Source organism: Apteryx mantelli, chromosome 1 (genome assembly GCF_036417845.1).
Source record: "Apteryx mantelli isolate bAptMan1 chromosome 1, bAptMan1.hap1, whole genome shotgun sequence".
Lineage (NCBI taxonomy): Eukaryota > Metazoa > Chordata > Aves > Apterygiformes > Apterygidae > Apteryx > Apteryx mantelli.
In genome coordinates this window covers 179,543,441-179,615,529 of record NC_089978.1, presented here as the reverse complement: position 1 = coordinate 179,615,529, position 72,089 = coordinate 179,543,441, and the positions used below count along the sequence as shown (strand labels likewise).

The 72,089-nt window shown below is 43.2% G+C and overlaps 1 protein-coding gene across 1 annotated transcript; it reads right to left on the bottom strand.

Annotated features, from left to right (window-relative positions):
* Nucleotides 1–40,404: 40,404 nt before the first annotated feature.
* E2F7 (E2F transcription factor 7) lies at nucleotides 40,405–59,030 on the bottom strand. Its single transcript, XM_067289927.1, has 13 exons — nucleotides 58,965–59,030; nucleotides 58,734–58,826; nucleotides 55,048–55,323; nucleotides 52,872–53,040; nucleotides 50,115–50,399; nucleotides 49,345–49,503; nucleotides 48,177–48,314; nucleotides 47,150–47,344; nucleotides 46,448–46,532; nucleotides 45,102–45,642; nucleotides 43,951–44,221; nucleotides 41,976–42,400; nucleotides 40,405–40,634 (listed from the first exon to the last, which is right to left on the bottom strand). Exons 2-13 carry the CDS (start codon nucleotides 58,824–58,826, stop codon nucleotides 40,458–40,460), a joined length of 2,814 nt encoding a protein of 937 aa, XP_067146028.1. The 5' UTR covers nucleotides 58,965–59,030; the 3' UTR covers nucleotides 40,405–40,457.
* Between the last annotated feature and the right edge of the window lie 13,059 nt (nucleotides 59,031–72,089).

The following is a 72,089-nucleotide window of genomic DNA, read 5'->3' as shown; positions in this document are numbered from 1 at the left end:
TGCGAGAGAAAAACTTGCAATGTTTGAGTCTCTTTCGAGTAATTTAAACACACTCTAATTTGAAAGGTTGAATGTTGTTAGACTGAAGTCTTTTTGCTCAAAAAGAGCTTGCTGCTTGTTTAATTGATTAAATCTCCTTGAAAACTCTTGTACTGAAGCAAATAGCTTGTACCCAAGAAAAGCATTGGCACTTTGCTGGGATGTGTTGGGCCTACCTGCTACGGACTGGACCACGACCAGGTGTAACAACAGGGTGTAGCCAGCGTGCTTTTCCTGCAGGTATCAGTTTTCCCTCTGCATTAAGTTACAGAAGCCTGCTTGCCTGCTGGAGCTGAAGAGCCAGGGCATCACTCTGCTTCCCAAAAGCTTCTGCACGGGCAGCTGTGCTGGATTTCACTACGCACTTGTACATTCAATTAAACAATTGCTATTTAACTCAAGTTTCTTAAAATATCTGAAAATCTAGTGTGGATGCTCCTCAGATTCTTGCTCAAAGATGTGCAACCCTTGGGAACAGTCAAGCTAAACACGGAACGTTTGCAAATTGGAGCAAATGTTAACCATTTTCTAACAGAAAATCCATTATAGACGTGCTTCCAAGCTCAGGCGTAAAGTAAAGAAGACATACTCAGGCTTGTTAGACAAGCTCTGGCAAATCTGTCTGGGGCAGCTAAGAAGAGCAGAACATATGCATCAGCCGCCTCGTTTTTTTACTAATCTATGTCCTTTTGTGTAATACAATATTTTTAAATGATTCCCTTCTGATATCTTTATAGAATATCTGCAATTTCTTTTCTCACTCTCTCTCTCTCTTTCTGCTCTGCAAAGTCACATTACACTACAACATTTGAAGCATAGATAGAATTTGACTGTAGTTCATGCAAAGTGTACTTTTTAAGAACAGAAATAATAAATGCCCAGGAAATTGCTGTTTTTCTGTCATTATCAATTAAACCCTTGAAAGGGGGGAAAATACACTGCAAAGTTGTTAAAAGATCTACCAGTCCAAACTATTTTTCAAACACAAAGGAAACTTCAGGATACAGTGATATGATTCTTGCAATAAGGAAATGTCAAAACTAGGAAAATTTCATTTGAAACCTACTATTATACTTTGCAACTTTAATTTATAGTTTGCCTCCTATTCTGTAAATAATTTCTCCATTATTTTTTCCTAGTAATAAATATTCTATTTCAGCCCAGGCAACTGTTGTAAGGACAAGACTTGATTTGTCATTACATTTATGAACAAGTTTTGCTACAATGGGGAGCTCAAAAAGAAGTTAAGCAACCCAGTATTCCTGCTATAGGAAACTAATATTCTTCTGTATACTGGAAAACATTTTTCTTGGTTGTTTAATGATAATATGCTGTTCTTTTCCTGATTTACATATTTTGGCCCTTTGCAGAATAGCCTTCACTTTCCAATTAGTTTCCCATTTCATATATAATTAAAGACAAATCAGATTACAGTGATTAGCATATATTATAAACCATTTTACTAATTTCTGAGGGAATATTCCTACAAGGGATAACACAGAAATTAGAAGGCTAATTAGGCCAAAATTACCTTTGCTAATGAATCCAAGCAGTAGTTAAATCCTCTAACAAAAGAGACATTTTTGTGCATTGAAGGTTGAAGGTGTGATTCTCAAGAACCAACATTAGAAATAAATGCTTGGAGTTTCGGGAAGGTTTGTGAACGGCTCAGTTCCAAAACACCCAAACTATTTCTTTGAAAATCTGTTGCCATTAGGTCATACTGTAATACTTAAGACTTTCATAGTGTTTTAAGTGTCTGAGGGAAGAAGAGCTATCCCCCCGTGAAGTGCAGCTCTTTACACTGTTCTTGAAGGTGACAGGGACAAAGAAGGAGGTCTGAGGAGCTAATGCCAAATTTTGGATGCAGTGCAAAGATGTGGTCAGGCAAGAAGAGCGGCACCCAGCCAGCACGGTCGGCGAAGGCAGGGTACGTGACCATGCACTACCTCCTAGTTTATTGCTCAGCCAAGGAGACTTTGTACTGCAGTAGACGAGGAGTTTTGGTCATGGCCCAAGGCGTCAGAGGCAGAAACATGCTGTAGAGGGATCCCATGTGCTTATCTGACCATAAGGTAAGTGCAGACTTCCCAGTCCAGAGTCAAATTTGTGCTGGGACGCCACACCGCTGGCATGGATCCCTGCTGACCCTGGTGAGCTCACGGGGAACTTGCTGCAGGGCTCCAGACTGGGTGTTATTTGTTTGCTCATGGTCCCTCTCCCTTGCTCAGCAAAAATGCACACTGAATTCAGGGGAAGTTGTCGTAACAGGAGAAAACATGTCTAGTTATTAAAGCACAAGTGCAGGACTCTGGAGACCCAAGGCAATTTGCAGTTGCAGAATGGATACGTGACCTTGTGAAAGTTGATTAGTCCCAGACCTTCAGAATCACTGAAGTACTACTCTCCTTTGAATTAGGTACCAAAATACCTCTGAGGGCTTTCATCTCAGTATCCCTGTCCTAGAGCTCCCTATCTGTAAAAGGGAAAAATAGTCCTTTCTACTTCAGATATGCTGATTAAGGATGCTGAAGAGTAAGACATGCTTCAAAGATACAAATGAAAGGGCATAAAAGTACCTAAAATCCACCAAACAAAGACTGCTGGAGCTATTGCAGTCCCTGCCCTTCCTCAGGCTCTGATCCATAATAATGTGGTGGTAGTCATCAGAGAGGACTTTTCCCTCGAGATCTTCATTGGGATATATATCGTTATTCAATCAGGAATAAAGAGTTCTTTTTTCCCCTAGTTCTTCATTGTGATATGTATCTGGAATATTAAAGTCAACCTATTCCTGTTTAACAGCTCTATTTTCAGATGCTAATTATCCGTTGAAACTTTCAGCCTCTGATCTTGAAGTTTTCCAGACCAGCTTTCTGACCCAGATTAATTTCATTTAAATGTGTAAGTAACAGAGCTCAGCTGTTCTTGAAGACAGGGAAATATTCTCCCTTCATCTTAAGGGAAAAAAAAGTAGTCATAGATTGTTTTGAACAGCTCTGGTGTAAAAAAAGGGAGGAGGTAAGAAAAGACTGAAACTCTACAGGAAAACGGTCCTTGGAGAGGTAAGGACGCTCCTTTTGGTGTTCCAGTGAACTTAGCTAAGGTTTTGGAGTGATAACTCCCATATGCACAACTGGTTTGCACAACTATTTCCCCATATTGGACATGAAATGAAGCAGTGCTGTGCATGGTAATATATTTTTTTGTGTGCACTAATATACATTACCTGCAAGTGAGGCTGGCTATTCCTCCATCACTCTGCAGCAAGTAAAGATATGGGAGGCAGTGAACGTGGAGGTACGAATACGCTTTAAGATGCAGTCAGAGAAGTCCATTCGAGATGATTTGTTTTTTGACTTGTCCAGCAGGTGGGTTGCTGATGGGCCAATTCCTTTAAAAGAATTGTGTGACAGAAGTGTGCGTGTGTGTGTGTGTGTGTGTGTGTACACACATGTGCGGATGCAGAAAGCAGTTGCATTTCGAGAGCCTCTTAAGTTAAATCTTGTTTAGCTTACCCCAGCCTATGTGCATCACGGTGTCCAGTATGAGACAACATATGGCGTCAGAGGAAAATGAAGTCTAGTTTTGAAGAATATTTATGGCCTCAGAAGTGGAAAGATCTGTAGAGAATAGAACCAGGCGAAAGAGGTGAAGGGATTTTTGCAGGAATTGAAGCGTGTGAGGAGCTTGTGGCTGTTATTTGAGAAACCCTCTGGTAAAAGGGCAGTGATGTTTGCAGACCTTGTGCCTCTCATCGAAGCGCTTGGGAATCTCAGATAGACTGCTTGGACTAGCTGTAAATTGATGCTTTTCCAAAGATGCAGTTTTCAATGACTGTCACAAACAAAATGTTCTCCACTCGTGGAATTTTACTTAATTTAATATTGCAAATTAACATGAACTTTTAATTACTGATTTGAGAATTGAGGAAAAAAAAAAAAGATGACAAACAATTAAACAAATTAGAGACAAAGCTTTTCTTTCCCCCTCCACAGGCTCAGCCAAAGCCCTCTCCTCTCTCCACTCCCCAGGTTTGGCCACTGGTTGCACTCGCCCCATCCCAGTCCCCCCAGTGAGATGGCAGCTGGTCCCTACAGGGCGCCCCACAGCCCCTTCACCCACAACAGCCACCTGTGGCCAACACAACGAGCAATATCACGAAACCTATTGAGATGATTCAGCCAAAGGTCCTTTAAAAATAACTGAATATGGTAAAAAACTTAACGGCAGAGGAATGCGTCAAAGGGGAGGTCAGGCTGCAGAGCAGAGCAAGCCAGTTGCCTGGCCGTGTTTTGGCAAAGGAAGGCGTCACTCCTGCTCTGCCGCTAGCGGCGGGTCTGAGAGAGGGGTGAGCGATTCCTCCCCAGACAGCTCACATCAGGACGGGTTGTTACTCAGCTCTGAGAGCGGCTCCTACCGCAGGCCGGTGGGAGGACATCCAAAGCTGAGAGGAGTGAGGGTTATATTGCATTATGCGCTTCCTTTATGCATTTCCTTTTGGCTAGCTCAGGTTTCTGCCTCTTACCTTTCAACATTTGCTTAGTTAAGGACCATAAATTCCTCTCTGGGAGCCAGCCAGCTAAAAACTGGACATTACAGCAGTGGTTCTTGTTGCAGCTTTAGGTCTGTGTTTGTTCAAAAGATGCTACTGGCTGCTTGGCTCCAAGCACAGCTGTCCGCATGTCTCGTCTCCATGGAAAATAGCTAAATCCCAGCCAGAATTAGGTGAACTTTGTTATACACACTATCACTAAGGGGCAATCAGAAAAGAAGAAACTGCAAGACACCTGGGGATGTAATGTGGGATTCCCTGAAGTAGGTTATAGTCTGATATCCTGAGTGCTAAAAGAACAGATTCCCCTCCATTTTCCCTAGCCATCGTTAGGTCCATTTAGCACCTGTGTTTCCTGCTCAACGCAGAGGCTTCCTTCGTGCTTGTACAACAATGCGTCTGCTGGCGCCTGTAAGCTCAGTGGTGGCCCTCAGGCAATAACATAAATCACAGCTCAGGCTGAATGCCCAGAGCAGCTCGCACTGCTCTCCTGCACTGGGCGTAAAGCAGGCTGCGATCCTTGCCACCACAATTATCCTCTCCACTCCAAGAAGATCTAGATCGAGGCCTGGTCTGGCCAGCGTATACGCAACTAGAGACTTTCTAACGCACATACTCCCCAACCTTTCCCACCCCTGTCTGACCGTACAGGGGGCTGCTGCTCTCTGATTGATCCCTCTGTCTTCATCTTCTGATGACAGGACACCCTGAAAAGGGCGGTCTGCCTCTAGCGAAGGGCTCTGCTGTTGATCTCAATGGGATCATCACAGTTCACTGTTCACTAGGGGTGTTTCTTCACTAGGAAAATAAATTGTAAGCAGCAAGTTATAGGCATCATGCCTCCACAGTACTTTGATTGTGTGGGCAGGTGTAAACTGTGCTCAGTTTTGTCAGTCTATTGCCAAGAACTTGAAATGACCAGGATGATAGTGGTCCTGCTCACACTGACCATCCATAACCATCACTGCACTGCATATATTGCCTTGCTACAATGTTTGCTTTATCCCAGGAAGGTTTTCTGTAAAGGCAAACCCTAGGAGATAGCCTGATTAAGTTCAGCTGAGTGTATTTTTTTCCCTGGGAAGAAAGGTTTCCTGCAACATAACAATTTATAATACCTTTCTTGCCAGTGGCACTTATAAAATCTGTAAGCATAAAGAATTATAGCCAAATATAGAATTGAAGACATAAAGAACCTTAATTATTTTTCTGCAAGAATTTATTCAGGGGCGATCAGTGAGAAGTGAGAAGCAAAGCTTTTTCCTGAATTTCATTTTCCTTAGCTGCATGTGACAGTATTTGTCTCTCAGCATCACTCTGGTAAGCATGCTCAGAAGCAGCTAGAAGCTGGCTAGACTGTGACTGATGGTGCCAAACCTCTATTGTTTGGCTGAAGATGAGTATTTTGGAGTGGTTTTGCTTTAAAAATAAATTTCCTCCGAATTTTCTGTTCTCTTTGAGGTCCAGGAAAATTTCCTAGCTGAGGCAGGAATCATGGGAAAGGTAATATAATACAATGAGTGTAAACCTATCATTACTCTGTGATAACTTCTTTAGACTGAAAGATGAAACAATTTCAGAAGCATTTCCATGCCTGGGTTAAGCATTACAGATGAGCCATCACTAGAACATCATGCTCCAGGAAGAGCCCTTCCCACCAAGCAGCAGATGGACACTGCTGGTTGTGTACAATCACAACCTGCTGAGAGCTCCAGCAAGGCTTGCACTAGAAGTGTTGGCTGGAGCAGGAATGTTGGCTGGGGCAGATGCATGTGTTTTAACACAAAATATCTGTGCCAGCAAAAGCTGTGGTGTAGATACAGTCACGATAACAAAAAGCGCTCTTGCCAGCGTAGCATACACAAACTACAACAGCAACAGGGACTCCCTTTCCAGCTCTTGGCATATACTTCAGGAACTGAGCTGGAAACATTTGCTGTTCCTGGGCAAGTGGAAGAGCTGAGGCCTTGCATGCTGTTATTATCCTCTCTGGACTGGACATGACACAGTTGCCAGTGGGGAATAGCCACTGTTGCTGAATTCCCAGCGCAGCCCCCAGAATCAGCAGTTTTCACTGGAGGATCATGTTGCAGTTTCAAACAGAGAAAGGCACAAGGAGCTGGGTGCACAAGGTGTGCACTGGAGGTTGCACTGATGTGCCTGTACCAGTGTCTGGCTCAAATCAGGGCTAATCCCCGTTATCAGTAAGTGCTTTAAAAAATCCTTCTAAAAGCAGTAAATCTCACTGAAAAGCCACTTGGCAAAGATCATGACCAGCTGGCTTAGGCAGACTAAGCTAACCAGTACTGACAGTTTCTTCAAACTGAGCACCCTTAAGGCACTACAAAATACACCCACATTGATATGTTCCTCAGGCCAGCATAGTGCGAAAGCCAAAGGAGTCTCAAAGAGATGAGATTTCAGCTTTGCCTGGAAACTAGATACCCTGTAACAACGGTTTACCTTGTTAGAGGCTACCAGGTGCCAGTGGGAGAGAATTTACATTCACTAGACAAATGCAAATTCCAGGGAGGCGGTTAAACTCATAAGAGTCTTATGGAAAATAAACATCCTGGTTAGAGAGAGAGGCTGGAGAACCAGTGCTAAGTATAACCATTGGGTGCTTAAACCCCAGCCAGCAAAGACAGCGTGAGCTAGCTTGTGTTAGCGGATAACTGAATACCCAGAGTGCTGGAGAAACCTCAGAAGTCCATTTGAAAGGAATTACAAAAATCCTCTGTGTGTGGAAGATAAGGAAGGAGGCCAACAAACACAGCTCTGTTAAAGTCACCTGGTCTGATTTAACAGACTGGAAGAGGATCCTGAAAGCTGTTAAGGCTGGACCCTGCTTCTAAGGGTAACAGGATTCTGATTTTCCTGACCTGAGATGCAGGATACAAGCAAAACAAAAAGAGTTTATTCTTACGGAAAAAGTAACCATTTGGTTAGAAAGAAGCAGATGCACAGCCCTTATTTCTAAGGACCATTTTTCAGCCATTTTTCTGGCTAAAGCATATACTTTTGAGAAGGCGTAGAATGATAGGGCACAGCATAAGCACTGCCAGACCTTTATTTGAGAAGCTCATAAAAAAAATGCATTTTGTATCTTTATAGGTTATGGGGGGATGAAAGTTTGAACCACCGAGACTGTTTGCTTATCATGGACATTGCCAGGACACTGATACTTTCAGATACTGATAACACGCAGCTCCCTGACATAAACTTCCTGAAGTTCGTAAGAGCAGAGGGGTGAGCTCACAGGGGGGATTTCAACGATCCAGACATCTGTTGTAAGGGCAACTTGGCATTGCGCAAGCAATTCTGGCATTTTCTAGAATGTATTAGTGACACTTTACTAATGCAAATTGTGAAGGTGTTTACTGGAAGCAGTGCTCTCTTGACATATTGTTCACAGTCAGGGAAGAATTGTGGGACAAATGTGACTATGGGTGGCAGCTCCAGCTGCAGTGACCACAAGCTGGTTGAGTTCAGGATCCAGAGGACAGATGGGAAGGTGAATGGCAAAAGTTAGGACTCCAGAGTTTAGGACAGTGGACTTCAGCTCATTGAGGAATTTGCTAGGCAGAATCCCTTGGGAAGTGCCATGAAGGGGAAGAAGGCTGAATTTCAAAGACAAACTAGTGAGCGCTCAAGAACAAACCATCCTGTTGTGCAAAAAGATTGGGAGTTGCAGCAAAAGGTTGGCTTGCTGAAGTAGGGAGTTTCTTGATGAACTAAAACACAAAAGGGGAGCATACCGGGGCAAACACAAGGGCAGGCAGCAAAGGAGGTGTATGAAACCATTGCTTGGGTATGTACAGACAACACCAGGAAAGTCAAAGCCCAACTGGAGCTAAGATTAGCGATAGTGAGGGATCTTAAGGATACGGAGAATCACGGTGGTGATCTGTGGCTCACATGTGATTGGTGACCAGTTACTGCAGGGGTTGTTTAATGTCTTCATCAACAAGCTGGTTGATTACACAGAATGAGCCACTAGTGAATTTGTGGAAGATATTTAATTAGAGTAAGTGGCTGATAACATGAGTGTCAGAGCTTCAATTTAGAGTGCCTTTGCTGACCTTGAGGACTAGGCCCACCTGAACCACTTGAAAGGCTTAACAAACAGAATTGCAAAGTTTTGCACCTACGGCAGAATAGTCCCATGGTTCAGTACAGACTGGGAAGTGACTGACTAGTAGCAACCCTGCCGGAAAGGCCCTGAGGGTTTATGATGGATAAGTGCTGACAGAGCACTGTCATTGCAAACAAGGCAAACCATGTACTGGGCTACCTTAGGAGGATCATTGCTAGCAGATTGAGGGAAGTTAAGACTCTCCTTTACTTAGTGCTTGTGAGGCTGTACCTAGGGAACTGTGTCCATCTGGGACCCCCTGTTCAAGAAATATACGGAAAAAAAACAGCAGAGAGCTGTTATGATGGTTGGGAGGGCACATGACCCTCAAGGAGAGGCTAAGGGAGCTGGGCTTGCTGGCTCTGCAGAAGAGGAGGCTGTTAGCTGATCTAAGGTGAGCAGCCTTTCACTACCTGAAGGGCATTACAAAGGTGACAGAGCCAAATTTTTATCAGCGATGGTTGATGGTGTAACAAGGGGAGAACTCCACAAACAGCTTTGAGAGGTTCAGCTGGACATTAGGAAGAACTTCTTTACAGAGAGAGTAGTGTAGCACCGGCGCAGGTTGCCCAGAAACATTGTCAACTCTCTGTCTTTATGGCAACAGTCCTGCTTTGAGCAGAAAGTTGGAGTAGATGACCTTTGAAGGTCTCCTCCAACCTACATGTCCATGATCCTATAGCTTCCATCTCAACAGCAGCTTACTCTCTGAATAACTTAATGTTTTTTTCTCAGAAAATATGGATGAAAAGCTCCGCTGATCTATGTATATATCAATGTGAACAAGAGACAATACTTAAAATTTTCATAGAATCATCTCCCTCCCCAGACAAGAACACCTATCATGAATTCATAAGGTAGGCTACAGGTTATGAATGCAGTGTATGAAAGCTGGGAGTGTGGTTAGTTACACTCCTACCTTGGATATTTCTGGCTGGCTTAAATTTATTTGCTTTATAGATTAGTAAAATGACACTTGTTGTTATGAGTCTTGATAGGTGGGAGAAACTGGGTAATAGTCCTTTCTTGTTTTCGTTACAGGCCTGTATAATCACAGTTAGTAAAAGTAATGGTTTCTTAAAATGCACTTTGTGTGCTGCAGCTGTCCTCAAGCAGGAGTACAGTATGTCTGGTTAAATACTCAGCCTTTAGAGCAACAGCAGAGAAGTCTGATATTCTATTCTGAAACATATTAGGGGAAAAATAAGCACAACCCTCGCTGAGGGCAGGGGTTTGAAATGATGTTCTCCCTCTTTCTTTGATTTCCCCATACCCTTTTGGTACTCTCATCTACCCACCCACCCTCTTTCTAAATTGGAAAGTAAGGGAATGCTTTGTGCTTTGGGGCATTAGTGACTTCAGCAGAGCCACTGGGATGAGATCAAAGGCTTGTGGGAAAATGATGAGCTAGCCTTTCTCCAAGTAGAAACCCAGCAACAACCTTCACAGGATTTTGTTGTTGCAGTGGCATGAAAACTTTAGCCCAGATTCATCCCATCTCATTTTAGGCACTTAATGAGGCACCTAAATTGAGAGTGTCATTGTCTTAAGCTCTCTTATTTGTGTAGACAAGGAACTCCAGAAGGAAATTCAGTCCCCCTATGACCTGAATTACCCTTTCAGGATAACTCTATCTCCCTCTGGACTGTAAGGAAGCCTTGAAGGACTAATGTAGGCCCTCCAAGCTTTTCTCTTTATTTATCAACTCAAAAGACAGGAGCTGGGTTTTTTGTCTATGTAAAACTTACAAGTTGTGGTTAATTTTGTTGACTGAATGTTTCAGCGCAGTGAGTCAGCCTGGGGCTGACACACTGCTGACACACACCACCCAGACAGTCTAGAGGATACTACAGATGAGAAAGAAGAAGTCATTAACCTGCTGTGGATGGCCAAGAGGTAAGCTAAGGGTGAGGTCTGAACTTGAAAAACAGTTCCACAAAGGCTTTGTTTTTGCATGTCAGCCAGTGCAACAGCTTAGTACCGTCAAAATGCTGCAGTGGTCTTCCCTACATTTTCCTCCTCCCTGTTCTTGGAAGCCTCAGACCTGCTGTGAGAGCAGTGTGGTTCATCATGTTGTTCTGGGCATTTGGAGCAGACAGACTTCCAAGAACTACTTTGTACAGCTCTGCACAACAGCTCTGACTCAGCTGCTGCCTGTCTGAAAATCTAAAACATAAATCTAGGTGGAAGAAGAAGACCTGTCTGTAAAGACCTGATAACACTTTGTTGGTTTTCTTCTCTCCCCACCTCACTCTTTGACATATGCCTGCCTCAGCTTCTCCTGGAAGAGCCTGTCCTACTGGGGAGGCAGGCAAGCATGAGCTGATGGGCTGTCCCTGAGCCTCTAGCTCCTGCCAACTGAACTCTTCCCCAGGGGTTATGAAAGGATCAGGGCGATGTCCTTCAGTGCATCATTTTGCACGCAGGTGCTGCTGCACATGAACTGTGTTGCAGCTAGCATCTATCCCTTTCACAGCTTCCTATTGCCCCCTGTTTAATACTACCTTCCTCCTGGAGCTCAGTCACTGTGTTTGGGAGGGTCAGATTCGATCATATTGTTTATCTGCACCAGGTAAATCATCTCCAAACGCTTCTTCTGAAAGACAGCACAGCTTTTTCCTCTGCCTTCTCCCATTACAAGGCATGCAGTTCTGTCTCCCTTTCCATTTACCACGGCTTTTCAGGACATGATAGTTCTGCCATACTTTAACAAAAGTATCTACTGCCAGTGTGTGTACAGAAACAGAAAGGGGTACTAGAAGGACAAACTTCAGCTCTTTTATCAGATATTTTTCAAAACTGTAGCCTGGATTCCTGCCTCTTTAATTTCAGGCACTTAAATGAGGTGCCAAAGGGAGAAGCCTAGTCAAGAGAGAGAGCTGCTTCCAGATGGCCGTTGCTTTTAGCTTGCCTCAGGCACCATCAAAAAGTGACTACCTTTCTTGACTGCTCACCTTTTTCCTAGGCCAGGGCTGGACCACGCTGGGCCTCCTGAGGTGTTTAAGCAGGCTGTTTGCATCCTGGAAATCCTCTCTTTCCTGCTGTGAACCTGGAAAACACATCCCAGGCCTCAAGAGTTGTTCCTATGAAATAAAGATGTTGGTACTCAAAAGATACTGGCTTTCCTGTTCAGATGTCAAAATACACATTTAGCTTTTGTTTCACACAGCTACCCACTTGTTTGAAGTTGAGAGCACACGCCGAGTGTTAGTTTCCTTCTTTTCTTGTATCAAAGTGTACGCTATATGTCTGTAGAAAAGTATCTTTAAGGGTAGGAAATCCTTCTTCCTTTCATTGTCTATCTATTGGACATGTCATCCATTTGTGTAAACAAATAGACAAATTTTTAAAAAGTGGAAAATTCCAAGCACTTCACTGAATTAACTAATTTTTTGCCCTTCAGTAGACTGCATTTACCTCATTCTGTGTAGTGTAACATTCCTGAAACTTTCCACGTGTTTCCCTGAGGTATCCAAAATCCCTGGAGATTCCACAGACCAGATAAATCAGTGATCACTTAGATTGCTATATAACTCTGGATGCAGAGGGAGTGTATTCCAACTCACTGGAAATCATCTGGAGGATGTGCAATTAAAAAAAAATTAAAATAGAAATTCTAAACTCATGTAGACAGATAAGAATAAGTTGTACAGAGACAGTTAAATGTCACAGTACTCAAAAGAGTAACTCTACAGGGCATATGCTCTCAAGCCATTGGGATAGCCAGCCAGGGTGTGGAGTAACTGGGAAGACTGTAACTCCCCAGGTAGTGCTACAGCTGGAGAGTGTGACCTTCCAGCAATACGACGCAAGAAGCCCAGCATAACTCGCTGCCTGCAGTAGCCAGTGCAGGGCTGATCCAGACTGCGGGAGCACAGGGGACCTTGCTTCACCGAATAATAGCAACAATGGGGACTGTGGAGTCGAACGTTTCCACATTACTTTGAAGTGTACTTTTTATTTTTCATAAATAGGTAGCTATCTTGTTTCCCTGAAGAAGAACAGAGCTTGGTTTCACATTCCCAAGGACGCCCACATGCCTATGTGCAGGAAGGAAACATCTGTGGATGTGAGTAGGGGTGGCGAGGAGTTCTCACTCTATGCTGGTTTGAGGAAATTTATAGTGAGGCACTCAAGCATTTTTGTGAAAAACGAGTTGTGCGCTAACATCCTGCTACTTAGCAAAATTTCAGGGCTGGTGTTTTCCATTTGTTTTAATTTTTGCTTGTTTTGCATGAGATGCCAAAGAAAATGAATTGGAGGGGCCATAGCTGTGCCTGCACTGAGTGTGAGCAATGGGCAGCAGCCTGTCTGGAGATGAGGCCGGTGTCTGGGCAGACTGGGAAGCGTGACTCTGGGCCCCAGTGCAGGTCCCTTCCAGGGGACCTGGCAGGATCTGACAGGTGTCAGCATGGTGGCCACACACCGTGTGACGCCCACACACCGTGCGGCATGAACAGGAGGCCCAGGACCTCTGTGCATTCCCAGTGACTCCGTTCACTGAGGGGGTGTTGGCACAGCCAGGGCGTCTTGTGGGACAGCAGGGAGTAACTTCCCTGCTGCCCTTCTCACTCATTACTCCCTACCAACAGTATTAGTGGGTCACATTTTATGGACTGGATTTCTAAAGGTGGTTTACAACTGTTGGAAAGGTGGAACAGGTGAATAACTCAGAGGCTATCAACTTCAAAAAGTGAAAGAAGCCAGGAAGATGTTAAACAAAACTAACATTTGGATGCTGGCTGCTTAAGCTGTTTCTAAAAAGTGCTTTGGAAACTTAGGTTGGCTTAAGCTGCAGTAAACCATATTTAAAAAAGAAATAGATTCTCTTGTCCTCCACATCCATTAGATGATGACGTTGATCCAAAATACTTACAGAACCAGAGAACTTATTCAAAGTGATAGGAGCTTTGAACCCTACCTGTCAAGACTGGGTCTTAATAAATGACTCCTTGGAAATCAGCGCTATGGGCCTAATCTGGCAGTCATTGCTTTGGAATGATTTCCTTGGAAGAGCTCAGAAGATTTGTCTGTAAAAGGATGGCAGGAGGCTATTCTGTGGTGTTTCTAATCCTGATTGCTATACGCCATAACAGGATCTGTAACGCTTCCGTTGTTCAGACGTGTGGTTTGGCAATTGTTTTTTCTTGTCCTGGCATTTTCCTTGTGCTTTTGTTTTTTCTTAGTAGAAACATATATATAGGAAAGAGTATTCTGTTTTACAGAATTGATCAGAAACTGAGCAAAAAAATAATCAGTGAGACTCAGTGGTAACTGACCCCATTCTGAAGTAACTCCAGAATTGTAAATGTTCCTTGGCTCTGACTCACTCTCTGTCCTCCAAGCATGGCAGCTCTCTTATGGGGAGGCATTCTTTTCATCCCAGCATGTAATGTCTGAGATGAAACATTATTAAACATAATTAAATATATTTAGGAGACACGATCTGTCAAAGTGCTGGTATCTATAATAACTGAGGTGTTTAAAAACTGTATTGAAAAATGGAGCTGCATTTTTGTCAAGTGTGATACATGCAACGCTTAGTAATGTTTCTGTCAAACTGAAACTCAATGCCCTACTGTTAAAAATTAGGCATCTGGTATAGTATTCATATCCAGAAATGTTTTTTCTTCTGTCTGAAAATGGCCTCCAACTTTGCTATGATGATTTTAAAATACACCAGAAATGTATAAATATTCATTCTATCTCAAAAATATAGAAAAAACAGACTGGACTCATTTTCTCTTCCTTGGTTCAAACATTTTAACAGGTGGGCTACTTGCCTTACTGGCATTTGGACTCCCCACCATTTTTAATAGGATTATTTGGATAAATAAACTGATCCAGCTTCGGCTCTTTTTTAGTCATACACCTGAGGCAGAGCATGCAGAAGTTAATGGAAAGAAAGGATGTCTGCTTTGGTAAGAAGTGAGCCAGTGTTGTGTTACTATGAAAAGGCATCAAATTAAGTCTTCTTGGCTGAAAGAAAAAAATGTTTTTTGGCATAAATCTCCAGGTTTATTTCTGTTACAGTTTGATGAACACCAAAAAGAGAACAGGTGGGAATATGTTTTGGGAAGGGAAAGTAGGAAGAATTATTATAACTATCCTAATGGCTTACAGATGTTCCAGGTAGGCATATAGATATCTCTTTTGTTTCAGAGATACTTCTGTACTATTTTGCCAATGTTCAAACTCATTTCTCCCTTTGAGGTTATATCTACCTTAACTACGGTTGGAGGAGAGCAGGTTACAGTCTAGCATGGAGCAAAAGCAAGATAAGAAAACCAAACAATGAGACAAAGCCAGTTTCTAGTGTAGAGAGGAACAGAAAATTTTCAAAAAATGAAATGATGACACAAAATAGGACGGAAATTCTCCTTCTTCTCCTTGAGGGGTGAATGAATTAACACTGCAAGGATACAATGAGGTACATATAGCAGTAATAGACATCAAAGACAATATTCTGAGAGAGATTCTGAACTATGGAAATTTAAGACTGAGCAGTGCTGTAAGTCAGCAGATCAGAGAAGAGGCAAAGGTTAAACTCCTTGCTGTTATCCCTGGTTGCCTTCATCTGCTTCCCAAGCTGTGATCGTCAGGTAATTGAAGCTGTGGAAAAAATGTGCTGAGGAGTTGGATCTCCATTTAAGATGGAATAATTTGAAGCTGGGAATGAATGTAACCGAGGCGTTCTGACACAGCACCCTGCATAACCTTTCTTGCTTTCTCCTTGTCATCTGGCCCTTTAGTAGAGGAGTGAGAGGATTATAGACACAGTGGGACTGATTCTGTGATGGAGTAGAAGTAGGGGTGGGACTGAAGCATCTCTTGTACCTGATGACTGAAGGTGTAAGTGGCTTTGATGTGTTGTCCCAGCGTGCAAGAAAACATGCATTCTGCCCACAGATGCTATGGTGGAAGAAGGTATTGTCTGCTCTCTTTTTCTGCCGGACTGCCCAAAGCTCTTTGCACAGATCTGCTCGTAGGGCTGCTCGTGAACCTCCCTTACTTGTTTCAGCCCGAGTGAACTGAGTGAACCAACACCAAATGGAGCTGTTTAAGCTAACAGGAGTGAGGGCATGCCCTCACGAGCAGCAGGGGAGAGTGGTGACGAGTGGTCGGCAGCAAGCTAAGAGCAGTAATCTTTTCAGCTGGCACAGTTGCATTTGTCCTTGGTGTCAGGCTCTGCTGTCAACTTGGCCCAGCGAATTTATCACCCGGTAAATGTGGACCTGCTTCCAACTGAGAATTTGAAGAGCAGGCATATAATTTTAACGTTTTTACCAATTCCTTCAGTTAGAATCACACTAAGACGGTTAGCTTATGGCTCCTGAAAAATTAGCCAGATCTGTGAGAGCAGTTTTTCTCAAGCAATTCCCTTATTTTGTATGTAAAATACTCATTAGAAATGAGTCAGGTTGTGGAAGAGTGTGTAGGTAATGGTGCAGTACTATATTTTCTCTTCATATGAGATACTACGGGAATCAAACCAAGCAGGCAGGGTGGCATATTTGACAAGAGGTAGAAGAGATGACCCTGCACAAGGCCATTTTGTTTCTGGACAGAACATTTGTCACAACTGCAGAATTGTTCTGCTTTGGATGAGAAGGGTGTGCAATATATTTTTTCAGTCAAATATTTAAAAGACTGTTCCGAGTGTGAATGTGGTCTAATGTACACTGTGTACTAATCTCTGTTAATGCTGACTCTGCCTGTGACTTTGGGTAAATTATTTCATCTCTTTGTGTGTGTCCCCATCTATAAAATGTCTTCCTCACAGAGACATAGTGAGGATTTGTTAGCTAATATTTACAAAGTATTTTGAAGACATAAATGCTAATTTTACTTTAGTGACTCTGAACTAAATTTATGGGATTAGGAGGGCATTTTATCCTTTGCAATCTACTCTGTAGTTGAGGGCTACATAACCATCCCACAAATATAAATGCATCATTCACATCAATCTTTATGCCTAGCTGTTGTCTGCTACTTGTTTTCTTTACAAATCTATGTGGTCACTGCCTGGCAACTGTCTGTGAGCACCTAATATTTTACAGCAATTAAAGAATAAATTATATTCATTTCCATAAAATTGTATATTAGAGATGAAAAGTTTTTGCATGCACCATTGTGATTTGTCACTCCAAGCAGCTACAGGGTGATTTTTTTTTTCTGTGAGGATTGATTCATATAATCTAAAGTCCTTCATTTCCCAGAAAAACAGCAGAATCCTATTTGGAATGGGGAGGACCATTAAAATTAAATAAGATTGAAATTCATACGTTTATTGTATGCTGAATCTCTGGAAGACATTGGCAGGTATTGTTGTAAATGTCTTTTCTGAGCTTCCAGACTAATACACCCAACTAATGTACCTCTGCCTTTTATGTTGGTTTAATATGCTACAAGAGATCACTTTAGCACAGTGAAGCAATAGGAGTCTTGATGAGAGCTATTGAAAAATGTGAACACTCATAACAGCCTGACTAGAAGTCCTATATACTGCCGAACTTAGATTTCCAGCAATGAAACTGAAATCACTGTGTCCAAAGTTGGTTGGTAGCATGCTTTTTTGGTCTCTGGCAAAAGGAGGTGCAGTGCACTGAAAGTGTTGCATATCTTATTACTGGAAATAAGTGGGAGCTTATTGGGTTAACTTTTGGAGTACTGCAACAATGCTCTGATCCATGTCTTGACATACAGTCCCTGTGGCAATGTTAAATAAGTGTTACAGTTATTGTCCATTCCTCCATTTCCCATGTTCTTCTGTTCTTTTATATTGGGGTTGAATGGGTTCATTTCCACTGTGAACAAGGAAAGGAGGAGATAGAGGGAAAACCAGCTGGATGCCTGGTATGGCGTGAAATGGGCCATGAAGAACTAGATGAGGCTACTTACCTTCACCAGGAAAGATTACCCCGCGACAGACAGTGAAAGCCATGAGCAGTTGTTCATTAACTTTTAATAAGTGATATTCAAGAGCAGGGGAGTACAAGACCAACTGTGAAGAGACAGGTTTTTTTGCTTTGCTGCCATCTAGCAGAAGGCAGACAGTCTGACACCCATTCACCCACTGGGACAGAGAAGCAAAGTGGATTCCTGAGATGTGTGGGGAATAAAGGGGATTTTGGCTGAAGTCTGAGATGGCCATTCTGGATTAAGGCCTCTGCATTTTGCTAGTTGATTGTTAAGTGGTGGCTTGGTTTGGAAGAACAGTTGGTAGGCTGCTACACCCTCCTGCTTGTATTTACTTCCTTTAATAGGAAAACTCTCCCTCAAGTGCAGAACGAGCTGAGACTCGCTCACATCACATGGAGAAGTGAACAGGGCCTCATTGCCTCGTCAGTGCCATTATGTTGAAGGAGATGTGGGGACAAAGATAAAAAGATTGAAAGGAATTCAGATATAGCCTCTAAAGTCAAACCTTTTCAGCAAGAGCCCCAGCTCCAGGCGTGTGGAGCACAGACCATTCCCACTCCAGCCATAGTCTTCATGGGGAGCTATAAAAGAGTTGCCTTACTGCGGTTTGGTGGCTGATGGGTCCAGCAATCACTCATGCTACGTAATGGTACTTTTCCCTAGTTTTTTTGAGCTGTAGGGGGACTGTGAAAGCTTTTGCATACTCCTACTGTGGATGAGATGATCAATACCATAATATCAGAGTCCTTTTTTGAACCTGGTCCTTAGCGGCTGCCCTTCTCTTACATTTCATTCCCACATGATTGGTTCCAGAACTCCTGTAGATTCCCTCCTACTACCTGTGGATCTCTGAGGAGTAATTTGAGTCCACTAGCTTTTTTCCTAAGGCTCCTAAGGACTGGGTTCCTGGGGAGAGGACAGCCCTCCTTTTGTGTACAGAACACATTCAATAATAATTAATAATAATCTACTTGGTCTAGGTTTGATCTAGGCTCATGCTAACAAACTTTAGCCTCTAAAGCATTTCTAACAAGTCATTAAATCATTCTCAGTTTATACTGCTTTATTTGAATGATCTTGAACAAAGCTAAGTTACATAATGATCATGTTAGGGTTCTAAATTAGTTTCCTTTCCTGCAATTATTAATCCTCCAGCTTCCTCTTCTTGCAATCTCATTTTCTCCTGCAGCGTATTGTCCTTTCATAGAGGCAGATAACTAGATCTTGCAGACAGTCATTTATGGTCTGTGTTCATTAGTTCACAGCCAAAGGAAGCTAAGCAGACTCTACTCTGATTTTCCTTTGATTCAGTGGAAACTGAACATTTATTATGGTTTTTGTTGCTGAGGGAAAGTTCAATTGCTAACATAATACAGGCTACAAGTTCGCAGAAAGAGAAATGCTTCATGTTCTGGAACAACTGAATTCACACGTATTCTCAGGGGGAGGAAAAAAACTGCTAAACCTGAGTTGAGGTCATTGAAATGTGCTTGTGAGGCTAACAAACTTTATGAGAATGTTGTAATTATGCCCAAACTAAGGATTAATCAGATCACTCAGAATGAAGGTTAAGCTTTAAAAGAAACGGAGGCAGGTTAAGATACAGAAATACACAGGCAATTCACCCACATAACTGTAAGTCTACCCTGTAGTGAAAAACACTATATGATTGAAAGTAAGTCATCTTTCCTGCCAAATCAGATTAGACTGACTTTTTTAAAGACAAAATGAGAATTTTTGTTTCCATGTTTTTCTCTCAGGCATCACAATATGGTGAAGGTCATTTGTCTGTGAGGAGTATATCAGAAGCAATGAGACACACACTCAGCTGAGTTTCTGGGCCATTGCTTTTTTCTGGGGCTCATAAATTCAGCACTGAATAATGTTCATTGTGTCTCTAAATACACTAGATGTAATGCAAATACAAATACTTGTTAGGTAATTTAAGAGCTGCTCTGGGGAGAATATTGACAAAACTTCCTTCCCGCTTCAGGCGGAGGCAGCCTAGAAAGGGCAGAAAGGGAGCAGGGGCCATGTCTCTCCTTCTTCACTGGAGCCGCCAGCTGGAGAACTGCCATCAAATCCCAAAGCGAGCAGACTGGGCAGCACGTTGAACCCCACCAGAGCCATGATTCTTGTCAGAATGCTATTTATCCAGGCATCATTGACTGGGGCCACTGGTTAGGGTGCAATATACATCACCATACACATGTCCAGCTTCAGATAGGCAGGGTGGCGGGCCAGAGGACAGGAGCTGGAGAGTGGGGATGTCAAGACCCGTCAGGATGTACTGGGATGCTAGGGAGAAACACCTGGGTGCCTGGAGATCCTGGCCTATAGACGCTGAGGAGGAACTCACAGCTCCTTCTCTCAGTTTCCCTTTAATTTAGCAGTAGGCCCATCCTTATCTTAAAGTATGGTTTTATTGCACAAGCCTTCTTCAACTATTTCTTTTCCATCAAGTCTAGTAAATGAGAACGGAATGGTGTCTCCACTCTGATGTGCACCAGTGACCAGCCCTGTAGAGGTGGCTCCCTCTAGTGCAACATATGCACTGATGTGACACAGCCTCTTTTGTCTTTCATGGGATTTGGTGGCCTATCAAGGTACCTTGACCAAAGGGCAGAAAATAAGGGGTTTTGATGACTAAGACTTAAACTCTGCAGTACCTGGTGGATGCTGCAAAAGCATTTGTGTGCTGGTTCCAGACTTCACATGCTTTATATGTGCCCCTACTTCGCTCCTCACTGATGCTTCCTCCATATGCTCTTACTGTTGGGCTATGTCTGCTCCACAGATACATCCCATTCCATCCTAGCAGAATTTCATGGTTATCCTCTGCACCTAATTAATAAGGGAAACATTCATTTATTCTTAGATAAAATACATGGAGTTAACCAAGAGAGAAAAATGAGCGAATTTTTTAAGCAAATTTTTTTAAACAAAATAGCTTTTAACATGTTGTCACTATAACCCAAGCAATTGTTTTAAATAAAATATAATCAAATATGAATTCAGAATTAAGTTTGTAAAGATTAGAATGTTTCATGCTGCAGAAATGTGTGGTTAAGCCATCCAAACGATTCTATAGCGGTAGTACAATTATGATACAACTTTGTACAATCTTTGTAAAAATCCCCCTCAGAAGTGCCTGTTTCATTTATGGAGCGGGAACTCCTAAGAATTCTAGGGAATATTTCTCTTCTGTGCTCACCAAATCAAGACTGGTTGAATTAGGGAAAGGGTCTGTAAACCTAAGTGACAGTCAGATTCAAAGATGGTAGAGCATGCTTTTTATATTTTTCTGACTTGCTCTTTCTTCTTGTATTAAATCACTCAAGGCACAGTAGGTACTTTTGTGATAATTTACTTACGGTTGGCTTAGTGATTTGACATGTCAACATCATACATCAGCATAGTCTCTTTAACTGTAGGATGGTATCAATGACCCTTTGGGTATACTTTGGCTTAAATTAAGTTTTCAGGCCAGGCATTGTGTTTTCAGACATGTATATCAGGTAATGGGACTCTCTTCCAGATCAGGGTCCCAGGATGCTAGTTGTATGCAAACAGTAAATGCAGCTAATTAGAAGGGAGCACAGAGTCGTGGCTTTTCTTTTGTGAAGAATATATGGTATTGCTCAGAAAAGAACAGTTTGTCCAGCCAACAAAGAGTTAGCTAATACAGATTTACTGAAATCCAATATCAGGTGACTGATTCATGGGATACCGATAAATGGCCAAAAGCAGTAACTAGCAAAGTTCCCTAAACACCAGCTTTTCTATTATATGTGTGTTTATATCTTTTAAAACACATTGCTAATATTTATTCACCATTCAATGTGTTTTATTCATTCCATTTAGTACAATGTCTGTGCTTCACAGAAGAGGAAAGGATGGATTTTTTTCCATTTCCTTTCTGCAAGATTTTCACTCCCTCATTCGCACCAACAGTTTCGCATGTGCAACTAACCAAACAGACAATTTTGCTTCCAGCACTGATTTACAGGTTCAGCAGATGTCAGTTAGGTATATTCATGGAATGATGCTAGAGGAAGCGCAATTTTTAAGCATGATGTTACCCCCACTGAGACTACTTATTCTGTTGTGTGAATGTTGATTGATAGTTTCATGGAGAAAATGTCAAGAAATATAAATATGAACTCTATCTCAAATTTCCCAACATCTGAAAGACATTCTCTTGTCTAGAGAGGTTTGTGGCCTGCCGGGGGCTCGTGTGAGAGATGTCATGCAAAGACTGCCTAGGCTCGTCCATTCTTCGGACTATTACCCACTGCTGCTCTTCCATGTGGGTGCCAATGACACCAAGGGCAAACTGGAGACCATCAAGCAGGATTTCAGAGCTCTGGGGATGGTGGTCAAGGGTCTGGGAGCCCAGGTCATCTTCTCCTCAATCCTGCCAGTGAGGGGGATGGATGAGAGGAGGAGGAGACGGACTTTCCAGGTTAACGACTGGCTGCGCCGCTGGTGTTGGCAACAGGGTTTTGGTTTCTACGACCATGGGACCCTGTTTGAAGATCGACAACTGATGGCGAGAGATGGGATCCACCTCACGAGGCGGGGCACGCGGGTCTTTGCCAACAGGTTGGCCAACCTGGTAAGGAGGGCTTTAAACTAGGAAAGATGGCGGAAGGGGAGAGTTATAGTGCCAGGGTAGTTGGCAAAAGACTGCTCAAGTCAGGATGCCTCCAGCAGGTGAATGCAGCCAGGGAAGTGCGCATGGGATGTGGCTATGGAGGATCCTCTGGTATCCCTCCTGGGAAACCTGCATGCTCGATCACCTCCCTGAAATGCCTGTACACCAATGCATGCAGCTTGGGGAACAAACAGGAAGAACTAGAGATCTGTGTGCGGTCGCAGGGCCATGATCTCATTGCCATTACAGAGACATGGTGGGATAGCTCGCATGACTGGAGTGCTGTCATGGATGGCTACGTGCTTTTTAGGAAAGACAGGCCAGGAAAGCGAGGTGGTGGAGTTGCTCTTTATGTGAGAGAGCAACTGGAATGTATTGAGCTGTGCCTAGGGGTGGATGAAGAGCAAGTCGAGAGCTAATGGGGAAGGATTAAAGGGCAGGCTAGCATGGGTGACACTGTTGTGGGTGTTTACTACAGGCCACCTGATGAGGAAGAGGAAATCAATGACGCCTTCTACAGACAGCTGGAAGTAGCCTCACGATCCCAGGCCCTGGTTCTCATGGGGGACTTCAACCACCCCGATATCTGCTGGAGAGACAACACAGCTAGGCACAAACAGTCCTGGAGGTTCCTGCAGAGCATTGGTGACAACTTCTTGACACAGGTGGTGGAGGAGCCAACAAGGAGAGGTGTGCTGCTGGACCTTGTACTAACAAACAAAGAAGGACTGGTGGAAGATGTGAACGTTGGGGGCAGCCTTGGCTGCAGTGACCATGAGATGGTGGAGTTCAGGATCCTGCGAGGAGGAGGCAGGGCACTAAGTAGGATCGCAACCCTGGACTTCAGGAGAGCAAACTTTGGCCTCTTCAGGGACCTACTTGGAGGAATCCCATGGGTGAGGGCCCTAGAAGGAAGGAGTGTTCAAGAGAGCTGGTTAATATTCAAACATCACTTCCTCCAGGCTCAAGAGCGGTGCATCCCTATGAGTAGGAAGTCAAGCAAAGGAGGCAGGAGACCTGCATGGATGAGCAAGGAGCTCCTGGCAAAACTCAACCAGAAGAAGGAAGTATACAGAAAGTGGAAAGGGGGAGAGGCCACTTGGGAGGAATATAGGAACGTTGTCAGAGTATGCAGGGATGTGACGAGGAAGGCTAAGGCCCGTTTGGAATTAAATCTGGCTAGAGATGTCAAGGACAACAAGAAGGGCTTCTTCAAATACATCAGCAGCAAGAGGAAGACTAGGGAAAATGTGGGCCCTTTGCTGAATGGGGTGGGTGCCCTGGTGACGAAGGATACAGAGAAGGCAGAGTTACTGAATGCCTCCTTTGCTTAAGTCCTTACTGCTCAGGCCAGCCCTCAGGAACCCCAGATCCTGGAGGCAAGAGAGAAAGTCTGGAGAGAGGAAGACTTTCCCTTGGTGGAGGAGGATCGGGTTAGAGATCATTTAAGCAAACTTGACACCCACAAATCCATGGGCCCTGATGGGATCCCCACGAGTGCTGAGGGAGCTGGCGAACATTATTGCTAAGCCACTCTCCATCATCTTTGAAAGGTCCTGGAGAACAGGAGAGGTGCCTGAGGACTGGAAGAAAGCCAATGTCACCCCAGTCTTTAAAAAGGGCAAGAAGGAGGACCCAGGGAACTACAGGCCAGTCAGCCTCACCTGCATCCCTGGAAAGGTGATGGAGCAGCTCATCCTGGAGGCCATCTCCAAGCATGTGGAGGGAAAGAAGGTGATTGGGAGTAGTCAGCATGGCTTCCCCAAGGGGAAATCATGCCTAACCAACCTGATAGCCTTCTATGATGGAATGACTGGCTGGGTAGATGAGGGGAGAGCAGTGGATGTTGTCTACCTTAACTTCAGCAAGGCTTTTGACACTGTCTCCCATAGCATCCTCATAGACAAGCTCAGGAAGTGTGGTTTAGATGAGTGGACAGTGAGGTGGATTGAGAACTGGCTGAATGGCAGAGCTCAGAGGGTTGTGATCAGTGGTGCAGAGTCTAGTTGGAGGCCTGTAGCTAGCGGTGTCCCCCAGGGGTCAGTCCTGGGTCCAGTCTTGTTCAACTTCTTCATCAATGACCTGGATGAAGGGACAGAGTGCACCCTCAGCAAGTTTGCTGACGATACAAAACTGGGAGGAGTGGCGGATACACCAAAGGTCTGTGCTGCCATTCAGAGAGACCTGGACAGGCTGGAGAGGTGGGCGGAGAGGAACCTCATGAAGTTCAACAAAGGGAAGTGCAGGCTCCTGCACCTAGGGAGGACTAACCCCCTGCACCAGTACAGGTTGGGGGTTGACCTGCTGGAAAGCAGCTCTGCGGAGAAGGACCTGGGAGTGCTGGTGGACACCAAGTTAAGCATGAGGCAGCAATGTGCCCTTGTGGCCAAGAAGGCCAATGGTCTCCTGGGCTGCATCAGGAAGAGTGTTGCCAGCAGGTCGAGGGAGGTGATTCTCCCCCTCTACTCAGCCCTGGTGAGGCCACACCTGGAGTACTGCGTCCAGTTCTGGGCTCCCCAGTACAAGAGGGATGTGGCACTACTGCAGCAAGTCCAGCGAAGGGCCACAAAGATGATTAGGGGACTGGAGCATCTCTCTTATGAGGAAAGACTGAGAGAGCAGGGCCTGTTTAGCCTGGAGAAGAGAAGGCTGAGAGGAGATCTTATCAATGTGTACAAGTATCTTCAGGGAGGGTGTCAAGAGGATGGGACCAGACTCTTTTCAGTGGTGCCGAGCAACAGGACGCGAGGCAATGGGCACAAACTGAAACACAGACACTTCCATCTGAACATGAGGAAAAACTTTTTCACTGTGAGGGTGACAGAGCACTGGAACAGGTTGCCCCGAGAGGTGGTGGAGTCTCCTTCTCTGGAGATATTCAAAAGCTGCCTGGATGCAATCCTGTGCAACGTGCTCTAGGTGACCCATCTTGAGCATGGGGGTTGGACTAGATGATCTCCAGAGGTCCCTTCCAACCTCAGCCATTCTGTGATTCTGTGATTCTGTGAAAGCCTTTTAAAAATATATGGAGAGAATTTTAAGTTTTGAAGAAAACATGAGGGATGATATTTCTCTCTGAGAAGGAAGGCATGAGCAGGAATAGAAGTGATTGTCTGTGTCCCCCTGCCATTGAGACATTTCTGCTCTCAGAGAATTTGTGGCCCCTTGGAAAAGCTCCTGTCTGGGTAGGGCCATGGTAAACATGAGGAAAGCTGAAAGAGATGCCAAGACAGTGACATTTATGTTACTTAAACTGTTAGTTTGGAAACTGGAAAGAGGATTTGTGTTTTTATCATGCATGGATTTTGTTTCTTGCACAATAAGGAAAGCTGGAAGTGCTCACTGCTCTTTGGTCCTCTGTAATGTTGAGGAAAAGAGTGGGGCTCTACACGACAGGGACTATCCCAGGAGGCAGTAGCATCATTTGACCCTGTGCAAGATCTTGGCACAGCCAGGATCTCTGACGTTCTCGGAGACCGAAGGCTGTGCCAGGTTAGTAGCCATTAGCTTTTCGTAAAGAGGCAGCAGTTATGCACCTCAACAGTTGTTTGAAATGTCCCATCCAGCAGGGCAGATGCCCAGTGTGCAGGTGATACACTGCCTCATAGCCCATATCCTGAAGAAATACATATACCTGGCTACAATGGGGGAAAATGAAGGCAAGCACTGGCAAGTTGGCTAGACCAGGGGCCTGTTTCATTCCTGCAGCTGAGCTAATACGTCAGCAGTGCTGTGTTTCTGGAGCAGGTCAGTGGTCAGCAGATGCATAGGATAGTGCTGGTGCTCGCCAGAACCCCAGGCCAATGCGCTGCCCTTCGCAGAGTCCTTCTACAGCCCCCCTATACAGGGCTGCATGTCACATATACATGTGAAAAAGACATTTTGGTTTAAGTATTCCTTACTGGAAATCATAAGCATATTTGGGTCTAGCATTACAGACTTGGGAATGAGTAACAATTTGAGGTCACCTGGTAAGGCATTTTGTGATGCAAAACTGAGTGGCTATAGTTCTGTCACTGCTGGGGACTTGTGGATCATTAAAACAGAAATAAGAAAGCTCCTTACTCAGCCTCAGCCTCAGCATCGGTATTTACTTAGAAATCAGTAAGCTATTCATGCAGGCAAAGCTTTGCAGAACTCAAGCATGTCAGTACTTCTCATCTGAAGGATGCTCCAGCTTGTCTGTCCTCTGAGATCCCTATTATTGAGATGGAACTGTGTCTAGGACTCTCTGGAAAATGTAGGTTTCTTAGGGCTGAAATAAACCCATTTTATGTTCCTGCTGAAGAAGGTGTTTGGAAGTTTTACTAACTGGAGGTGCGCTGAGACCTGTGACACAATGATGTAAAGTAGACGATGAGGAACGCTACTAACTCTGCTGTCAAGAGCTCATGGAGACCATACCATCTCTACCTTCCCAAGCTTCTCTTCCTGTAAAAAATATCAAGCCTTATTTAGCGAAATACCAGTTTTATAAACTGTTTAATATGGTATTGGACTTAATCTGTCTGCATTAGCTAGAGAACTCATTTAGTACTTTTTTCAAAGCATGCTCTTCAAATATAACGCAGTTGGTATGGATATTAATGTGATTTTCCTGGCCATAGTAAACAGCATTTTGAGCATGCAGGTGATGTGTTCACAGCAATTTGTTGTTGCTAAGCAGATAGGCTGCTCAGTTTCATATCAGCTGAAACATTTTCAGTATGTATGGCTTCCAGTCCAGAGGTGCATTTCAATGGTTTAAATTCAGAGATTATGACCATGTAGATACCGTAATCATACCTAGCTCCAGGACCAAAATGTTGATAGGACAGAATGTCACTGAGATAAATGCAGTGAGAAAAATTCAACATGGCAAAACCTTATTTCAGGCAATCAAAAATGTCATGCACTAAAACACCTTAGCCTAACTAGAATGCTACCAAGGTGTTTTTCTTAGGCATTATTTTTTCCAGCATCTCCAGATATACTCATTGTCCTGAGTTTACTTATAAAACTCCTTGTCTCTTCTTTGGCCTTACCTTTTCTCCAGAAGTACAAAGTGAACTCCTGTTTACTTCGTTTCCTGTAGTGGGCTGATGTAATTCCTCACGCAACTCTGTTAACTTCAGCACAGGATTAGCACACTAAGGATTAGCCTGCTCTGTTCATAAACACTTAAGAAAAAATCAGTGCATTTAATTGGATATAACTGACATAATCAACAAACAGCCTGGGTAAGATTCTTCCTTACCTTGAGGCCCACTGCCTCTGTAGTCTAAAAATGGCATAAAGTGACTTCAGCACTCACAGATGCTTTAACACCCTCAGTGTGGTGTAAGCAATAACCTCACAAAATTAAAAGTCTCAGAAGGTAAAGATCAAAACCAGTTCCTTTTATAATTTTGCCCTCCTTGCAACGAATTCACTCCTTGTAGTATGTTGTAATAGAAATTCTGATGTCTTTCAAGTGAGTTTTAATCCAGGTCCCAAGTGGGATTTTTTTGTCTGCACTATGGCATGATGGATGTCCTATATGATTGACTCATTCATCCCTAAAATCTCCTGGAATTATGTCACTACACAAGAGGATATTCATTCAAAGAAAATCTCTTCCTGAACAACAAACCAAAATGGTACTGTTGAATTACAAACTCTTAAAAACAGGAGATGATTGTGGCAATGCTGAATGGTGAACCCATTAAATGGAGAGTTTAAATATGGCCTCTGTTGTTTTATATGTAGGTATACTGATATTTTACTCATGGTATAACTTTGTAATATCTAGAGAGCAAGCACAAAAAGATTTGACTCTTTCTCAAACAGAAATCACAAATGTACATTGATTTATGGATTTCTGCTGACATCATCTTCATCTAAACTAGCAAAAGTTCTATTTTAAAATGCCAGTAATATCAACAACCCAATAATACAGAAAAAAAGAAAATAAAAATGATTTATTTATAAAAGCTGAACCATACTGCACCAAGGACTGAACTAAAATGAGGCTTCTGGGAGCAGACTGGCACAGGTTCATCTGATTCCTTAAAAACTATCTATCTGGCATATAAATGTTCTTCTGGAGAAAACACTGTGTGGGGCAGTCCTCTCTTAGCAGAGGAACAGGACTAAGCAAGCTATTTTCATCTCTAATTTTAGGATGAATTCTCAATTGCTCCTTTTAAGGAACTGCTGCGATGAGGGTAATTCCTGTCCTGCACTCCCTACCCCCTTCCATCCCTCCCAGGAGCTTCTCTGTATTTTGTGTTTATTAGTATTGCTGATTTCTAAATGCTAACATGGGATTTGCCATAGCAAGAAAGCAAGAAAATAAGGACTTGTCCCTATAGAAGTAGTATAGTTATATACCCATTTCAGTCCCCATCTCAAAGGCTGTGAACAAGACATGGGAGACAAACTTCTCCACTCCCCCAAACAAGCCAGTACAGGGTGGGCAGTTCTCGACCAAATTACTTTGGGAAACAAGATGGAGTGGGGGAAAGGGAGGTGTTGTGCCTCAAGGGCTATCCCTGATTAGTTGCATCACCTTCCAGGCAGCACATTTACAGATTTGCCTCGAGTTGCAACATCTTTCCCATTTGAAGGAACTTTATTTGGGATGGTCATCTGGTTTGCAATTTGGAGAAGGATGTCTGGCATCAGGATATGCCATAAAACAGTGATATATCGTGAAAATATGGGAGGTGTCCAGATGTTCATACACAGGATTATCCTTTGCATATGTGGGATGTTTGACACAAAGGGTTTCATCCACAGCTGATATAAACAGGCAGAGCAGCATTGTCTCCAGTTGCTGTACTGTGGTGTATGAAGTGCCAGCAATTGCAGTCCCACAGAAGACAAGGCGAATAGTTTCAGGGGACTGTCACAAAAAGGGATCATGGTGCGATACTCAGCAACAGACTGCTTGGATTTGCTGATACTGTTCATTCTTTGTAGAATTGTTTCCAAAGCTGTGATCATCTAACAATTGTTTCACGTTTTCCTAGGTTTGAAATGTAATGACCTAGCTTCCATTCTGGTTCATCTGTAGTGGACTTGCTGGTTGGCTGTTATTACTACAAAGGCTCCTGAATTTCTTTTATCATCCTCCTCCTTCACAGCGTCACTTTTAGTATATTATTTTGTCCTCCAAAGTGTTTTCTAAGTCTTTTTTTTTCCCACGTACATTTTCAAGGTGCTGTAAACAGGCTGTATTGTTGGTGAGCTGACAGAAATCAGCTTGAGAGGACAGGAAGGACATGAAAAAAATTAATTCCCGTCAGAATGGAGATCGGGTATCTTCGGCTGTGGTTAAGCAGGTATTCACACTTCTGCTGTGCTAATTAAACCCATCGGTATTGGGGTGTCAGAGGTCATATGCAGACTTCTGATAATACTTCATTCTGATAAGCTACTCAGGAAAAAAATCCCATCAATACTAGCAAAGGCCAGGTATACTCTGAAAGATGTGACAGGCAAAATTCCCCTTGCACCTCAAGGCCTCTTGTGGATTGCCATTCAATGAGCATTAGCAGCTGTTGCCAACCTAGGAAGGGTTGTTTTCAGTTAGTGTTGGGTGCATATGATGCAGAAAAGTGACTACAGACCCTCTAGTTGGAAAGATATTTAATACAGCTCATTACATCACTAATTACTGAATGTAATATCCTCTGTTTGAAGTACTACTGAAAGGGGAAAGTTCTTTATGCTCCCATCCGGTTATGACTAATCCTCTCAGTCAGGCTCCCTTTGGCCAGGGAGAGGCCCAAGACAAGAATGGTCTCTCTCCCTCCTAATTACAGGGTTTACTCTTTGGTTTAACTCAGAAACACTAGCAATTAGAGTACAGAAATGCCCGTAGGTATATGTAAACATGCACTCAGTTTACAAGGTGACATGTTAAAACTGATTCAAGCCTGTACACAATCTCTTTCTCATTAAGGAGGTGTAATTAATCACTTTGTCTTATTATTATGCTGTTGGATTAAACAGAGCCATTTTAACCTTCCTCTATATCTTGGAATCTACTTTGGCATAATAGAAGCCAATTTCCTTTGGAAAATGTGATTGAGTCTTGTAGCTGTGTGTATGTGGCTCTGCAGAGATCTTCCAATATTAAGTAGATTTTAGCCTTTTAATTAATCACCTAAACTTGAATAGCCTGTTAGAACTATTGCCTTCATCTCTTTTTCTTTAGCAAATCAAGTTGTCAGGGCCCTGAGCGCATCCCCTTCTAGGAGCTTAGCTGGCTAAGCTAAGGAGTCCCAAGGTCAGCTCATGGGAGCCATGGGGAGGAAAGGCAGTGGCAAGGGTTGCCCCTCCATGCCCTTGGGAGCCGCTTTTCAGCCACAGCTACACCTCTGGCCAATGCGACCTCACAGCGGTGCAGCAGCTACGTCTGTGCCTGGTCTCCTTCCCCCTTCATCCTGACCCCAACCCGCTCCAGCGGGGCTGACTTCCCGGCCCAGCCACGGACCTGCCTCATCCCTATGGCCTTGCTGGGCAGTCACCAGGCTGCTGCTGACCCCCTTCGCTGTCTCCAGACCTGCTCCTGGCCCTGACCCACTGCTCTGTGTCCTGGCTCCTGTTGGTGAGGCCACTGCCTCTGCTGGCCTCCTTGTCACGTTCAGCTGCCACCTCTCCTTCCCTTGAGGAGCAGCCGGCCATTGCTGCTCCCTGGCACAAGTCTTTAGGATTAACCTATGTCTATTAATAATCAGATAATCTTCCCTGTGCCTCTTCCCCATGGCTTCTCTACAGTCCAGTTCTGAAATATGATTGAAAGCAGTTTCATCTGAGTAAAAACTGAGGACAGTAATGGGGAACCTTGAAAGCTATAATCTGAAATAGCACAAAACTCTGGGGTTTAGTCCTTTGTTTTGTTTAGACAAATTGAGATTTATTCAGTCACAGCTACCGTCTTCCTGCCTGTTAAGTCATCCCCCATAAGTTTTGAGCACATTACCCAATTTCTGCTAAATTTGCAGTGTGCGGTCAGTTGTGGTCTCTTCTGGTTGAGGTGCCAAGTCGGCATGTTTGCACCCATGGGCCAGCTGGGACACTGTAAGCTCAGGGCAAGGTGCAGACTGGGCTGCCTCTTGCCCAGCCTGGGAGAGATGGACATGGTTTGAGCTGGAGAGACCTCCTAACAGCTCTGAGCAAGGAGGGATGAAACCATGCCATCAGGCACATGGAAGGAGCAGCACCCTGAACTGCATATAGCAGGAGAAAAGGCAGAAGAAATTGGGATGTGGGCCTCCTCTAGGAAAGGCTGATAGTGCTCCTGGAAATGTGGATCCAAGGTCTTTTTCCCCACGCAGCCTTGGGAGCTGTGCGGCATAGAGAGCCATGTAAGCATTCTCTGTGGTGCCTCAAAACCTGAAAGAATTCAGTTCTGTATCTTGCAGAAAACCTCACAGCTCTGCTGTAGTTGATGCACATGTGTCAGTGTATACTATCTGGGGGCTGGCCCTGTCTTTCTGTCTGCTTTAATCCATTCAGTCATTTTAACTACCTCTCTGTTGTGCTAAAAATGCTGTCCTTTTTTGCCACAGGCCTTGGAGAGGTCTCTGCTTGCTAATCTGCTGTCCACTGGTGACTGAGTCCAACACTGTATTTTAACGGACCTCTGTGCAGGCACGGAGCTTACATAGATAGACATGCAGGGATACCTTTGGGACTGATTCCTGTCTTCTGTCATTTCGTCTTTTTTTCCTTTTAATTTTGGCCATGCAGAATCCCTCCCTGAAAATGTAACAGAGGATGTAAGTATGACCTGGTTTTGCACTGAATTACAAAATTCACATTTTTCTATCCAAAGTCATAATCCAGACCAACACCTCTTGGGCCTCGACAGTCTCAAAAGGTTAACAAACCTCTGGGATTCATTTTACTCTCCTTAATTCACCTCTCCCTGTCTTGAGAAAGTCAAAGGGAGGCTACAGGCATGTTTACTGAGAATAACAAGGGGCAGAGAGTTTGCTAAGGAAAAGGCTGATAGATAGGTCTGCACTTTCTTCCTGTCCTCTGGTTTCTGCCAGAGACAGCAACTCACTAGGGTCATACAAGACCTTGCAGCTTGCACTAGCTTGAAGAAATATCTGGAGAGACTTCTTAACTGGGGGGAGGAGGGAGGCTGGCGCCTGGGTGAATCCTTTTATTCTCCGTGGAGACTCCTGGAGCCCAGCCCTAGTTACTCTGGCAGGCACTGAGCAGTTATCTGATTATAGTAAAATATGTTCCCTGACTGCATCTGAAATGTTCTTTCCTCTTTAATTGTATATGCTGGGAAGACTGAAAAAGCTTGTGCTTCTTTAGCCTCTTAAAATCATCTTTTATCTAATACATTTTGAAGTATTTTTGTAAATGTCTTACAGATGTAACAGGCTCTGATCTATGTGATTTCAGCCTCACACATATGAACAGGAATCTTACATTAAAAATCAATGGCACATAATGGTCTGAGAGTAAGATAAGGTCACTCCAAAACTATCATCAGACTTCTACTGCAATAACACCAGGGAAGATTTTGATTCTACCCCAGGCTAGCAGTTACTGATGTATCCTCAGGGTCGGCCTCAGATAATGTGAAGTCCCAAGCGAGGCTGAGCAGCAAAGCCTTAAATTATTCTCAAAACAGCAAAGGTACTTGTCCCTCTGTTTCTGAATGCCAGCTCAATGGGGCTGTCCCCTTCCTCTCCCCAGCCATACGTCTCTGCAGCTCCCTTTCTTCCAGCACAGCACCTCCACAAGCCAGATCCTTAGCTCTGGTGAGACAATGTGATATTCTTGGTTGATTATCACTGCTCTGGTTTTAGAGAAGTCCAAGATTGATTTGCTCAATGTCCTGCCGTAAATTCTGAGCAGAGTTAAGCTCAGAACCAGGAGACAGATCCTCCTCCCCTTCATGCCAAAATAAATCAAGAGCGAGTCCACTGCAGTCACTGGCGTCAGGTCAACATAAAGTAAGACGGGAACTCAAACACAAGTGTTTGACATTGAGACCTAGAGCGTCTACAGAGACTTTTTTCATCAACGTCTTCCAAGAGTTCCAGCCTCAGTGAGCTCCAGTAATGGCAGAAATGACGGGAACCCTAACGTATGTCAGGTGTCAGTGATTTGTTTTCTTGCCACACCAGAAAAACCTTCTCAGATCTGGGGAAAATCCCAGTGCTCCATGCAGAGCTCCAGCTGCCTCCTCCCAGTCGCACGCAGGCAGAGCCTTGCTCAGAGCAGTGCAAGGTGGGAGCCATGTCATGGGCCTCCAAGACGTTAGCTTCAAGGAATGAGAGGAAAATAAGCCTCATTAATTCCTTCTTAAGTTCCCACTCTAACCGGAGCTTTGGTTTCTTTTTCTGTTATGTTTATTAAATTTGCTTTTCATTTCAGGCACAGGAGGATGCTTTTAGCACCAACTGTTACCAGTTAATGAAGATTTTAAAGGCGTGTAGGCTTATCGAATCACATATTAGTTGGCTATCAGTGAAATTTTTCTTAGCATTATCCCAGTAAAAGGTGAAGAACTGACTAGCAAAACAAGGGAGATGTTTCCTTCTGGACAATTTATTGTTGCAGAATAAAATCTTTATACCTACATCTTATTGTATTGGCCTTAAATTGTTTCCCTTCTCCTCCCCAAATATTAAACGTGCTCCAAATTTGCTTGTTTCAGCTGGTGTTACAATATTTTACATATACTGCAGATCTGTGTGATTTCCCCACGGTGTCTTTGCTAACATACTACCCCTAGGGGTAAGTCTGCAAACTGCTGGACAGCCTCTGGCAGCTGTCATTTTTAAAATAAGAAAGCAACAGCCTAAAAAATAAGTTCCATGCTCCCCTCCCACAAAATTTGGAATGTTATCTATTAAATTAAGCTGCTGTCACATTCCCGGGTGAGAAATATCCAGACAAGTATCAGGGAGAAGTGTAAAATCTGGTATCTCGCATTCTCCTGCAGAGTGAAAATGAGAACTTTATTTATTTGGAAAATGGAGGAATCCCGAGTTCCCAGTGAGGCACATCGCACTGGCTTTTTCCTTCCCTGGGAGGCCCTCTGATATCAGACCTGGAAGTCACGGCATTTGCAAACTAGCAATGCAGTCTTTTGCCTGCTCATCAACAAGTTGCCATGCCCTCCTCGGGGAGCAGGGAAAGGCCTTAGGCTTGTGGAGCCAAAGCCAGCGCTGAATGAAGTCATTAGGATTCATTTCATCACTTCAGGAGGCCTTGGATAAAGCACTCGAAAAATAGCCTAATTCTCATTGTATCTGTAGTGCAGTAACTGCATTTGGAAAGACTCTGGACACTAATGCTTACTGCCCATGAGGATCTTCTCAGAGGGCCCCAGCCACCATGGCTTAGATTTGTATCATCTGTGTGCAAAGCCTTTTGTTTCACTCCTTTGCTTTAACAGAAATCCTGAGCTACTAAATTTTGAATTATTACACAGTCCATGAAGCAGCCAGCCTTGCGCAGGACCTCAGTCTCTGGTGCAACCTCTGCCCTGGCAATCAGTCCTGTTTTTTTCCCCCAAGATCTGCCTTTGTTAAATTTTTCCCGTGTGGCACAGTGCCTTGGGAGGTGGCTTTTATTGCTCTGGTTATCTTATTCCATAAGGCAGTGCAATCGCCTCTTCCACTCTACCTAACTGAGGGGTGGTTAGGCTCCCGAGCTGCACGGAGGTTTACAGCTGCCCGCAGATCAAAGCCGTGTTTGCTGGTGGCGTTGAACACCTTCCAGCATCAGAGTATTATTTTTGTCTCCCAGCTGGTTTTGGGCGGCCCGGCCCAGCCCAGCCTGCGTACCATTAAGACTTTCATCCCTAATGCCACTGCTTTTAATTTATCCTTTTTATAGAGAAAATTAAATCAGAGGAAGTTTAATGTCCCCCCTCTAATTATTTTTACTTCAAAAAGGAGAATTAAAAGTGCGCCAGTGAAGATGAGAACTACTAGAAGCTACAGCCCTGCTCATTCATATGAAGACTATAGCCATATGCCTCCTAGTGGAGCTGGGACACGTTTAGGGTTTATCAGTGCTCCTCATACCATATTTAATCTCATTAAACCTATCATCTTGCCTCTTTCAGTTGAAAGGGAAAGTTAATATTGGTGAAGTCACAGGTCAACCCCCCCCCCCCCCAGTATCAAATGAAGTGTGGAGCTTTCGTTTTAGGAATGACTTTTGAGGAACTCAGCTAATCACAACTCACAGGCATTGTATAGCCATTTGTTCGTAATGCAAGACGTTAATTCACATCTCTTCAGCGTTGGGGGAAGGGGGCAATATTGCTCTCGCTGAAATCAATAGTGAAACTATCACTGATTTTAATGTGAGCAAACTGTATCTTGTGTGTGTGCGTGTGTGTGTGTGTGATTTAAACCCAGCCAATTAAAAGTAAAGGATGCCTTTTTTTCCTGACTTAATAGTTGTCACGATGTTCATGAATATTAAAACCCACGCAGTTCAGAAGAACTGGGGCTGGGCGCCAGGCGCTCCTCTGCAGCTTGCCGCTCATGACTTCAGCACAGCGACCCCGTCCCCAGGCGCCCCAGCGTGCACAGCCCTGTGTGCCAGCGAGGCACCCTGGGCTACAGACAGGTTCTCCCTTTTTTCTTTTTTTTCCTCTTTTTCTTTTTTTAAGAGCAGTCAATGGCTAATAAACACACACACCGAACGATCATGGTGGGGACCTTGCAGTGGCCCAGCGCCAGGAGACTTGGGGCGTGCAGGAGGCGATGGGGCTGCAGGGCCTGGCTGCCGCGCTGGCTGCTTGTGTGAGCCACTCGCGGTGGTGTCCCTGGTGCCGGGCACCTTGCGTGCAGCAGCACTCTGGCCTTGCTCGCTCCTCGGTGTCCGAGGTGCGGCGTCCAGCAGTCATTGCTGCCATCCTGTGGAGAGCCAGGGCGCAGGGAAGGCTCTGGGGCCATGGGGTGCCCGGGGCTGGCCCCCAGGGCAGTGGGGCAGGCCCACATGGTGGTGGAGCCGGTCCCCATGGCAGTGGGACAAGGTCGCATGGTGGCAGGGACAGTCCCCATAGCAGTGGGGCAGGTGCTCGTGGTAATGGGGCAGGTGGCAGAGCAGGTCCCCATGGTGGTGGTGGGGCAGGTCCCCATAGCAGTGGGGCATGTCCCCATGGTGGTGGTAGAGCAGGCCAACCTGCCCCTGCTGCCCAAGGGGGCTTCCTTTAGCCACCCCATGAAATGGGGAGCAGCAACAGTCAGGTCAACCCCAACCTGCTGGATGGGGGCAGGGGGATGTGTTTTTAATCGAAGACACTTAAAAGGAAATGTCCTCATTTATAAAAGTAAAACAAACTAGCAATTAAAACAAGCACAGTGAATGAAGTGTGGTTCCTAAGCACCTTGGTGGCATTGCTTTGTGCCTTGTGCCAAACAGAGCTTTGGAAACCATTTTTGGTTCATTTCAGCTTGATGGGCCCTTGCATGAGTGCCTGGCAGGCACTGGGTATGGGGGGACGCATGCTGCAGTGCAAACCCCAGTGCTTGGTGGGGTGTGGCTTGGGCTCTGGGCTTGCGTGAGGGGGCACAGCCCACCACCGCCTGGCCTCCACTTGGTGTTTCCTGGGAAAACAAGAAGGACCTTCCACTCCCATTGAACAACCAGTGCCTGCTGGTAAGGAAGGTCCCGTGCAGACAGCCCAGTCCCAGGCCCTCCTTCTCCCAAGACTCTCCTAAACATGGACTGAAATTGGTCAGTGACAGGCAGCTCATTGGCAGAGCATTTAAATTTCAGGTTGCAGGCCCTCTGAGATGTCTACCAGACCATTACTGGTGTGAACAGTTGGGAAAACATGTGGCATGGTTTTGGGCCAGGTATTCTCCTAGCCAGACCTGGGATTCTAAGAGACAGTTATGTTGCCTGCAACAGTTGGAATGGGAATGTTGCTTGTGCTAAGTAAAATAGCCAAACGTGGAAAGTGTTGAGGTAAGCTGTAGTCCTCTGGTATTTATTCAGTGTTCGGATTTAGCAGTGACTGCCAGTCTGAATGTGTGGTGGATGGGTATTTCTTTCGAAGGACACTCTGCTATCCATATAGAGAGAAAGAAAAAAAGTCTGTCTTGTTTTTAGTTCCATTTTTATTCAATAAGAGTTAGTATTTTGCTAAAAGATAGTATTAAAAAAAAATTAACACAACAGTGTGATTGGAGTAAAGTTATACGCAAACAGCTAAAAAGATTGCTAGAGAGAAGAAAAAGCAGGATGTCTAATCACTGAAGAACAGTTATAAGCAGCAATAAAATTAATATCTATATTAAACTAGCAGTGCAAAGATACAAACTGGAAGCAGCTTTACATTAAAAATACAGCTTTTTAAATACAGAAATAGCACCAATTTACAAAAGATAATCAGAAATGTAAACGTGGCAGGTAGATTCAAGTATAAGTTATACACTCAGCCTCCTCAACACCTGTCTTGGAACAGAAAGGTTTCACAAACCCTGCAGAGCATCATGGGTACGCACTTTTCCTCAGTGCAAGTACAAATTCTGCTTTTCCAAAGCTATTTTGCTGATGAATTGTTATTAGTTTATTTCAACTCTTAGCTTTTAGTGAAGGCAAAGATAGGAAACGTAAACGCACTCCCTCTTGACAACCAGCCCTTTTCCCTCACCAGTCTGGTTTAGCAGCCCAGGTACTGCCAGTAGTACTGCTAATTATGTCACTTGAATGCTGCGGCGGTCCCACTCCTTCCTCCCCAGCCCCATCTACTTCAGTGAGAATTTTGCATTGACAGAGACAGAACAGTGTGTAAACCCCCTTCTCCTCACAGGTGTAAGTCTGCTTTCACGACCATGACCCACCTGACAGCACTGATTGTAAGGGAGTTGATCCTGATTTACCTTGGTGTAACAGAGAGCAGGCCCACTGTATTTACAGAAACTCAAAACTGGAAGTGGAAATTGGAAACTGAAGATATATTTTCAGTCCCTGCATTTTCAAGTATAGTTAGGTTAGTTATGGAACAAAATAACTTTACTGACAAAGCAAGGCAGTTTTTGCAACGATGCCTTAACTAGAGCAAAGAGTCATTACTTAGCTCAAATCCTTCTCTCTCCTCCCAACTGCCATTTCACTAAAAGGTTGCCCATTCTAGAGGGGGAGAGAAAAGAAAGGGTTTGGAGAACGTACCTGCAATCTGGAACCTCAGCAGCCTGTTTCTAGCCAGAACAGAAACCAATGTATGCTAGCAGAAGTGCATTGGCAGCACTGTGCCAATTACACATTGCCGTTTGAAGTGACATCATTTTTTAAAGTGGGTGTAAAAGAAGAAATGATTCAGAAGCAATAATCGTAAACTTTCACAACTGTAGTGTATTTTTCTTTCTTTTTTTCTTTTCTTTTTTTTAAGTAAAAAAGTCTTTAAATGTAGCAGTATGGAGATTTCTCTTTACCACTCCTGAATTTTCCTATGATAATTCTACTGCTGAGACTTTCTTTCAATGAGGGCTAACCAGACCTCTTTATAAGGCTGTTATTGGTCTATTCTAACATAAGGCCACATTACTCAAGCTCCCAGTTTCACTAAAATTCTTTCTTAAATTCCATTTTCATAATACATTTCATTATAAAAATAAAAACCCCTCATCAAACCCCCAACCCCCAAAGAAAGTCCTAGCCTCTGAAGACCAACAAAGTAGCACATCAGACTACCCTTTGAAAACCAGTACCAGTCAATTCAAAGTTCTTGCCAACTGAGAAGAACTGGCCCTGTTTGCTAAAAATCCAAAACAACGTCATCAACAGCAAAACTTTTTTTTTCTTTTCTTTTCTTTCCTTTTTTTCTAAACAAAGGGGATTGCACAAATGTGACTGAAGTCTGCTACACCAGTGAAAACATATCCAAGGTCAGCATTAACCCTTAACATTATATCCTAAAATATTAAGAGCTCCATCCATTATTTAAGGATTCTCAAAGCTAGGTGTTACATATCCCTTTCTTCCTCCTTATTTTCTCACTAGGAATACAGACCATTTTCTCCCACAGTTCCAAAATTTAGGGCTCCCATTCTTTTTCAGCCTCTTTTGACAGTTTAGATAGGTATGCATCAAAAGACAAAACCTCTCTTGTTTTCCAAGTACACTCAAATACACTATTAACAAGTTGGTGAAATTCCCATAGGTGAACAGTTAGGCACTTAAGTACACCGCTAGAAATTTAACCTAATCATGTGGCTAATAACTTATCAGTGCTCTTTGGCCATAAAGTGTAGACTATACATTTAATGGGAGATGAAGTCTTAGCACAGACCTCTCAGTGGCTTGCCACTCTCAAATTACTTTGTCAAACTTATTTATGAATCGGGTTTGGGATTTTTTTTTTTTTAAACACATCTAACTTGTACTTTTTGCTCAGAATAAGAGAAAAAAAACAAGGACTATTACAGTTCATTAATACAACTACAAAAATGTTAGAATTCACAGTTATTTTGGTCTTAATATTTTTCACATGTATACACTCAATCATACTGTGTTATTAAGTTATTATTAGGTTTTCATAACCACAAGTGCTGGGCAAATAGTACAACAACCAACTGACATTCAAGTAATCATAGCCTGAGAAAATCTGTTACTCTGAAGCTGCAAAAAAAACCTTTTGCACTAAATCCCACTCCAAAGTACAAAATAAATAGCAAGAGGCTGCATTGCTGAGGCAGGATTTGACAGATTGGAACCAAGGAAGTAGTTGCTCTTGCAACTGCAGGAGGTTATCATTTTCACCACAGATTTACTCAGGGTAAGTAGAGTGAAAAAAATGCTCACCCAGATAAGTGCTTGACAGCTCACTTACAAACATGAATAAAGAAGCCACGGGGACTACAAGGAAATCTGTCTGCATCTCCTCACAGCTTTCCAAATTAAAACCACAAATACAATTTGATGCCCACAAGGCTGTGCAAAGCCCAGCATCTGAATTCAAATCAGTACTGAAGGAACAACTAAGTAAAAAGTATTCAGTAGTAAGGATGACTTGTGAAAAAGAAGGTTAACAGAACTAGTGGGGGAATAGATAGCAGGGAAACATGCCAAAAGGGATGTCATTTTAATATGCTCCTCTTGTTTGGTAAGAGCTTGCTTGTTCTTTTTTTAATAGCTACAGAATCCTAGGACAATCCGCCCAGCCTTTGCAATGAATGGAGTTAGTCAGTGCTGGTACTAGAGATTTCTAGTCTCCTCTGCACAGAGCTGACATTTCTGGTCTGGTTGCCTTCGTTTTTTTTACATGCAACAGGGTCTCCAAGGCTTCCGGGAGTTTTGAAAAATGCCTCATGATGTGCAGGACGAATGCTCTTAGGAGTGAGGGGAGTTGATAAAGGCTATTTGTGAAACAAAAACAAAGTGATTCAGTAGCATTTTGTCAAAACCTACATGCAGACATGCAAATGGAATAGAGCTTGTAGACATTTAAGCCCTCTACCCTGCTACTGTAGGGAACCATGCCACACAATTCGTTCAGAAGCTTCACATGAAAAGCTACAGGCTTTGCCCCTGCTTTTTGTTCTGAAGATGTCTGCCAGTACCTCACTGCTGTGAAGCTGAAAGCCTCCATCTCATTTCCAGCTTAGATGGATTCATAACTAGCTCGTACTCATTCATTCTTATGCCAATCTAATCCTTTAGCTTAAAGGGCTCTTTTCCCTCCTTGATGTTTTACTCACTTTAATTTTAGACCTATTTTGATGCTAACAAATAATCAGTCTCCTAAACCCAGGCCACTTCTGTTTTAAGTGCCACTCTACTGTAACCTCTAACAATCTGTAACCCAATTGGCTGCCATTGAGTCTCTATTATAGCCTTTTTCTAAAGCTTGAACGGGATAAACATAAAATAACATTCATAAAGCTTCTAAAAGCCCAATCTATTTGTCATTGCATTAGACAACAGGAGAAGATATCAGAAATGTAAGAATTTAAGCTAAAGCAGTACTAAAATGGCCCTGATAATAGTTGTGAAGACCTAGGTAACATATTGACTGACAGGATGGTTTCATATCATTCATTGTACTTCAGATAAATGAATCCTCCACTTTTGAATTTCTTTTGCCATTTATTTTACTTAAAAAGTCCCTATCTATGTAGATTTTTGAAAATATCTTTGTAAAAAAGATCAACAAAACACCAAAATCTGTGTTTTCCCCCAGTTCCAATCTCATGTTGCCATTAAAAGGTTCCATTATTTAGTGAACAGAGAGCAAAGCAGAGATTAGGTCACCCAGCACACTACTGTCTAAGATACTTTTTCAGCCAGCTGACTCCTGAATTATGACAAATAATTCTCCTGTCCTCCTAAACAGGTTTCTGTAGCCATGTATAATATGTTTCTAATGGCAATATCAAATCACTGAGGAAAAAAATTGATTCAGATTTCTGGGAAAAAAAACCTGCAACTCATTTTTTCCTCTATTCTTATAAGATTTTAAAACCCACCACTTTATTGTTCAGTGCTAGATATGTTTATCTATCACTGTGCTATGTATTTAATGCTACTGCAAGTGCTCCCACCACTACAGATACACATGCAAATTAAGTAGAAGACAGCAGCTCCCAGCCTGTCACTCTGACACACAGATAGATACCAGCCTGCACCACAAGCTTCCTCCAGTCTCAATGACTCGGTACTGTTATTTCCTTGTCACTCAGTCACCTTTTATTACTTACCTGCTGCAGTTTCAGAAGGGTCACAGGATGCCCCATATACACAGGGGAGTCCAGTTTAACAGTACTGCAAGACCTTGCTAGCACAGGACTCAGGTGCACAGTGGGGTGAGCTGGTTGCTGGGGATCTGCTGAAGGTGAATGTGAGGCCTTTGGAGAAACCATTGCCGTGGTGCCTATGAAAACAGGCGTTGTTGATGCCAGGCCAGACATACTGAAATTCATGGAGGCAGCAGCTGAGAAGGAACCATCGGGAACTGGAAAAAGAGGGCTGGGAACTGCGGGAGAACAGACAAGTGGGAAGGAAGCCAAGGCTGCTGACGGCACCACAACACAGGGGACACTCAGAGAAGGTAACTGGCTCGCAGCCAGGCCAACAGCACCAGGGACTTGGTTTGCAGAGAACAGGAAATTAAAACTGCTTAATCCTAAACCAAAGAGAGAAAAAAAAAAAAGACATTAATACAGTTGACAATTTGGAATTAAGCTATTACAACTTCATCTAGAACAGGAGAGAGAGATGACAACAAACAAAGGCTGCCCAGGAAGAAACAAAACTGTGCTAAGTAACAAACAAGCGTTTGCTTTTGATCTGTTCAGTCAGGCTCCCTTTCCTTACCTACCTCCATCTCCTTCCCTGCTGCCTGGTCACTATGTCTGCATCCACTTACTTTGTTCCTATAAAGTACCAGCCACCCCTTGATGTGTTATGCTTCTAAACTTTAGTTAAAAACAATGTTTTGGATAAACAAACTCTTTTCTTATTAACAGGAATCATACCTCAGCTATATGAAAACATACATAGCTTTAAAATAAGAAAAACAAAACAAAAAAACCCATAAAGATATACCCCATAGACACTCATTTTCCTGAGTGGAAGTACTAGAATCTCACCCTAGAGTTGCACTGGTTCCCAGTTTGTGTGACCTTTCAAAGCACCAAGATCAACTTTTTCAACCTGAGAGTCTCCATCCTGTAAGCTGCTTCACATAACTGAAATCCCATAGATCCCCCCTTAGCGTTAGTTGACTCCATGCCACCAGGGAACCAAATGCTAAAGCAGTAGCCATGGCAATCTGCAGCATGTACTCTGTTCCCACAAAACAATCTTCCACTCCACACACACACAGACAAAAAAATAGTGGACATGAAATCATCTTGTAGCATTTTCAGTTGCTTCCTCTCCATCCCCACTGTGCCCACCAGCAGGCTCGGCTACACTCCTGTGCTTCAGTTTCTCTGGTGTTATCCAGATGATGCACATGCCAGGAAAAGTACAAAGCTCATAGTTAACACTAAATTCACTCCTGAGGGGAATGCTGTTACATTCTTCTGGCTGCCTGACAAGCCTGGACTAGCCTCCAGTTTCAGATGCCGGATAGGTGTCCTTTTTGCTGAGTAACACCATGGAGCAGAACTAGGGGTAGACACCGTTTCCCAAGCAACTGTTCCCTTAAAAACCTGCAGGCAGGTTCTGTTAGGGCATGGAGTTATAAAATTTCAGGCTGTAGCAGCATGGTATATTCTGATGCCAAAATGCTAAACTTTGTTCTTGAAGTCCCCAAGCCCTTATATGAAATGGGGGTAACAAGTCACACTTTGTAGGGCTGATTTCAGTCTCTTCCCCAACCAAAGGGCTAAGGTTTTTTTTTTTTCCCCTCCAACAAAGCAGCAGAGGTTCAGAAGCACACTGATACAGAAGAGGGCAGAGCACGTAATTCAAACACATGAAACCCAGATTATTCACCCTTGTCAATGTCTGGGTGCCTCAAAAAAATGCCGTATTTTCAGAGGAGACAACAGTTCAGCTGGAGTCAAGAGAACTCAGGATTATTAAACTATCCCAGAGACCTGCTGACACTTTTTTTAGTGTCCCCAAATACAGGCTTATGGGCCTATCTGTAGGTGTCCCTGTTTGAACAGCTCAGTGAACAGATGCAGAAATCTGAGTGCCTCTAGGTCTGATGGCTGTCCTTACCAGCAGTAGGCTGAACATAGAGATATTGTGGTAGGAAGGGTTGACTGGTATTTTCTTTAGCGATGTGCTCTTTTCCTGCAGAGGGTTCATCAGGGTCTTTATTCTGCGATGGTTTTTCTTGCTCCTGAGAATCTAAAGACTTAGTAGTCTCCTTGTCTGCAGCCTCTGGAGCAGCAGGAGTTGTGAGGTCAAGATGAAAAGCTTCTAGACGTACAGCAGATGTACAGCCGCTTCCCAGGGTAGATTCTGCCTCAGGTGGCTCAAAGGGCTTCTAAGCAAAAACAAAAGAGAAGTCCAAATTGAAATAACAAAGGATGATGCCTGTCCTATGCCTTCCTCAGCTAGAGTGAAGCGTGCACCTGTACAAAGGGGCAGCACAAGAGCTGTGACAAGCAAGTCAGTGAGTTAAAAGTCTTGTTTTGAGGGTTTGAAGAGCAATTTTAGTGATGCTTGAGCCCTGTGCCCAGGGCTGTAGTTCTCTTTCAATACCTGGAAACATTAGATTCTTTAGAAATACCTGAGCTGGGGGATTAATTTATTTTTATTGATAAGAAGGAAAACCTCCTGTTTCAAATGGCTTACACTGATATGAACTTGAGCCTGACCCCTATTTCAGCAGTTAAGAGAACTATGGGTGAGATGCACTTAATCTCCACCCTTATGTTTTCTCTCACCAGTCTACTGTGGGCAATACTAGGCTTGAGAGAGAGGGACTCAAGCTGGAGAGTAGGGGGAAGGTACAAACCACATTCTCTGTAGCTCAGGGGACTAAGCAATGCTACTGCTGTCTGGGGAAAACGCAGCCAACAGGGAAAGATGAGGAGGAATATTCACATGGATTTCTTCCCCTCTGGCAGGCTGTTCAGTTGAAGACAATGATCAAGACATTGATTCCAAAGAACAGCTGAGCATCACTTCACTGTGCAAAGCAATCACAGTCCATGTTCCCCTGGAAGTGCAAAAACATCTTCCAATTAATACCCACACTTCCTGGCACAGTGCCCCTGTAATTTTCTTAATGTGTGAGAGGTAGCATTTGTATCTGTAACAAGAGTGGTGCAATGAGTTTTCACTTCAGAAAACACTGCCTTGGGTAAAAGTTTCTCCTCACTAATAGGAAGCCTAAGTGCTGATGCAATTCATTTCTTTACCTCGGGTATTACAAGTGAGAGGGGGACATTGCTCTGTTCCACAGTCTGCTTTTTAGCAACAGGCTCTTCATTGTCCATAAGGGCAGAGGGTGACATGCACTCATGGGAGCTGCGTTTCTGGGAGTTAACTGGAGGTACAGCATCCTGTGCTTTTAGGGGTGAGGCCCACTCCCTAGTACTCCTATTTCCCACGTCTCCTGCAATGGGGTGGTTCTCCCTCAAGACATTTTCCTGAAGACTGCCACACAACATAAAAAGGGATGAAGAGGGGAAGCATAGGAAGGGTTGGTTGGGGAGCAGGGTAGGTTTTCCATTTTCTGTTTTCGAGGCTGCTGGAGCAGGAGGATGTAGAGCTTGGCTGCTGACTCCATTTGGCAGCGAGAGGCATGGCACATCTGATTGAACCACAGGGAACAGTGCATGAGGCAAAGATTTAAGGCAAAAATCAGAGTCCCCTGGAGCCGGAAGAAGGGAGAAAGGCAAGTTTACGCTTGGGTTCCTTCCTGAATTTATGATTGTTTCTGTGCCACAAGCTTTATTCCTAAAAAGGAAAGGAAGAAAAAAATTTAGTCCAAAAGTAAACCCATTTATCATCTTTAAAATCAAACAGGTACATTTATGGACATAAGTGTGGAAAATACCCATATAAAACCTACTAATTTTAAACACTTTACAGGGAGGGTCATTTTTTTTTATTATGTCAAATTACATAGAAGCAGACTCACCAATTTTTTGGCAGAACTATGATTTAGTGCTTTCAGTTGCACTTGACTGGAGTAGAACGGGGCACCAGGGAGCTATGACTGGCACCCAGAGATGAATTCAGATTGGGATAAGCGTAGAGGAGACCCACTAATATGACAGAGGGCTCTTCCATGGAGTGATTTGTTCAGCCTATCTAAACAACAGGTTAAAGGAGACAGGAATGCCCTATATAAACACATCTGAGATGAAGAACAACTACTGAAGCTAAAGGACAGCAGTTGTACAAGTGCAGGTAGGTATAAACTGCCCATGAGTAAGTTTAAGCTGTGAAATAGAAAAAAGCTTTTATAATTATCAGAGCAGTAAAGCTGGTCTACAGTCTGACAGAAGAGTATGGGGTACGAAGGAGTTTGGAGGTGGATCACTCTATAAACTTGATTTGTTCCATATTAAAACTTTTTACATGTTAGAATGAATCTTCTACAGAAAACAAATGCCATGCTGAGACCTATCAGAATTAAAATAATAATAATGGGACTGTGGGGTTTTTCTGTCTCGCTCCAACCAATGGAATCCAGCCTTGAACCAAACATGACAAGCACCAAGCTAAAACTGGACAGGAGCTTTACAGACCAACTTACCTAATACCTTCTTCTATTTTCTGCCTACAGACAGTTGTTAGGTGTACCATTTTGGAACAATATTCATCTGAATTCACAATACAAGCTGAAAGAACAAAGGAGCATTCAATTAATTACAGGCAACTTCACCAAGCATATTTTGATACTTGTCATATAAAATAATGGATATAATTTTGTTATCCTGGCACACTTTTATAACATCCACTAATTACCTACAGCCAGAATCTGCAAGGACTCAGCACTCAGTTCTTCCAGAGAGGTGCTCAGCAGGAAACTGTGAAAGGACCTGTAATTGCTTTATCATTGTTAAGAGCTATCCATTAGATTGTTACAGTAAATTCCACTGTATTAGGGACCATAAAATAAAGCACACTTTTCTGTCTAAAGAATCCTTCTTTATCTATGCCAAATTTTAACAGAAGAAATGGTACTATAGCTGCAGTTAGTGGCGAACAGAAACATTTATCGGAAAACAAACTGTGGATTCAAGGCAGTAAGGCCCAGATGCATCTCATCTAACTTTAAGTACTTGATTGAGGGGTCCAAATTAGAAACCTCATCATCCAGGAAATACAGGCACCTCCCAAGGCTGATTCACATATTTAATTAGGCTGATTCACCCAGTTAACAGCCTTAAGTTGGTAGCCTCACATTTGTGCAGATCCAGTGGGATACAGAAGAACATGTTACCTTGGTAGTTACCTTGCTTCTCTTGATGTGGGCTGTTAGGCTCAGAAATGACCTTCCTTTTGGTCCCTTCACATGGCTGTGCACCATTAAATGAAGCATGACGTGTGAATCTTTGCTTTCCATTAGCACAGGTCTGATATGGGGCACAGGCTTCTCTCTGCATCACTAGTAGATGATCAGATGTTGGGCTATGCCCTCTTGGCTCATCTGAAGGTATATAATTTTGTACAAGTCATTCAGGGAACACAACTCATCTTTTAGGCTTCTTCCATGTTACTGAACTTGGACATGAGAGAAGAGGTAACCTCTAAGGCATCCCAAACCCCACAACACTGAAGTAGGCCTAAGCTCCATAAGCAGGAAAAGACAAGATAAAGGCTTCCCTCCTTTCTATTCTGTGGCAGTCCCAGACAGGATCTGCACTCTAGTGTGAGTACCCAGAAGGAAAGGGGACAAAGATGACATTAACAATATCCTGTACTTTTATCTGGTCCTAGGACTGGCCTGCCCCAATTAGAAAATACATAGCAAAAGGGCTGTCCTTTGCACTGGCTTCTAGGCAAGAATCAGCAGCTTACAAAGATGCTCTGACCAACCTCCTTTTTCTTTACGGATAAACCTTCTGTATTAGGGGACATGTGCAAGAAGCAGCCCTGTTTTACCTTGGTACTTCGCCTTAGAGAGAAAACCATTCACTCTCAAGTCAGGAGAGAATTACTGAGATTTTGCAGCCCAGAAGAGCTAATATATAGATCTAAATTTGGAAATATAGGCATGATATTCCATTGTTTTACATTTTATAGAGTTATATAAGCCAGTGTAAAAATACCAGCAAGGCATAGTATCCCTCAGTAGCTCCAGTCTTTGAGTGTATAGTCTAATAAGGCCAAATTCTGAGCTGGCAAGCAGTTAATAATCACAGGGCATGGGTACTGCAAACAGTGAATGCCGAGTCATTCTTTACACATGGAAAACCACCCTTTACAATTTGGAAGGGATTGTCAAAACAAAAGGAAAAGAGCTCTGCTACACAAGTTACCAGTCTTTCCTCTGAATTCCACAGGCCCAATCCACTTGAAGGCTGGCTTGCGCCCCCGTTCCTCCGTGACATGAACTTTCTTTATCAAGCCTAGGCTGGTGAGAACATTGGCAATATCATACAGTCTTCGTACCTTTGCTAACAAAAAAGGACAAAAATACCAAGACAGTCACATTTACAATGCATACAATACATATTTACAAGATCATTTAATTCCAGAATATGGTTGTAGATTTCATAGATGAAGGAAATAAAATCAAGTTGGGACATGGACTCTTCTCATGGACTCTCTCCTATGTATCCTGCCACGCTAGCTCCCACTCCCAGCTGCTTGTCACTGCTTCTTCATTATCTGTCAGCTTAGCTGCTCAGGTTTAAGCTAACCTTCCTCATTCTGACGAAAATGCATTAGGGAGGCATTACATGATCAGCTTGCCCAGAAAAGGCAGCAACCTCCCTGAAGGGCAAAGACAAGCACCTGGATGCAAAAGGCTCACAAGTTTGCACAGCTGATCACAAGAGGACGCGCATCTGTGATATTATACATGAAGCACTCTTAGAAAAATCTGACTCCAGTGAATTACATGTTTGAACTGGATAGGATACCAACAGATTGTTCAGCTGAACTCCTCACTCCAGTATTTGGTGTAGAATTTTACGACTGAAGTTCTAATACTTTGTTTAAAAATATCAGAATAATTTAGTATTGCTTAGTTTTTTCCAAGTCATTAAAGGGATCCAAATACCCAACCCCCAATAACTAAAAAAAATTGTGCCATCCAGATGTGAAAGATTTTGGGGGTGAAAAGGAGAAGTTACAAATTTCCGCAGAAAAAAAAATCAATTAAATTAAGCAACATATTTCAATAAGTTTTGAAACTTAATTCAGAAAGCTACAGGAAACAAGGTGTTAAAGTTAAAAAAAAAATTTTCAAAACATTCCCCTGATTTTTCTTAATTCTGAAATTAAAACTTGAAGATATTTGTCAAACAGACCCTTTCTCACCCCAAGGTCAGTTTTCACAACCTGGCATTTCCAATTAAAATAAACCATATTTCAGCAAAAGATTCCTGACCCCCTCTAGCTGTTACCTACTGGTGCCAGACAAAGATGCCAGTTTTTTTTACTCACTGACTGACTGATTCCTCTCTCAACAGTCGTCCTTACTTTTAAATTTGCTGTGGTCCACTGTATCCTGGCTTTCTTCTATCAGTATCTTTGCTGCGATGTCGAGAGTGACTATCTTGGTCTTGGAGACAAGGAACAGCATGACAAACTTTTGGCTCATAATCCGCAATGACTTGTCCTTTCTGCTGTTTGCAGATGCTGTGTTACAAATAATACCCAAGCCTCTTAGCATATGTCATCCAGCATGGCCAAAAAAGTAGTAAGTAGGTTTCTCACACATAAAAGGGGCAAGGTATTTCCTTGTTGGGAAGCAGAAATCTTTTGAGAGGCAGCAAATAACTGATAAAGCAGACAGAAGTCTCTCTTCAAAAGGCATTAAAAATTAAAGCTTACAGAAATGGCATTTAGGAAGTCAGATTCCAAAGATGATTCTCTGTTATGTTATACAGTTTTGTGCCACTGTAATTTTGTCACTCCAATGGACTTTATACTAAAACACTACGTATTATATGGGCCACATGTAAACAGTGGACAGATGGAAGATAGAGCCTTCTGTCAGGACAAAGCACTTACTGTCCACTATGAGTGGCGAAAAATGAAGAATTGGAGTGTTAGGCAGAAGTTCCTGCTAGTCCAAAGGATAGAGGGAAAGTCTGTTCTGAAACCTATGCTAGGGCTAGAAGGAAGAGTTATGTCTCCTCAGCAGTTTTATTCTTTAATTTAAAAGCAAAGCAAGGGGAAAAAAGGTCACACAGTAAATCGGAGAGACTTGTGTCTGTGTATCACATCACAACCATTAGTCATCTTACCAGAGGTGCAATCTGGTTCTGAAAAGTCAAGCAGTGGTTTGTCTTGAGAATCTAGAATAGTTTCCTTTTTCCTTTCTCCAAATGTATAGTCCAGGTCCTGCTCCTTGTGCTGAAAGAAGGCCATTAGCTCTCCATACTGCAGCTCTCCTGCTTCCTGAAGCCTTTTCAGAGTTTGACTTAGGTTGTGCCGGCCATGCCAACAGTACTGGTTCTTGGCCACACGGCTAACCAAGTGCAATGACTCCAGGACATTCACTATATCGTAGATTCGTCTCCGCTCAACTCCTGTTTTAAGGGAGAAGAATAAAAGAGATATAGCAGCTCATCTAGTTTTAACATGCTTTTCAGCAGGAGCTGAACAGAGAACAGGCTGTTCTCTACATATGAATGTCACAAGGCCTCTTTCACAGTGTTGTCCTGGACACATTACATTAGATCCAACTGAATTTGCATGACAAGAACCAGCTTGTGCATGGCTAGCCCCATGGTCTGGTGCTCTTTGTCTATATTGTTAGCTGCTAGCCCAACCATGGCTTACGCTTAAAACATCTACACTACCTTCAGAAGAACTGACTGCAGTCTACTCAGTCCCACTCACCCAGACCTACCCAGGCTGCATGACTGCAAGCTCTTTCCTGAAGGTTTCCAGAGCACTTGGGTCCTTCTTTTCAGAAAGCTTCAGAGCTCAGACCCATGCCTGTCCACAGGCACCTGTCATGCAGAGGGCAGGAACAGATCCAAGTCTGGCACTGACACAGGGCAGACACAGAAGCCTACTCCTACAGAAATCAGTGGGAGCATAGTTCTCCCCTTGCTTTTTCAATGTCAATGTTACTTATTACCAGCAAGTTCCAATGGAAGGAGTGTCAAAGGCTTCACAAGGTGTAAAGCAGTGGACAGTGAGGCCCTCTGTTCCCAAAATAAGCAGAAACAAGTCCTCAGTGTCTGGCTGGATCTGCCCAAAGGCATCAACAGGAAGCCTATGAAATATACTCAGTTAGGGTTCAGCCTGACTGGTGTGAGCAAGGTAGGGGCCTGAATGTGAACAGGCTGTTGGCTCTGATCACTGTCCCTAGTATTGTTCAGTGCTGTTTGTAGCATGACGCAGCATGCAGTGTGCTGGTGGCAGCCATCTGCACCAGAAATCCCATAACTGCTAACAGCAGCTGAGCAGAACAAATGTTAGCCAAGGGGGAAGGTTGTGAAAGACTCCTCTAGGGAAGGCAAGGCCTCGACGCATCTGTTTACCCACCTGGAAAATATGGATAATACTTACCAGCCTCAAATGGATATTAGAATAAACAATTCAAGAGTATTTCCAAGCGTACAGAGATCTTGGAGTGAAACATACTCCAGAAATATAGAGCGCTACACATATCCTGGTGTCCCTCAGACACCAGCAGCATAGCCCCTTCTGTGGTTTTTCCATAGCCAGGACTTCAGTGAACACAGCCTTACATATTTGTAGCAAAAGCTGCATTACAACCATTTGTTACACAGAACAGCAACAGGAAAAATAATTTTGTGGTCCCTGAAGAAAGTGGATGCAGGCAAGCAAGGAAGTGGAAACCAAAGGGAGAAGAGCAAATACATGCTTTTCTGACAGGTAAAATCCACAGGAGTAGAGTTTTAAAACAAAATTTCTAGTCTTAAGGAAAGCAAGGCAATGCCACTCCCAACACAGAATAAAGTACTACTTGTGTTCACCTCCACTTGTTTGGAGCACTAGGGTCTCATGCAAACACACAAGGAGTTAACTGCAACGTCTAAAAGAACAATTCCCTTAAACAGTAATTTGCGGACTATTTACTTTATCTGAATTCTCTCTCATTCTCTAATTTGCCAAGGCTCCTACATGAGTATTTCAAGAAGTTATCAGAGTCACAGAGGACATTCCTCTTCTGTTCCCTTTCTTCCCAGAATAGACACATTTCATTTTTGCTACCTACTTTCTGTTAAATGCCTAAGTTCTAAATAGAGATACATGTCTGCATTTATTAAGTTGAAGTCTGATTTTGTTAAATCCTCACCTTCTAAGGGACAATCTCTCTAAGGACCTCTTATCTTATTGGTGTGATCTGGCTGAGTCCCCTCTCCCAAGTTTTATTACTTCTTTCAGATATTTAATTAACGTTTTAGCTAAGACCAAACCTAATAGTAGACCCAGAAAATAGGCTACTTGATACCTCCTCCATACCTTAATACAACACATTTTCTCATTCCACTCTTGCACATCTCCTGCTAACCTCCCATCACATGACAACATTTAAGCTAAGACAACCTTGATACATGAGATCTTGGAAGGTATAATGTCAGGCACATTACTGAAGTGAAGAAAAAACCCACCCGATCTCCTGCATATACCAGTTTGTAATCATTTCCCCAAACCTTCAGTTTCAACATAATTTATTGTTTGTAAGTCCTCCTTAAGAGGACTTGTAACTCTTAACTCCTTTAGAGTTCAGTAAATTGAAAATTCAAGAAAGCACCAGTGTTCATAAACAGCTGAAGAACTGACTTGTCCAGTAAAAACTGCTATCAGAAAGCAGATTTCAAAATGGCAGCATTATCAAGCAGTAAAGGCATTTATGAATATTAGGCACTTCCAGCTCTTGTTTAATATGATTAGAAGAGCATCCAGACCCAAGGAAATGCAGACCTTGAATGTACTATGTAAGGAGGACGGTCTTTTAAAGGCCCTTCTGTAAGAGGTACCCCAGATGACTAGAGTTACCCCATTTTTGCAGATATACATACCAAGAATTGAAGCCACTTCATCCAAAGAAATAGTAGTTTTTTCTGTTGACAATGGGTAACTTGGATAGCGAGCTAGAAACTTTTGGCACAAGAGTCCTAAGCTTTTCTGCTTTCTGCTGGGCCTCTGCTTTTCAAATTCATCAACCGCGCTGTCGTCTACCATATCATACTGTTAAAAAATAAATGTTATCCCTTTAGTGCAGAGCTTTAGAAGCAAGGCGTAGCCAAGCGAGGCATATTTCAGATGTTAGCAATATTCAAGCTCAGACTTTCCAATATGGAAAAAAACCATGGGCTTCTTACGAGCACAGAGCACCCGGGTGACACACTTTTGCTGGCAAGCTCATTTTAATCTAGTGTGCAATATAAGAGACGTTTACAGGAAAACTCTTAATCTACCAGCTCATAAGTTAACGGTTATGCATCAGGAAACAAAACAGGTAAGACCAAACACCCAGAACTAGCAGATAAGATCCGACTTAGAAGGAATATTTATTTTTGAGACAATGAGAAGGAATACTCCCTCAAACATCTCTGGATCTAATAAGTCAGAAGATGTACAAACCAAAGATTTCCTGCAAAACTGCTTTTGATAAATTTCACTGCCCTTTGGAGTGGCTCTATAGCTTTAAGAAGATGGGCGTGATGCTAATTAAGAGACTATAAAAGGCACCAAGTCTCTGAACCTTAACCTAAGTCAAGCTGTTAACTTAAGGGAACTCTGTAGGATGGCCTGAATAAGGTCTTTCAACCTCTGCTAAAAACTGATGCCAGGATTATGTAAAGAGGTATGTTTATCACATAAGACCCAGAAAATGACTGAAACTTTTTTGCACTGGTAATCTGGGGGCTTTGCTTCTGTATGAAAAGAAAAAAAAAAATTTCCTCTTGTAAAGAAAAGTTGAGTGGTAGTTGTTGAAACCAAAGTTCCCTTGCTTATAAGATCTTACCTGTCCTTTACTGACTGTGATTAAGTAACCTTGCAGCAGGCTATGGCTCTGATTGAATTCTTTGAGGCTTACATGGTATGGAAATATCAATATTCTTTAATGTTTGTGTTTTTACAATTTTCATGTCTTTTATAAGTTAACTTTCTGTGTGGAGAAAATTACCTTTAAGTTTTATTACCTAGAAAATATATGAACTCTTTATAGTACCTACCCCAAAAGTGCTACATGATCTTAGCAGGCACTTTTATCATAATTGGCTTGGCATGTAATATAACTAACCTTTAACACCAAGTATTTTTACTTGTTTGAAGCTATATTAGGAATTATCTTTAGAGAACTGTTTGCTCCTTTATGATGATCTTAAGAGGAGAATTCTCCAGATTACAATCATTGTAAATGCTGTAAAATCTATACTTGTAGACATGACCTGTACCTATCAAATGACATTCCTCAGCAGGAAGATCCCAGAACCATCTTCCTCTCACTGTAATCACTGGGGAAGGATATTCTATAGGAAATAAATCAGTAAAGGGAAAGCAGTGATGCTTCATTACAGTTGAGGAATTCATCTTCTCCATTCCTAGGAAGTGGGGAGGACTTCTTAAAGTGAGAACAGGGACCAGCCCTCCACTGCTTGACTCCTGGAAGGTAAAAATTTTAACACTTGACCATGCTGCCCGATTGCTAGTTTTGGAGCTGGGAGGAGGGTGATGGTTTAACTGACTGCTTTCTCTGGCTGTTGTGGACAAAGACTGCAGAAGTACAATGAAAAAAAACTATGCCCACACTGTAATGTAATTGCTTTTGAAAATGGTTATGCTGTGGCTAAACATGCTGCTTGCCTATTTACAAGTGATCTGACAGCTTCTGCTAGTGTGGAGGGAAAATAGCTTCACAAGTACTTAGGGTGGGGAAACTAGCACATTTAAGCTCTACTTCCTTCTCCATCCTTCCTGATCACTAATTTTCAGGATATGTCTCAATTATTATTTTTAAGATAGCTACCTCTAGTCTTTGAAATTCCTATTGCTCTGCTAGTGCTGCATGGGCAACTGTCCTTGGAAATATGCAATTTTCCACAGGGAGCGAAGGGCCAGTTGGAAGAAAACGGAGGCATTATTAAAATTAAAGAAGCTCATTAAAAACAGTCCTTCAGCTTGATCAGCATAATGGCACTGGAAGGTCTGAGTCCTGACTAAATACAAGGTAACTGTTCTGAGTCTCACCTGTAAACAATCAGACATGTCATTCTGCTCACTGTTTTCTATAGGTCTGAAGAGCTCTTTCTTCTTTTCCCTGTCCCTCATGTCAGGGCTAGCAGCACTAACAAGCATCTTCAGGTTAGCAGTGGGGGTCCAGGGGTCAGGTTGAGGTCTTTCAGTGAGTTTAACAGGTGTAATTGGATTTCTTTCTGGGGTGCAGCCTTTCTGCTTTGATAGGTCAACTGGTTCATTTTTAATGGGAGTCTTCGGGGCCATCCTGGATCGATCAAATATGTTTTCCTATTAAAAAGAAAAGGTTGTTTAGACACAACAGGAAAGAAAACAGTCCAACAATCAATTTCTTTGTTCTTATGAAGATAATCTTAGTGACTCAAGCCATGGCACTCATTGCTATATTTAGAACAGCTCTTTTGCCTTTGTCAGAAGCAGTAAAATATTCTATATGCTAGTGCACTGGAGGCAGTGTGTATGAGATATTGCTCTGAATTACAGAAGCTGAAGTCAAGCAATCAAACTTGTGGCCTATCAGGCTTTTAAATTCTACCTGTTATTTTAAACCAGTACCGTCCATAAGCATAAATCACAAAATTGGATTGAAACTGAAAAAATGCATTGGTCACTTTGCACTTAGCAAGAAAACATGGTGTTCTGCTTTTAGAAAGCTCCCCAATGAAATGCTGTGCTGGGGATCCAGCTCAGACTGTCACAAAATGTCAAACAAAAAGGAACTTAACTTCATCTACAAGTGAAGCAAGTTTTGCAGCTGCACTATCTGCTGCTCAGAACAATGGAAAAAAATCTCCCTGAGAGTATGCCTTGACTGCAGCTAAGAACTGCTAGGAAGGAGAAGTCTAGTGATTCATCAGCTGATTTTTATCATTCTTTAAATAAAGCTCAACCCCCTCCAGTCCCTAGCTACAATCAAACTTTTCTTAATCTTTGGGTCCTACAGGAAGGCTACCTTCTTTACCTCTTCCCTCTTACTGCAAGAACTCTCATTACAGGTCAACAGCTAATCTAAATGGACTGGTTTAAGAAAGTACCAATGGTATTCCTTAATTAGCAGAGAGATCAGTTTTTTTTTAACATGAGATACTACTACACTCCATGAATTGACTTTGTATTTGCACTAACAGGCTGAAGACTAAAGAAAGTAGAGCCAGAATGCCATATTAGTTTTCTTTGCAAGATACTGAGAACTGAAACAGGTATCCTGGACAGGGGACAGAGCAGCACTTGCAGAAATGGCCATGCAGAAAGCTGTATTGTTTCTTTCTGCCCAGGGAGAACAATGATCAGTCTTTAGGTAGTCCAGTTATCATGTAATTCTCCTTAATATCCTATAAACAGGGCATTGTCCTCTTCAAACTCCAGATAATATTGCCCATGGGTTTATAGGTTTAGTTCCTTGGAATCATTGCATGTGATAAAGTGAGAGATAGAAAGCAAAGTGGACAGAATATCAACAGAAAGCTAGTCAAGCTTGTAACTTACTGGAATTGAGTGAAGCCTTTGCAACAACAGCAAAGTGCTCCTAAACTACAAACCAGGCTTGAAGTTGCTTGCTCTTCAGTCTAGCTGTGGTTTTTCTGGGTGTTGGTCTCAAACTAACCAAGTCTTCTTCCTCAGACTAAGATTACCTCTTAATTTCTTTCAAAATGTGCCGAGTTTTAAAAAAATCTAACATGATAACTTTGAGACTGGATACTGTATTATACGTATGTTATTCTTTTACACTGCAAAAAGTCAACTGTAAGAAATGGAATAGATAGTTGCCTGAAAGAAAATGTTAAGTTACTACAGGTTTGCTGCAAGAACTTTTCTAAGTTAAGTAAGACTTTGCTGTTTATTTATAGCAATTCAGCTGTAACTAGCTGATATTTGGAGTCACCTATTTAAGTATCTATATCACCTTATTGGGTACAGTCTAGCTGGAAAAAAGAAACTGGCTTATTACTAAGTAAAGGAAGCTCTTACTAGGAGCAGTTGTGTAGCATTCAATCTGGGAATGAAGTTGGTATATCAAAAGTATTTTGCTTTGAGCACTGATAAAGAACACACTTCTGCATATATTCTCCTATGACTTACCTGAAAGGATGTAAAAGGGTATGTTTTACAATTAACAGCCAGTTATAACTTACTACACTGTGAAAAACAGGTCAATCTAGAGGCCATGGTGCTTTTTGGAATATATGTTCACATTGCACTGGTAATCAATACATTCTTGCAATTTCACATTTGGCAGTGAATCAACATTTAATCTGTAATGGAGAAAGTCTACCTTCCTGTAAAGTTCTTGTTCATTATAGTTGGTACTAATGGAATTGTAATGAGGGCAGCTGGAATAACTAGCAGTTCTATTACCTCAAATTTTCATGTTTGTGCAATCATATCACAATGAAAAAGTAGTGCCATTACTGTGAGAAGCACACATCTTCTATCAACTTCCAAATCTTGATTTCTTCTTTAATGTCATTAACTGCCTATTAACTTAAATTCTTCTACCTTTTCCTTCCCCTGCCCCTGCTCTTTCAGTGGCCTGCAATGCTCTACCAACTCCTTACTCATTACACTGCAAGGCCAACTGGAAAAAGTCTGTGATCCATCTTGATCTAAGAGGAGAAGGCTTACAAGAGGGCAGGAGAGGTTGGCTCAATGAACTTAGCATGTAAATGGGAACTGAAACAAATCTTTGAAAGAACGGGATTTGAGTCTGCCAACAGCAAATAAAGCTGTGTGATCTTGGGTGGACTCAGACCAAGCATGAACAGCTTGACTGGCAGGTCATGAATTGGGTCTAGTTCAGGAGCAATGCTGAGCAATGGATGCCTGAGCCTAAATATCCCCTCTCAGGGCTGGAGGGGAATGGCAAGTTTGTTACTCCTTGTTGAGCAGCCCAGGTCAGTTTATCAGCTTGGGAACACAACTGTATTAATGAGGCTATATTTTTCCTAGCCAGAGGCAAGCCTAGCAGGCATCTCCATGAGTCGCTGCTGATATGCTCAAAGTGCTGCTAAACAGGGCTATACCATACTGAGGTGATTTAAGGCCTGGCATTAGTTCACTTTTGAATGGGGAAGTCTGTACACAAACCTCCACCTTACCAAACGGTAGCTACTTGGATGCTTGCAATAAGCTAGTCAATTTTATGTATTACCTGAAAGCTAAAAAGGGTTTCCCTGGGCAATAATCCCAGAATGCAATCACTCCACTTACTGACAACTGTACCACAACTCAGATTATTTCACCGGACTGTCTTTTAGCATTAACGGTAGCGCCAGGGGCACCTCTGAGCTCAAACCGCGGACAGACAAGAAGCCTCACCCCTTGCTTTGGATCCACAAGCCAATGTGGCAGGGGCTGAGCAGGGTGAGGTGGTGGCACTGGGGCATCCCCAGCGAAGCCCCCCTCAGTGAGGGGAGCGTGACCGGGGGGGGATGTGCCACCCGCCTCGGCCGGCACTTGCGCTCCGCGGCCCAGGACGGGGACGAGGGGCAACGTGGCTCCAGCCCAGCGCCGGGGACAGCACCCTGCACTGCGGCTCCCCCCGCTCCACGCCGCGTCGGGCGCGCGGAGAGCCGTTAAACGGCCAGGGCAGCCGCGGCGGCGCAGGTGAGCGCGCCCCGCGCAGCCCCGCACCGCGACCCCCCCCACACAAAAAAACCCACCCTCGCCCCGCGCCCGCTCACCTTCTGCGCCGCCTCCGCCGCCCCGTCCGCGCGGCCCCGCCGCGCTGGCCGGCCGGCCGCCAGGTCCCGCAGCGACAAGCAGCTCGCCTCCATCTGCAACGCGCGCAACGGCGCAAGCGAGAAGCCGCTTTTAACCCACCTCGTTAAAAAAAAAAAGAAAAAAAAAAGAAATTACGCCCGCCCGCCTCCCCCCGCCCCGGAGCCCTCCCCGGCGGCGGGCGGGCCCCTCACCTGCGCGGCCGGGCCGGGGGCCGGGGCGCTGCCGCCCGCCTCTGCCGCCCGCCGCTCCCACCAGGCGCTAAAGCCTCCGTTCTGGCGCCCTGGGACATTGCCGCACGCGCCGGCCAATCAGGCGCGGCCCGCCGGGGAGCCCTCGCCGCCCGGCCCGCCAATCAGCGCGCGGCGGCGCGGCGCGGGACGGCGCTCCCGCCCGCGCGGGCCCGCTTCGCTCCTTTTCTGCGCGCGGGCGCCGCCGGCCCGCGCCCCCCCCTCCCCCCCCCAGCCTGCCGCGAGCCGCCGCGCGGGGCCGCGCCGCGCCGGCCGTTGGCGGGCGGGAGACGGTCGCCGCGGGCGGACGGGGCGGGGCGGGGAGCAGATGGCGCGGGAGGGGGGGCCGGGCTCCCCGCGCTCACTGAGGGGGTAATTTCTGAGGGGAAAGGCGGTGGGGGGGAATCCCTCCGGTGCCCGCGGTCAGGTCTTGGCGTCTCGTGTGGGAGGAAGGGCCGAGGGAGCGTGACGCGAGGTCACCGGTTAACGGAAAAATGAAATTTTGGTTGGTGGCTGGTATACATTGTGGAAAGCGGCAGCCCCGGGCTACCTGGTTTTGCTCACCCACTGCCCCAGACCGCTGGTGTTCAGGCTTCGCTCGGGTGCGGGCAGGCCTCGGGGTGCAGCGTGTGGTCACTGCTGCTCATCCGCCAGTGATGCTGCGTGGGGCTGTAGGGCCGCTGCGCCTGTTGCCCTGCCCTTGTTTTTCAGTTTGTCCTATTTGATTATGGAGACTTGATATTAGGAAAAAATGATAGAAAAATGTCAAAATAATGGCTTTATGCTATGCAGAAGTACTTTAAACTTGAGAGTTGCTCAGAGTTGCTCTGAGAGTTGAAATTGTGTCTGAAAAAATTCCTCCGTGCAGTGTAATTCATTTTGCTTTTTAAATTGAGTTTGTACTTAAGATAATTATTTTTGTCATGCTAATGACAGACGTGCTGCTGCATTATTTCTGTCTTGTTTTGTTGTAGGAGGATTTCTTTTTCAAATCACTCATGACTTGGTAGTGAGTCATCACAGAAGCAAAACACCCATATGCAGTTCTGATAATTTATAAAGTTACTCATTTCTTAATGATACACTTTGAGGAAAAGAAAAAAATAGGTTTTTCAATAGGGAGGTAGATAACAGGTAAATATTAAGTCTTGGGCATGAACTTTAATTTATTCATTCTTAGCCTTCTCTATTTTCCTCTTTTCAGCAAGTTCAGTGCAGCACAGTTTGTTGAACAGAGTGAATTATAAACTCCTAAAAAACCCCTTAATTAAAAGAAAAAAAAAAGTCCTTTACACTTTCAAGCCTTGGTCTTCTTATTGTCTAGAGAAAAATTAATCCCATAATTGCAAAGCATATCTTCCCAGTATAAATTTCCATGCATAGCAGTTATATATGTAGGAAGGGACATTCTCAGTAAGCTACTATTGCTCTGACTCACAGGAACTCTGAAAACAGACTCCTGAGAATCCTAAGAGATGCAGAGTCATGGAAAATCCAAAGAAGAATCTGGCATTGCAGTCCAACATGTCCAGGCATGAACTCTAGGCTGAGGCAAAGAAAGAAAAAAGATTAGCAGCTGAGAACCTGTTGGTGTGCTGCATCCCCTGTGATATAAAAATGCCATCTGGCCCATTTAGTCCACCTACTTAGAAAACAGTGACTTTGCAAAATACTTTTCCAGACCTTTATCTTAAATCTGTCACAAGCAATTGTACATTCATTGCCAATTAATAAAATCTGTGATAAAGTAGTATATGCTGTGAAAGTTTGGTAGGTCTAACTACATTTGCAGCTCTAGTACAGTGATTTTCTGATTGTTTAGGAGCTTAACAGTGCTTCAGACCTTAATATTTGAGTCACTTGGTGAAATTATGTGGAACGACCATACAGAAGGTCAGGTTTGATGATTGTAATACTTTTGATATAATTGCTTCTGGCCTTAAAAATCTGAGCATTTGCAAGTGATTAAATAAACATATTTATAGGCTGGCATAAGACCAGAGAGGCATAAGTCCAGATGCTTGTCAGCATCAACTACAGATAGACTATATAGATCATGCAGCATATCTCATTTAAGATGTTACTGACTTGTATATCTCCATTTTGCTGTTGGAATGGACCTGGGGCCTTTAATAGATGCTCAGGACTTGTGGCTTTTCTTACTTTAGGTTAAAGATGCCTCTGAATATAAATTGCATACTACTAAAACTCTTTACAAGTCATTAAGAGAGGACTAATTTGAGTTAGGTTTGACACCTGCATTTAGTTTTGCTGACAGTTTATGTGTCCACTAATCTTGGCAGTGATTACATCAAGCCTACAAGCCTTTTCAGCCTACATCAAAGCTGAAATTATGTAATAGCTCTGTTCTGGAAAAGCCACAGTCTATTAAAGAGGACGCATGTGAGTTAGATCTCTGACAAGTGGAAATCAAGCCTGTTTGCTAAGTGAAATTCAGCCCTTGGGGCAGATTGAGAAAGAGTTGTGGAACCCAGCATGGGGACAAGTGCAGACAGAAAGAGCCAGAGATAGACATGCAGCACTTGTGTGTTTTAACAGGGATGCTAGAATCCACACTGGCACTGGGTACACTAGGGAACGTGAAGGTGCTCGTGTTGTGTATATAGACCAAGGTGGGAGAAGGTGAGTAACATAACATCAGATTGGCAGCTGTGGGAGCAGCAGTGGGGGTGAAGGAACAATGACTGCTGGTTTAGTCTGAGAAGGTTACGTGTATTTAGACTGGAGAAGCCGCTTTAGTGGGAGATATTGGCAATAATTTGAATATAGTAATTATTCTTCTGCAATATGGAATTGAAAATGTTCAGAATTAGCAAATTAATTTTAAGCTATTATACAATGTAAGGCACATACATAACAAATATATACTATGTTTGTTAATCAGTGCTAATTTTTCCTTAGGATCAATACACATTATTGAAATGCATTTAATAAGCTAGCTAGTTGTCTAGTGAAATAAACACCCAGATCTCCTCTGATAATGAAATGCAAACTCTATTTAGCATGTTGTGAGTTAACCAGAACAGAAGTGACACTACATTTCCCTTTCTGTCTGTAGCAACTGAAAGAAGCTTACTGATTATAAGATTAATTATTGCAGCTGTGTACACACACATCATTATATGCTCTCAGATGATTTTATATCTACCTCTATATCTGATGTGCACAGATAATCTATTACACCTGGAAGAAATGAGTTAAAAATTAGACTACTAAATTTAAGTAGAAATACCTGTTCTTTAATTTTTTCATTATATAACTTCATTACAGGACCCACAAAAACCTATAAGATTATTTACAATTTTGAGTGAAAAATATATGGACTGATATATATTTTTTCTATATTTAACATGAATACTATTAAGAAGTAAACATTCCCACTGATGTTTTTTAACTTGTTTCCAGTCTTGAAACTACAATATTTCATCCAAGGTGGAGGTGAAAGTGCCAATTCTATATGACAGATAGCCAATACCTTTGGCACAGGAGATGGATAAAAACAAATCATATCAATATGTTAGTGTTCCAACAATACTTTCCATCACAGAATGGGAAATAATTTTGAAGACATCAGTAGCTTCAAACCTGTATGACTTCTTGTAACACAAAAAAATATGACTGGTCAAAGACCTGACAGTTCCCCTCCTGTCTTCTCTTCTCCCCAGCTGTCTGTTCTTATGAGCTCAGTTATTCGGGAAAATTATATTTCTCTAACAATTTTGGCTGACATTTGAAAGTTCAGCCAGCAGGTTCAAAAGCTATGGATGAGGAAGAGACAGATCCCCACAGATCAAATTATCTGTTTTTATTTCCATTGAAAACCAGGCTGAGTCACCAAATTGCTGAGCCATCAGGGAATCTGTAGACACCGAAGTGAGTCACTGGTGAAGTTACTGGTGTGCCTGACGTCTGCTGCCCATCATTTCCCAAGATGCTGCTGCCCTGGGCACTGTCTCCTCCCTAGGGATATTCCCACCCTTCAGTGACTGCAGGCTGCCTTGGGCTACGTGTGTTCTGCACAGACATGGATAGTAACTGTGACCATGTGACATTCAAAAACAGCCAAAGAGGTTGCATGAACATCTGGCATTAGTTGCCATGGCTAAAATGCAGAAGCAGGGCTGGGAGCAGGACCCAGCGTGGCCCTTCTCTTGCTGTGCTGCGGGGCTGCGTGCTTTCGAAGCTTGCATTCGTTGCAATACAGAGCTGCAGCTCTGGCTGGAGGAATGGAGAAGAGTGACAAACATAGACCGCAGCCAGGTAGCTCAGGTAAACAACAGGTAGGTTATACAAGTTTGAACACATTCCAGTAGAGGAAGGCATTGAGTTAGTCTCCCATTTTGAGTACTCTAATTGCTTAACTATTTTATCAGTACAATTGCTTTGTCCCTTGGCTCTGCCTTACAGAAAAGAGTAAGCAATTTCCCTGGATTCAAATGAGGAAAGAGCTGTTGGTGTTTTATCTGAGGCTGCAGGTTGATAGAAGAGCTTCAGCTCCCTCTCTCCAGCCTTTCCAATTGCCTAACATAGGTGAGGCCTTGCTTGGGGTTGTGATTGCTGCTCACAGGAGACAGCCAGTTTTCTGTTTGCGGTGCACTTAAGCGCTGCAGCCGGTTTGAGGAGACAGCCAGTTTTCTGTTTGCGGTGCACTTAGGCACTGCAGCCGGTTTGAGGAACCCCTTCTGGGAGCTGAGCAACTGGCTTGGATGTGCCTCAGTCCTTTTATGGATCTGATCTCAAGTAACTTGGCACAGGTCACATGAGGAAGTAGGTAGCTCACTAAATCATCTATCTCTTGAACCACCTTGCGCTTGAAAATGCCTTTCAGTTCCTGTTTTTACAGAATGCTGAATCTTTCGCAAAGGTAGCATTTACACTTCCAGTGATTCTTAGATATTGAAATAAAATAGCTATTAATGATCAGCCGTTTGTAAGATTATAATTACTCCTCTCTGAATGAGACATAGTTTGCGTAATGTCCCATACCATAAACCTTCTCTACTAGGGCTTCAGATAGATGATTTTCCAACAAAATATAATGGGCAAAAAATCAATGTGTCTAACATAAAGCAATTATTAGATTGCTAAAACAACTATTAAAGTGTTACATGGTGATGCCAGAAAGCCACAATAATAGTTGGTTGAAACCCTGTCTTCCTGGGCACAGTATAACATCTTTACCCTGACAGCCCTCAATCTAAAAGATAAGGGATTATGGATATCTTTTGGCTACTGTTTCTGTATCACAGGGACAAGAGAGTGTAACACCTCTCTCTGTCTTTCCAGGTTACCTTCAGTGAAAAGTGTTTTAAGTACCTCTGTTTAGCTTGTTCAATCTTACCCTAAGGAGAATCAGGACCTCACAGTATGGGATGCTTTTCAGACATGAGACCACACATCTCCCACACAACTACAGTCTCCATTGATTCAAGTTAAATTCTAAAGCTGTGTTTTGTTTTGTTTTGTTTTGTGGAATACCAATAAAATACCAATACACAACCATTTCTGCCTAAAATTCGCAGGAAAGATGTATTATTTCATAGGTCTGTCTGTAGTTTAACTCTAAGAAGGGTGCACTCTGTACTGAAAATATTCAAAAATGCTCTCTAGTCATTGTTTGCTACCATTTCACTGTGCAAAATGGTTTAGCAAGTGATTTCCTCCATGGACCTGCCAGCTGGAAGTCCAGCTTTTTGAATTAGCAGTAAAAAAGAGTGCCAAATACCTTCTTACAGATGAGTCTTTTTCCTCCTGATTTCAGTTCAAAAACAGGAAAACGGTCCTCACTCAGTCATTTTAAAATTTCTCTTGCAACCAAACATGGGAAATACAAGTTTGAAGGCAAAATCTTACCTGAAAATTATGACCGTAAGTGTTATAACAGAAGTCCCAATATGACCTAGTAATGTGCTACCAAGAGAATTCTGTGAGAACTGTTACAGTCAGTGATGCAATGTATCCACAAAATATCCTCTAATGTAGGATTAAAATCAAGAGATGAGCAAGCAAGAAGATGAAGCAAGTCACATGCTTCTTAGTTTTGTAGTACAGTAATCCTGGCAAAGACTGCCATACACGCTCCTGCCTCATTTCATTACTCTGCCCTGTGTACTTTGATCTTACATGATTGTCCTTAGATTATAAAGCCAGAGTGACCATTAGATCATCTGGTCTGACCTGCTGTGTATTGCAGGCTATTAAATTTCATTCATTATCCTTGTATTGATCCTGAGAACTTCTGTTTGGCTAAAGCCTGTGTTCCAGAGAAGCCCGAGGTATTGATCTGAAGACAACAAAAAACTGTGAATCCATCATTTCCATTGCTATTTGTTTAAATATTATCCCATTCTCCCTATTAAAATTTGTTCTTTAATTCTAATTGGATTTTGCCTGGCTTCAGTTTCAAGTCATTGGTTCCTGTTATGCTTTTCTACCCTAAACTGCAGGGCCTTTCAGTATTTCATTTTCTCGTGAAAGTGCTGGAATAATAAGCAAGCCACCTCTTACTCATTTTAACAGACTCAGAGCCTTCATTTCTCACAAAAAGTCATTTTTTCTGTTGCTTTCAAATGACTTTGTTGTTTTAACAGCTTTTCCAATTTTTCTTTATGTGTTTTTAAAATACAGATATCCAAGCTTTATATTATGTTACTGTACCAGTCTCACTAATGCTTTACGCAGTTGTAAAATCATTGCCCGCTTCTAATCTGTACTCCCTTAGAAGACTGCACACAAGACGGTTCTCCTTCAGCAGGAGTAAATTTGAAATTTTATATGGAGATTTATGACTGTGTTTTTTTTGAGGTTCTTCATTTCTCCCAAACCAAATTATCAGAAAAAAATGTTGTGTATCAGTCAAAGTATGTATTTTACTTTCTTTAATTGACCTTCCTTCCAGGAAGGCCTTGGTTTTGATAAAATCAGCATTTTCATCAGGGTGGAAAAACTCATTGCAGAAATTTCCAAACTGCTCTGCTCCTTGCTTCCAATACAGGGATTGCGCTGGTCCTCCTTATACCAGCATGTGCGGTGGGAGCTCATTATGACTGTATTATGACAGTTGTGTCCTATGGTCATCCTTTGAAGTCACTGCCATTGCCTCATAGGTGTGCAGAGGGACCTGCATTCCCTCTTCCTAAATGAATAACTTAAGTTGGGTGTATACAGATGTTCTTCATTTGCAAAGGCTCTTCTCATCAGGCAATCCATATCTCAAATATGAAAACCCTGCTCATCTGCAAATTTTGCTGGTTTTTATTTTTTATTTGTCTGCAAAGTTTGCACTCAATGGGAAGACAGCAGGCACAGCTGTCTATTTGCAATATGTCTTCAAAGCTTACTGCTTCGACAGGTTACCATGCATCAGTGAAACTGTCACTGGAGTCACTGCCCATCAACCTAATATAGAAGGGAGGGCAGTTCCCACTGGTCTCTCATATTATTTAAGCTCTATGCTTATGTAAAACTGGCCTGTCTGGTGTTGACTCCTAAAGGCAGGGCTCCCAAAACAGAGAAAGAAAATCAGTTCTTAATAAGCAAAAATGGGGAAAATCTGTACTGCAAGCAGGACTTAGGAAGCTCTTAGATATTAATAAGGAATTGATCAGATGAAAACTTGGAGTTAGGCAGTTAAAAAGCAACTTAGGGAGACTACCCTATCTAAGAGTGTTTGCCTGGAAAACCTCTGTGTAGCAACCACCAAATCCCAGAGGTGAGCTTTGCTGGGGAAGAAAGAGACTTGGACTCTTCACCTGAGTGGTTCCTGCCACCTGGGACCATACTAGGCTGAAGCCTGGGCTGAAACTGGGGTACCTACCCCACCACTGCTAGCTCTAGTTACTGTCAATAACTAGCTCTAAACTGACACAAACATATTTACATAGGTAGTACACCACAACGTGTTTATTCCTTGCAGTAGGTGCCTAAACAGATTTAGGCACCTAGGTGCCTAAACGGTAGCTTTTAGGTCTCTGACCCTCAGAGTAGAATCTGAAGCCCAGGGCTAGCCAGAGGCTGTTCAGCTGAATCCTAAAGCCCTCTCAGCCACGTGCTGAGAGGAAAGCCACTTACACGCAGAAAACAGGGGATACTGAGGATAAAGCTGAGCCCCTGAGTCTAGGTTTCTGAAACTATGCTGTGCGGTAGAGCCTGCTGCAGCAGTCTTCAGAGCAACTGAACTTTGGGGTGAAGTCTGGAACCAGAAAGCATGTGTTGCACAGACACTCTGGTGACTATAAGTCTCATCGTCCGGAGGTTTAGGTTTCGGAAGTGTGTTGCTTGGACGGTGAACCCAAGCTGGTGCCCTATGACCCTGCACCCAGGCTAATAAACCCTTTCAGAGTGCAGAAGTGCTTGGCACCATGGTTATGTTTTCAGCCTCCTTTCATCCCTGGTGGGTGGAGTGCTACTCAGAGCTACTGTTGGTTATGTCTCTTTTCTTTCTTCCTTGCACTTTTTGTCCCAAGGCCACTACCCAGTCTGCATGGAGCTGCATGGAGCTGCCCTAGATCTGTCTTTTCAGTACTCTTAGTTCTTGGAGCTCTGAGCAAAAATACTTCATTGGTTTTCAAGGGGACTAATTGCAACCTGGAAGAGAGTTTAGTAGTGTTGACTAGCTGAATTGCTTCTACCCAGAAGCATTGCTTCCAGACTGTAGCATGGAGCAATACAGGTGCACTCATGCAGTGCTGTCCCTGGAGTGAAAAACAAGCCCTAAGCTGTTCTGCACAGAGCCATATGAAGTGTCTCTATCTGCAGCAAGGTCGATCTGTAATCCTGACAATTTGCCAATAAATAACTGAGCAGAGTTGGCTCTATATTTGAAGTTCCATACAGCTGCATTTTTAAAAATAATGACACTAAAATAAAGCAACACTTCAGCATTTTTTTTGATAGAGAGTAGGGGCTTATTTGTCCTGCAAAGGGAGGAAAACATTTAGTACCTTACAGGAACAGACCCTGAATCCCTTGGTATTTATAAGGATTTAGTATTATACTTAAAATGCACTTCAAGGAAAAAAAGGAGCCAACTGATACTTACAATTGGCACACAGAGGCTGTGATTTAATGAAATTTCGTCCTTCTTGATATGAAATTTCCTCCTTCTTGGAAGTGGAATAAACTGAAATACCTATGTGTAGTGGTCCTGTCATGGCCACAGAACAGAGAAGACTCTAACATTGTTATCCTTTAAAGTTTTGTGAGATGTATTATATTACAAAGTGTATCTTAAAGATTGTTGTAGATACTTTTCCATTTCTCTCATGTTTGTAAGCCGACAGTAGTATTTTGCTTTTTCTCTGATGTATGAATGTGGATGATTTGGAATTGTGGATGATTTCAACCAATGTCATAAAAAAGATGCTAGAACCCTAGCCTAGGGTTTAAAATAACAATATAGAACAGAACTGTGAGTCTCTTTCAAATAAAAGCAGAGTACCATATGTCTGTTGTTCAGGACATGCTCTGCAAACCTGGCAAATCAGCTGAGGAACTGATAAGAGTTTGGTGCATTTTAAGAGCATTTTAAGACCTAACTTACTACAATAGCTCATCAATCACAGTGAAAGTGATTGATTGGATTTGAATCTAATTTACAAGCCCAGAAAGACTGGCTGTCCTCTAGATTGTTGCTTTTTGTGTTTACCCTTTTGCATTTCTTGCTTGAGTATACTATAGGGAAAGTCATAGGAAGATATCCTTTCTCATCAACCAGTCAAATTTCTAAGTGAATTCATTTTTTTAAATTATTTTTTAACTTAACTGAGTGCTTAAGCCTGACATAGTTTATGTGAAATAAGTGAGGAATAAGGCTCTCTCTTAGAGCCTTTGGAGTGTATTTTGGGCAGTGCTTTACTAACAAGATTGTCATAAATGCACTCATTTTTATTCTCTTAGAAAAATACAAACAATACTTCTCTTGGAAGCAGGGATAACATTATCTTGTCATAGCTCTGGCATATGTCCAGATGCTTGGAACAGGCATACCCTCAACAAACTTTGCTTTTAGATGCATCTAGCCTGTGGTAGGGAAGTATTTGCTTCAGATATACAGAGATAACACGACAATTTGGTGAAAAGTAAGTTTAAATACAAAATCATTCAGAATCGTTCAGAACAGTTCATTGTATTTTGTGAAATAAACATTTGTGAACTGTTCCATCAGTATGATAACATGCAAAACTTTTATCAGAAGATGTTAAAGAGGGCTTTCCTTAGTTTATGCAAATAAAATTACTTAAAGTATTTTGATACCTAATTTGTATGCTTTTACATTGAAGCATGAAGTCATGCGCCCTAAATCTCAGTGATACTGGTGCAAACAAGTCTCAACAAGTATAACCTATGGATTCATTGCAGGAGGGGCTGTAAAAGTGCACTGGCTCTTGAAGAATGGCTTCTTCCTGCTAGAGGATTTTCTGCAGCACATATGGCGTGGTTGACTAACAAAGATAATAATCAAGTTCCTCTTTACCGAGTCTGCAGTGACAAAAATAGCACAAATTCTTAGATTTATTTATTTGCTATTGATTTAGTACATCAAGATTTCTCAAGAGTATATAGATTTTAGAAGTCCAAAATTCTTACAGAAAAAATTCATAACTTTTACTTCTTTATGGAAAAAATTAGCTATGCCTCAGGTTGGTCTTTTTCACCATCTGTTTCTCAAGTATTTTAAAACTGTGGGGGAGATGGTGAGAAATAGGAGGAAGGACAGAAATGGAAGTCATTTAGATTGGGTCTGATCAGGCTTATCAGCTGCAATTAACTTATGTAAATACACTTGAGATCCCTTTTATTAAAGACTCCCATGTACAGACAAAGTCAGTTGCAGGAAGGATACCAGATGCAAGGAGAATGCCTTAAGCAAAACTGTACAACACTCAGGAATTCATAGCTGTGGCCCAGTCATTATGGTTATTGCTGATGAACGCAGCTAACAGAGGCAGCCAGCAGATATAGCACTTTGCACAGCACTTTGCACAAAAGGACACAAAGAAGGGCCTGGCAACACTTGCTCGGACCACCACACACGGCCCCAGCTATGGTGGTGACATACCACAGGGCATAGTCCCTGACAGCTATTTAAGCAACTGTCCCTGCTTCGGGATCCTGAACCTCCAACTGTAGTGAAGGGGCAGGCAGGGTCAGTGCCTAGCAGATCAGAAAGTAGAAACTCCCACAGTGGTGAAGACTGGAAGCTGGTGACTTCTGGCACCAGGAGGAGGGCTCCTCCTCCACCTGAAGACTTGCAAACTTTGGAATAGGCTCACTCCTCTTGAGCTGAAAAGGAGCTGGGAACGCTCTCAAATGGTGCATCTGTGCCAGCTGAGCCTCAGCTGCACAGGAACGTCTGAAGGAAGTGGTGAGTGTTAGTAGTGGGAGACTCCCTGCTGCAGGGGACGTAGGGCCCCATCTGCCAACCTGACCTGCCATGTAGGGAGGTTTGCTGTTTGCCAGGGGCTCACATTTGGGATGTTGTGGAGAGGCTACTGAGGCTTGTCTGGCCCTTAGATTATTACCCCCACCAATGATACTGCCAGGGGAGATCTGGAAAGTATCAAGCATGACTACATGGTTCTGGAGGTGATATTCAAGGGCATGGTGGCCCAGGTAGTGTTCTCCTTGATCCTGCTGGTGAGGGAAAAGGGTCTGAGGAGAATGAATGGATCCTGAAGATCAACAATTGTTTGTGCAGCTGGTGTTGACAGCAGGGTTTCGGTTTCTAAGACCATGAAACCCTCTTCAAGTATCAACAACTGCTAGTTAGAGGTGGGATCCCCCTGACAAAATGGGGCATATGTATCTTTGCCAACAGGCTGGCCAACCTGGTAAGGAAGGCTTTAAAACAGGAATGATGGAGGAGGAAGGGAGGGAGTGGTCAAGCAAGAAAGTGGTGGAAAGTGCTGAGGGAGCTACAAGATATTGATGCCAGGCCACTCTCAGTCATCTCTGAAAGGTCATGGTAATTGGGAGAGGCTTCTGAGAACTGGAAGAAAGTGCATGTCACTCCCACCTTCAAAAAGGGCAAGAAGGAAGATCCAGAAAACTACAGGCTGGTCAGCCTTACTGTGATCACTAGGAAGCTCATGAAGCAACTAATCCCAGATACTATTTCCAAACATTTGAAGGACAGGAAGGTGATTGGGAGTAGCCAGCATGTATTTACAAAAGGGAAATCAGGCTTAACCAACCTGATAGCCTTTTATGATGAGATGACTGTCTTGGTGAATGAGGGGAGAGCAGCGGATGTTGTTTACCTTGCCTTTAGCAAGGCTTTTGACACTGTATCCCATAACATCCTCATAGACAAACTGATGAAGTACAGACTATGTAAGTGGACAATGAGGTGGACTGAAAACTGGCTGAACTGCTGGGTTCAAAGGCTTGTGATCAGCTCCACAAAATCCAGCTGGGGGTCAGTCACTAGTGGTGTCCCTGAGGGATTGATACTGAGGCCAATACTATTTAACATCTTCATTAATGACCTGGGTGATGGGACCGAGTGCACCTTCAGCAAGTTTGCGGATGATACAAAACTGGGAGGAGTGGCTGAAACACCAGATGGTTGTGCTGCCATTCAGAGGGGTCTTGACAGGCTGGAGCAAAGGGCAAGCAGGAACCTCATGAAGTTCAAATGCAAAGTCCTGCACCTGGGGAGGTATAACCCTATGCACCAATACAGGCTGGGGGCTGACCAGCTGGTAAGCAGCTTTGTAGAGAAGGCCCTGGGGTCCTGGTGGACAGCAGGCTGGATATGACTCAGCAATGTGACCTTGTGTCGAAGAAGGGCAACAGTATCCTGGCCTGTATTAGGCAGAGCGTTGCCAGCAAGTTGAGGGAGGCGATCCTTCCCTTCTACTCAGCACTGGTGAGGCCACATCTGGAGTGCTGTGTCTAGTCCTGGGCTCCCCAGTACAAGACAGACATGGCCATACTGGAGCAAGTCCAGTGAAGAGCCACGAAGATGATTAAGGCACTGGAGTATCTGACATATGAGGAGAGGCTGAGAAAGCTGGGATTGTTCAATCTGGAGAAGAGAAGGCTCAGGGGGATCTTGTCAATCTT

Excerpts from the sequence above, each read along its gene's own strand:
- E2F7 (XM_067289927.1), bottom strand. The coding sequence starts at position 58,826 with ATGGAGGCGAGCTGCTTGTCGCTGCGGGACCTGGCGGCCGGCCGGCCA. Across the intron at positions 44,222-45,101 it reads TCTCACTTGTAATACCCGAG|AAGCCCTTTGAGCCACCTGA; the intron begins GTAAAGAAATGA and ends GTTTTTGCTTAG. Across the intron at positions 42,401-43,950 it reads CTATGTTCAGCCTACTGCTG|GATTAAGCAGTTTTAATTTC; the intron begins GTAAGGACAGCC and ends TCTTTGGTTTAG.